Source organism: Sceloporus occidentalis, unplaced genomic scaffold (assembly GCF_023333645.1).
Source record: "Sceloporus occidentalis isolate IW3139 unplaced genomic scaffold, rSceOcc1.0.p SCAF_161, whole genome shotgun sequence".
Classification (NCBI taxonomy): Eukaryota; Metazoa; Chordata; class Lepidosauria; order Squamata; family Phrynosomatidae; genus Sceloporus; species Sceloporus occidentalis.
Window position 1 is genome coordinate 1,598,686 of NW_028317141.1, and position 70,176 is coordinate 1,668,861.

General features: G+C 47.0%; 9 protein-coding genes and 1 pseudogene across 9 annotated transcripts; 5 read left to right on the forward strand and 5 right to left on the reverse strand.

Annotated features, from left to right (window-relative positions):
• Nucleotides 1–2,695: 2,695 nt before the first annotated feature.
• Nucleotides 2,696–3,106, forward strand: LOC149279745 (histone H3). Its single transcript, XM_089500984.1, has one exon. The coding sequence runs from the start codon at nucleotides 2,696–2,698 to the stop codon at nucleotides 3,104–3,106; it is 411 nt and encodes a 136-aa protein (XP_089357110.1).
• Nucleotides 3,107–3,590: 484 nt separating this feature from the next.
• On the reverse strand, nucleotides 3,591–4,193 carry LOC149279746 (histone H1.01-like). Its single transcript, XM_089500969.1, has one exon. The coding sequence runs from the start codon at nucleotides 4,191–4,193 to the stop codon at nucleotides 3,591–3,593; it is 603 nt and encodes a 200-aa protein (XP_089357095.1).
• A 20,371-nt stretch (nucleotides 4,194–24,564) lies between these two features.
• On the forward strand, nucleotides 24,565–25,335 carry LOC149279747 (histone H1 pseudogene; annotated as a pseudogene).
• Nucleotides 25,336–25,832: 497 nt separating this feature from the next.
• Nucleotides 25,833–26,222, reverse strand: LOC149279748 (histone H3-like). Its single transcript, XM_089500971.1, has one exon. It carries the CDS (start codon nucleotides 26,220–26,222, stop codon nucleotides 25,833–25,835), a length of 390 nt encoding a protein of 129 aa, XP_089357097.1.
• Nucleotides 26,223–29,535: 3,313 nt separating this feature from the next.
• Nucleotides 29,536–29,916, reverse strand: LOC149279749 (histone H2B 1.1-like). Its single transcript, XM_089500931.1, has one exon. The coding sequence runs from the start codon at nucleotides 29,914–29,916 to the stop codon at nucleotides 29,536–29,538; it is 381 nt and encodes a 126-aa protein (XP_089357057.1).
• Nucleotides 29,917–30,267: 351 nt separating this feature from the next.
• Nucleotides 30,268–31,587, forward strand: LOC149279750 (histone H2A type 2-B-like). Its single transcript, XM_089500932.1, has 2 exons — nucleotides 30,268–30,656; nucleotides 31,452–31,587. Exons 1-2 carry the CDS (start codon nucleotides 30,268–30,270, stop codon nucleotides 31,585–31,587), a joined length of 525 nt encoding a protein of 174 aa, XP_089357058.1.
• Nucleotides 31,588–45,890: 14,303 nt separating this feature from the next.
• Nucleotides 45,891–46,547, forward strand: LOC149279751 (histone H1-like). Its single transcript, XM_089500955.1, has one exon. The coding sequence runs from the start codon at nucleotides 45,891–45,893 to the stop codon at nucleotides 46,545–46,547; it is 657 nt and encodes a 218-aa protein (XP_089357081.1).
• A 482-nt stretch (nucleotides 46,548–47,029) lies between these two features.
• LOC149279752 (histone H3-like) lies at nucleotides 47,030–47,440 on the reverse strand. The gene has a single exon (XM_089500983.1). It carries the CDS (start codon nucleotides 47,438–47,440, stop codon nucleotides 47,030–47,032), a length of 411 nt encoding a protein of 136 aa, XP_089357109.1.
• Nucleotides 47,441–49,427: 1,987 nt separating this feature from the next.
• LOC149279753 (histone H2B 1.1-like) lies at nucleotides 49,428–49,808 on the reverse strand. The gene has a single exon (XM_089500933.1). It carries the CDS (start codon nucleotides 49,806–49,808, stop codon nucleotides 49,428–49,430), a length of 381 nt encoding a protein of 126 aa, XP_089357059.1.
• Nucleotides 49,809–50,158: 350 nt separating this feature from the next.
• On the forward strand, nucleotides 50,159–50,551 carry LOC149279754 (histone H2A type 2-B). The gene has a single exon (XM_089500934.1). It carries the CDS (start codon nucleotides 50,159–50,161, stop codon nucleotides 50,549–50,551), a length of 393 nt encoding a protein of 130 aa, XP_089357060.1.
• Nucleotides 50,552–70,176: the final 19,625 nt, after the last annotated feature.

A 70,176-nucleotide genomic window follows, 5' to 3' on the forward strand; every position in this document is an offset into this window, starting at 1 on the left:
CCCCTTCTACCCACCTTCTGCTGCTACCTTCTGCCTCTCCTACATAGCAGTCTGCTGCTGCCCGCTTTTTTCCACCCAGTTCTCTTACCCATTCTACTGTCGCCTGCCTGTTTAACCCCATTACTCTGAAACAGACTGCCTGTTTACTGACTTGTGTGTTGGCAGCCTCTTCCTTTGTGCCTGGTCCACCCCTATTTTGCTGCCTGCTTATTCCTGCCTGTTCACCTTCTAGTAGTGGGCAGCCTGTCTATTTCTCTTCTTAGTGCACTGCCACCTGCTTAACCCCACTCCTTGCAGTCAGTTGCTGCCTGCCTTTCTCCGTTTGTTCCTTTGTCTGCTTATACCTGCCAGATTCTGCCTCCTAGTCTGCTGACACCTGCCTGTCCCTGCCCCTCAGTCTGCTGCCACCTGCCTTCCCCTCATTATCTCTCAGAGTTTGTAAGTATATTTAGCCTTAACATTCACATTATTACCTCCCAAAGCAACATGCGTGAGGCAGGTAGTCTTTCCTTTTGTGGAAGCACCGAACTCCAAGAAAGGGTACGGGAGTAACTGCGAAAACCTCCACCACCACCTGATGTTGACCCTGGGCCAGAGGACACCAACAGACACCACTGTCGCAACATACTTCACACCACCTGATGATGGCCCTGGGCCGGAGGGTGTCAACAGACACCACTGTCGCCTCAGGGACAACATACTCCACCCCCACATGATGTTGACCGTGGGCCGGAGGGTGTCAATAGACACCACCGTCGCCCCAGGGACAACATACTCCACCACCAAATGATGTTGGCCCTGGAATGAAGGGCGCCAAGAAACACCACCGTCCCCTCAGAGACAACATACTCCACCACCACCTGATGTTTACCCTGAGCCGGAGGGCATCAACAGACACCACCTGTGACGCCACCGACCTGTACTCTGACTGGGTATTCCAGCTAATCGCAGATTTCTCCTGCTGGGACGCCGGAGATTAACCCCTTCACCGCCAGACAACCAGCGTTGCAGAGAGAAGGGGCTGCTTTACCACTGTGGCTAGCCGAAGCTGAGCTACATCGTGGGTCTGTTGTCCTGAAAAGGACAATGCGTGATCCTGGCAGAGGACACAGCTCTTCAGGAACCTCGGTGGCGCTGTAGTATACGGGCTTTCCCCAATAATACATAACTCGGTAGTGTCGTGGGCAGGACATGTGGCACACGGACAGGATAACACATGAGGGGACGACAAAAACATAATAAAATTCACCCACATACCGGGACATACAGAATACAGATAACTACCACAGACAGCACCTATTAAACCTGGGCCGTCCCGGCCCCCATTCAAGCGAGCCCCGCGCAAGCCTTTGGTGGACACCAGCTGCCGATCCCAGCACGTGTTCTGCAAACGGGACCAACTCCCAGCACTCCGATCCTGCCAGTAGCTCAATCTATAGCCAGACCCAGCCACTGTTCAGCTGGTTATTTCAAGGTGTGCATAGAAAAGCACGGGCAGACACAGGGACAACATGATCATAGCCTAAGAGAGGGTGTGGGTGGCTCTGAAAAGAGCCGTTGGGTGTTTCAGGGTCACGAGTCAACAAGCTTAACCTCCGAAACCGTACAGAGTACGGCCTTGGCGTTTCAAGGCATACACCACGTCCATAGCGGTAACGGTTTTCCTCTTGGCATGCTCAGTATAAGTGACTGCGTCACGAATCACGTTCTCCAAAAACACTTTGAGCACACCACGAGTCTCCTCATAGATCAGCCCAGAGATACGCTTTACACCTCCTCTGCGAGCCAAACGGCGGATAGCAGGCTTGGTGATACCCTGGATGTTATCCCGAAGCACCTTCCTGTGCCTCTTTGCGCCACCTTTCCCGAGTCCCTTACCTCCTTTGCCACGGCCAGACATAATCACGCTTACTTCGCGAGTTTCACAGCACAATACTCGCTGACGGCCAGCCCGCTTTCTTTTATACGTACTTGACGGACCTGATAGGGAACCGCACCATGATGCCTCAAGGGGGCGTTGCTATGTGAATATATGCTTCACGTTGGTTGGCTGGAGAAGCTTCCAAGCGTGCCTCAGACACCGATTGGCTATTTAGGAATATCAAAGGAAACCGGATATGAACAATTCAAACCAACCTCCTTTGCGCCACTCCCTACACCAAGCCCGCATCTGCTTTCAAAGATGCCTAGCCTTTATTAATCAAACCTCTCTACTGCATCAAGTACCTTAAGCTTCTGCCTCCCTCACCTCCACGTGATCGCTTTCGACGATCCCTCATTTACCACTAGGTGGCAGCATATCGCTGTAACTAAACGCCGAACGGCGGCCAAGATAAAGGCGGGCTTTTAGCTGTCGCCGTATCGCTGTTAACGGTCAGCCAGTACACAGTTTCACTAGGTAGGAGGCTGAACAAAAGAGAGGAGAAGAAATAAATAAAAAAAGAACCGCAGCTAACGAATAAATGACCGATTCGAGCATTTAATTTAAATAAATTTAAAAAAGATAACGCTCCACACCGAAGTCTCTTGATCAAAGGCTGGCTTTTTCAAACCATCGTCCTAGCCTATGAAAAAGAGGGGCGTGATTAAGCGTATCCAATCACATTTACCGCTACTCTATAAAGGGGTTGAGTTGGCCACAGAATCGTTACAGTTAGGTTGTATCCGTCGGTGAATCGTCTCCGCACGCATTAGTATGGCTCGCACTAAGCAGACAGCCCGTAAATCCACCGGAGGAAAGGCTCCTCGGAAGCAACTGGCAACCAAAGCTGCGAGGAAAAGCGCTCCAGCTACCGGGGGCGTGAAGAAGCCACATCGCTACCGCCCGGGCACCGTAGCTCTTAGGGAAATCCGTCGTTACCAGAAGTCTACGGAGTTGCTTATCCGAAAGCTGCCTTTCCAGCGGCTGGTCCGTGAGATTGCTCAAGACTTCAAAACCGATCTACGTTTCCAGAGTTCTGCTGTCATGGCTCTCCAGGAAGCCAGCGAGGCATACCTGGTGGGGCTTTTCGAAGACACCAACTTGTGCGCTATTCACGCTAAGCGGGTTACTATCATGCCAAAAGACATTCAGCTGGCTCGCAGGATCAGAGGTGAACGTGCCTAAGTAAACGCAGTGTGGGCGAACGCGATCTCCCCACAGCCCCCACAAAGGCTCTTTTAAGAGCCACCACATTGTCACTCAAACGAGCTTATGTTTCCCTTCGCATGCACGAAATTAACCCTGTTCGCGCCCAAGCTTGAAACATCTCACACAATTATCCCACTACCGAACGAGCCGTTGAGCGGCCGAGTCCACGGCTGGGCATAACGAGTAACGGCAAAGCACAACCTTTAAGCCCGCCCCTTATCTCTATTCTGTTACGGACAGAGCTCCGAGCGAGACCGCTGGCCGAATATGTCAATCCACGCTTAACACACAAGTATGGGGCTAGACTTTCAGCGGGAGGCCCACATAGCCGCGGCCGGGTGATTAAACGCTTTTTTTTTTTTCATTTTCGGAGGATATGATGGTTCTGAAAAGAACCTTTTGTAAAGAATTAAGTGGGAAAGCACACACCAGAAGCGCTCCAAAACCCATGCCCCCCTCCTCATTTTTTCGGGGCTGCCTTTTTAGCCTTGGGCTTTGCGGGGCTTTTGACTGCCTTGGGCTTTGCGACCTTCTTAGCTGGGCTTTTGCCAGCTTTCTTCGCCTTAACAACCTTAGGCTTCTTGGGACTCTTGGCAGCGGCCGACGGTTTCTTGATCTTTTTCGGGCTTTTCTTCACTCCTGCAGGGGCTTTCTTGGGCGACTTCTTAGGGGCTACTTTTTTAGGCTTTACGGGAGTTTCCTTCTTCTTTGATGTCTTCTCTCTGCTCTCCGGCTGCTTCTTGTTCAGCTTGAAAGAGCCAGAGGCACCGCTGCCTTTCAGCTGGATCAGGGTCTCTTTAGACACCAGACCCTTGAGAGCGAGCTTCAGGCGGCTGTTATTCTTTTCTACGTCGTAGCCGCCAGCAGCGAGTGCTTTTTTAAGAGCTGCGAGAGACACTCCGCTGCGCTCCTTGGACGCAGAGACCGCTTTCACAATCAGTTCGGAGACACTGGGACCGGACTTCACAGGACGGCTTTTTGCAGCTGCCGGCTTCTTCGGCTGTTTCTTCTTGGCAGAGGTTTCTGCCGGCGGAGGCGCCGGGGAAGGAGCTGTCTCGGCCATCTGAATGCTTGGATCGCGCCACGGAAGACTTGCAATCGCACGTAAACACGGGGTTAAACCGCCAGAAGTTTGGCTTTTATAGATGAGCTGCCGCACATTCATTGGTTCATGAGCGATAGCCTGCGAGTCTATGATTGGACGCCGTTTCTGAAACCTCCCCATGCTGCAGGGGCATCGCTGGATTTGCATTCAGGGGAAGGGGGGAGGGGTTGAAAGGTAAATATACCGTTTGCGCGTAAACGTCTCATCACACTTCTAATTCAAAGCAGTTGAATTTCCTACACCAAGCAGCCCCCACCCCCCGAAAAAAATCAAAAACTGCCAGGGAACAGCACCCAAGAGGTGTGAAATAATAAATAAATAAAATAATGAATACAGATAATTAATAAAATAAATTATTTAATATCACTTATTAAAGATTAATTTACCCTTAAACTTAATCTATAAATTTATATAACCCAATCATTATTATTAATTATTATATTAAGAATAGCCTAATATTTATACATTAAAGAATAACATTAAAAATTATGAATATTTTTAAATCATAATAATCAATTAAATAATTTAAAATAAATTGTATTTCTACTGCTAGTGTCTGGCTGCCTGCCGGTCTTAGGACTCGTAGTTGACAGGAGTTTACTTAGGGGTTATTTATTATTAACGTATTATATTATTTATTTATTATTCAAAATAATAAAAGTAATTATTAAGATTAGGTTTTGTCTTATCAGGACGTTTTATGTGCGAGAGTGTGTTTGTGTGTATTAGCGCGTGAGCATACGTCAGTGAGGAAAGGGTTATGCGTGAGAATGTGTTTGTGTGCATGCACCACTGTGTATTAATGATGTATATACTATTTCTTTAATGTGAGTGCGTGTGTATAGAACTAGAAAGGGACAATAACAGGAAGATCCTTGTGAATTGTTTGTGTGTGTGTGTGTGTGTTTGTGTGGTTTTTTGGGTTGGTTGATTGAATCATAAGGGGAAAAAAGAAAGAATAGGAAAGAGCAAGGAAAAAGAATCAAAAGGAAAAAGAGAATCATAAAGAATAGATAAGAACATGCAAATCTGAAACAAAAAGAACCATAAGGCAAAAAGAAGAAAGATTAGGAAAAAGCAAGATTTGTAAAGAAGTAGGAAATGAAAAAGTAGATGCATATGTGTCACGGATCTGGCTAGTCCGATCGATTACCTCCGCTGACTTGTGCTCCCTTAGCCTGGGACAACACACTCTTTCCGTGCCGGGGACGTCACATCTCCCTCCCCAAGCATGTTAGTCCCGGTAGTGGTTGGGCTGTCTCGGTACTGAGGAAGCATCCCACTGCTACCACCAATGTGACGGGACCGACCTGTACCCAGGCTGGGTACGCCCGACGAACGTTGCTTCCTCCGCCCCACGGCCACCGGGACACCAGTGATTAACCCCTTCAGCACCAGACAGAACCAGCGTTGCAGAGAGAAGGGGCCTTACCACTGTGGCTAGCCGAAGCTAAACTACACAGTGGGGCTATTGTCCTGAAAAGCACAATACGTGATCATAGCAGAGGACACAGCTTTTCAGGAACCTCGGCGGTGCTGTAGTATACGGAAGTATAGCAATACAGCGCTCTACCGCCCTGATAAGGGCAGCGCCAAGGCTTACCTCAATAACAAGACAGGAATCGTAGTGAGGTAAAACAGGTAATCTTTATTTGGGAAACACACAGGCTTATATACAGTCCAACACAGGAAAAAGGCCATAAACCATGTCCACATAACCCCACCCTGCCCAGACAGTCCGGCGCCACACGTAGGCCACCGAGCCCCACAATGTCCATACAGCTTTCAGCCGTCATTTTTGGGGTGATCCCGAGGGAGTGGCGACGATCTCGGGGGTGCCCGGGCGGCGCTCAGGGTCCAGGAATATCCGGTCCAAAAAGCGGCATGACCGGTCACAGTGGGAGGAGGCTCACATGCCTCTACCTAGCGTATTAGGTGGGATCCTCCCCTTGGCCTAACAGACCATCGGCGTTGCCATGCGTACTCCCCTTTTTGTCCTGTATGGCAAACTCATATTGCTGGAGAACTAGGCTCCTTCGGAGAAGTTTCCTATTTGTCCCAGCCACCCTGTGTAACCAGTGTAGGGGGTTGCGATCAGTAATCACAGTAAATTGGTGCCCATGTAGGTACGGTTGTAGTTTTTGCAAGGCCCAAACGATAACAAGACACTCCTTTTCTACAGTGGCATAGGCCAGTTCCCTGAGTATTTCTAACGTGGGATCTGTCTGCTGGGTCTGCTGGAATTCGGGGCTCTGTGCCTGAGTCTCAGCATCAACAAAGTACTCTGCAATAGATTCCTGCCCCTGAGCTGCTGGAGGGGAGGGTAACATGTTGCCAGATCCCCTGGTCTCACCATCAGTGTGCTCCCCTGCGGACACATGCTCTGAGTCCACAGGCCGAGTCAGCCCTTGCCCCTTATTCTGGGAAGACTGCTGCCAGGTTACCACAGCTATGGTTGAAACCTCTGTCACTCCACCTGTTCCACTCCAAGGAGGCATACATACAGGACCCTGGGAACCGACTAATCCTGAAACAGAGGAACACTCACTCACCCTCTGCCCTTCACACAGCACCTCAAACATCCCTGGCTCTGGCACAGATTCACTCTGCCCTCCCTCCCAGTGATGCGAAACCTCCACCTTCTCGCACGGCACCTCAGACATCCTGGATTCTGGCACAGACGGACATGCACAACCTTTCTGCCCACTCTCCCCCTGAGGCTGCCTTGGTACATTGTTACACACTGCCTTTTCTATAGTAGGGCCCCTAGTAGACTTGGATAAATTACAAGTATCATCCTCAGGCATATGCTTTGATAACAGCCTACCCAAATCAGTACCCAGTAACAAATTAGTAGGAATGTTATTCGATACCCCCACATCTCTTACATCCTTCCCTGCTCCCCAATCCAAAAATACTCGTGCTATTGGCACTGCAGGACCTACTCCCCCAATTCATCTCACTGATAAGGTCTTGCCATGGATAAAGTCCTCGGAGCTCACTAGCTCTGGACGCACAAGAGTCACTTCTGCCGCCTTGTCGCTGAGCCCCACAGTTACCTTGTTTCCCACAGTGACAGGTTGCATATTCACATTGGGGGTGTTCTCAGTGCTGGAGACGAACAACACCGAAGATGGTGATTGTGACGGAAGCCTCCATCACTGGGACCACTGGAGAAGCCTGACTGCCAGCCTCCTCCCTATTGACTATGGGCCCTGGGTTTGTAAAGGCTTCTGTGGCTACCCCCAGCAGTATCATCTCATCACTGGTTGAGGGGATTATCTCCAGCAGACAGCCAGGATCTGCCACCAGGGAGTGACCACCATTCTTTCAGTTTAATGTTGTATAAATCAGTCTCCCCCCCTATTGTATTGTTAATCTCGTTACTGCCCCTGTTGTCTCTGGGAGGCAGATTAAGGGGGCGGTTTGTGTCCCAATATCTTGTTTTATGTAAATGTGTGTTTTGCTGGATATATCCAGCCCTGTGTGTCCAACATATATCAGTCTTCGTTTTTGGTTTTACCCTACACTGAGTTTCGGCTAGTGACTGGGGAACCGGGGAAAGTGTGGTGTCCCAGGCTAAGGGAGCACAAGACAGCGGAGGTAGTCGGTCGGACTAGCCAGCTCCGTGACAGTGATCCTGAGGGGTGATCCGCTCCTGTGGATGGTGTAGGCTTTCTTTTCTCCGGGCAAGTAGCACTAATGTGCCCCACTTTTTTACAAATAAACCACCTGCAACTATCCCCAATGCGTAGAAATGGCACTAGCTCCCCCTCTCCCTGAGGTAGAAGCTAACGCAGAAGATGCTACAGTAGGCTTGGTTATGGGGAGCTGTGGTGCAGTGGTCTTCCAGGTGGATGCTCCCTTAGTAATACCAACAAGTGCAGTGTAGCTCTCGGTGGAACGCTTCTGCAAAGTCCGGAATTTCTTTCGGTACACCTCAGGAGTAAGGTTGTACCGTTTCTGCAGTGCAGTCTTAATTGCCTCACAGTCCTGGTCAAATTCTGCTGGTAGCTCTGCAAATGCTTCCAGTGCAGGCCCTCTGAGACCAGGGGTGAGGTACTTTGCCCACTGGTCCTTTGGTAATGGTACTGCCTGCAAACCTTTTCAAAACTGCGCAGGAAAACATACAGATCCCCATCTTTGTCCAAAGTTGGGAAATTCTCTGCAAGTGGTTTGGGTGCAGAAAAGTCTTTCAAACCAACACTGATAGGCAAGGCACTTAACCTCTCCAACTCTGCCGGTTTTAGTTCATGCTCTCTTGCCGCCTGCGCTCTGCAGCCTCCTGATATTTAAGGATGAGATGAAGTCTTAGGTCCACGTATTTGAAAACAGTTTGTAGATAAGAGTCCAAGGGATCTCCAGATCTCGTAGCGTCACTGACATCAGCTGCAGGTATCACTTTGTGCTGCTTGTTGTATGTCATAGTCTACCAATGCTTGTACTTGCTCCTCTTTAGTTTTTCCCCAGCAGGGAATCAATCTCTCACGGCAAAGATGGTCTAGTGCTGCCTTGGACTCCGCTTGGTACTCTATTTCAAACTGGCCCAAACAAGTGATAGCAAAAAAGAAAAACAGAGAAAAGGGGGCGGGCTGTTGAGGTGTAAATATACTAAGTGTTGCACAGATTGCTGCCGACTACGCCAATTGTTGTGAATCCTGCCGACTACGCCAATTGTTGTGGATCCTGCCGACTACGCCAATTGTTGTGGATCCTGCCGACTACGCCAATTGTTGTGAATCGTGCCGACTACGCCAATTGTTGTGGTTGTGGAATGATTCTAACTTTAAATTATTTAATTAAGGTTATCAGGGAACCTTAATAACAACAATAATTTTTATTAAATCTATATACACTCTGTATCTTGATATACAAATGGTATATAATATGAGGTATTCCAGTCGATCATATGGTGAGAAATACTTAAATACTGCGGTGAATGGTAATTATACTTTAATGATCAGCAGAATTAAAATCACACACCAGTCTTAACAGATTGCAATAACATAACAATAATACTTAGCTTCGGTTGTTGGTCAGCTTATAGAGATGATGAAGAAACCCAGCAAAACAATATCAAGTGGAACGCGGTTGGTCATAACGACTACTTGATGAAACGTGGGAAGGATTCCGGTCTATAACCCAGGGCGCTGACAAACAGGTGAAGCCCTCTGGATCCAGGCACCGTCAAGCCCTGGATTGAAGTTCCTCTAGCACATGGTGTATGGTTCTTTTTAAGGTGTTTTTTACTATAGTATTGATAGGTTGCTATGTAAATAGCAACCGTATCAATTGTAAACTAGTAACAGTTTTTTCGGTTGAAAGGTGCACAGTATTTCGGTTGTAACCATGCACACCGGAATCACTAACACATCCTATACCTACACACATGTGAATAAAACAAAATGTGCCTCTGCCTAAATGTAACTAAGCAACACCAATCACACAAGAACTGGCTGTTATCGCCTCAGGCTAGGATAGCTTGTATAGCAACTTTGTTGTTGTTGTTGGTGGGATCCTAGGACAACTATTGACCAGTAGGTCAATAGTTCAGCCTTTATATTAAATTAATTCTGCTGTCATTCTGCTGTCTATGACGTAAATCACAAATTAGGAAAATCATTTTCATAACACTAAGTATGCACCGAGTTCAGCATTTGACAATTGAGAAACAATTTCTTTTTAGTGCCCGGATTAACTAGCAAATTTGGCAACACTGAAATCTGGAAAAATCTTTTAGTTATCCCACCGCTGCACCAGGGGCGTAACTAGAAGCCTCAGGGCCCCAGTGCGAGAATCTGTTAAGGGCCTCCCCCAACCCAATCTACCCCCTTCTCACACCATCAACCCCCTTCTCATGCTATCTACCCCCTCTCCCTCCCTTCTCACTATCTACCCTCTCCCTACCCCCTTCTCACTGTCTACCCTCTCCCTACCCCCTTCTCATTATCTACCCTCTTCCTACCCCCACCTTCTCATTATCTACCCTCTCCCTACCCTTCATTCGCACTATCTAGCCTCTTCCTACCCCCACCTTCTCACTATCTAACCTCTTCCTACCCCCACCTTCTCACTATCTACCCTCTTCCTACCCCCACCTTCTCACTATCTACCCTCTCCCTACCCCCCTTTGTAGGTCACTTACCGTGCAGTCCTCTGGTGGGAGCGCGAGGCCTCTGTCTCGCTGCCTTGCCGCGGTGTGCACGGCTTCACTGCTGAGCGCCGGCATATGACGTCATGGCACCGGAGACAGACGCCTCACGCTCCCACCACTGCAGTCGGGGCAGCACTGAGGCAGGCGCCTGCGGAGGCAGAGGAGACAGAAGGGCGCCGAGCGGTTGCTGAAAACGACCACTCGGCACCCCTTGGGCCCCCCTGACTGGCAGAACTCCAGGGCCTGGTCGCAGTCGTGACCCCTGCAACCCCGGTAGTTCCGCCACTGGCTGCCACCAAGTTTGTCACGGTCAGGACTACTTGCCAAGCCGTGACAATGTGGAGGGTGTGGGCATGAAGGGGTTAATAGCACCAGGCCTCTGGATTTACTATCTTCACCCCTCAAAGGCATCAGTTATACCAAATTAACTCCCAAATCCTGCCTTTATCCCCCCAGGTAGTCTGCCACCACCAGGCCCGGACTGGGACAAAAAATAGGCCCGGGCATTTAAGCCCGAGCAGCCCATATTTATTTATTTATTTATTGTTAAAGCCCACCCTTCATGTACCATCTTTGCATTTACTCATTCACACAAATCATTAACACATTCATTAATGCAGTCTCACAAATCATTCAAGCAATTCATCCACACATGAATTCATTAATTGTCATACGCATTCACACAATTCATCCACACATTTATTCATTCATTCTCATATGCATTCACACTACCCCCTCTCCCCATCTTATCTGCCCCTTCTCACTATGTTCCCCCTTTTCACCCCCTCTCACTATCTATCCCCTCTCCCCATTTCTCACTATCTAACCCCCCTCTGCCCCTTCTCACTGCACCCCCCTCCCTCACCCTACTTACCTTGTTGCCGGAGCAAGCAGCAACTGCGGCCGGGCCCGCGGCAGGACCGGACTGACTGGGCCTATGTGGCCTCTACGGCCGCATTAACGCAGGGCATAAGGGGCACCTGCCCCTTAAGCCCACCGCAACTGCAACCGGGTCCGCCACTCTAAGGGGCCGGGAAGACCCCACCAGGGCCAGCCTTAGGGTTCTGCGGCCGCACAGGGCTTACATTAAAACATCAGGGTTTTTTTTTAAACTTTATTTAACATCCTCCATGTTAAATAAAATTAACAAAAACTTTATTTAACATGGAGGATGTTAAATAAAAAAAACAAAAAACCCCCCCGATGTTTTAATTTAAACCCTGTGCGGCCGCACACTCGTAAGGCCGGCCCTGGTGGGGGCTTCCCGACCCCTTAGAGTGACGGACCCGGTCTCAGTTGCGGCGGGCTTAAGGAGCAGGTGCCCCTTATGCCCTGCGTTAATGCGGCCGTAGAGGCCGCATAGGCCCAGTCAGTTCGGTCCTGACTGGGCCTATTTTAAAGGTAGGAGCCTTGAGCTGCAGCTCCATCAGCCCCTAAGTCAATCCGGCCTGGCCACCACTCACGATTTTGATACCGGATTCGTGAGAAATCCAAATTAGAACATTTATCTCCCTGTATATATATATATCAACCCACCCCGGGCAAACAACATAGATATATATATATATACACACTCTAGAACTTAATAACAATACGGTAACTTGTTATCCTCTCTTAGGGTTTGTAGATATCTATACTAGAGCCCAAAGACAGACTTGGATTATGAATATTTTAATAACAAAAACACAAAGATTACACAGTACCACAATTACAAAAAAACAAGACATACAAAAGAAAAACAAAATGGCAAATAGTTCTTAAAACGATGGGACTTAAACACAGGACCCTCACTCACGAGTTTCTTCAATAAGCCGGCCTGTGGGTACTCGTTAAGTCCAGATGGTTTCTTATGATGTTGTTCCGATCAGAGTTTATCGTGAAGTTCTGCTTTGAGGTCGCTGCATTGCCCCTAAATCAGATTCTGTTTCAAGAAAACATCCCTCTGACCACATGGCCAATTAGATGACACCTTTTCCAAGAATTGGTTCCATTCTTTGATGTGCCAATAAGTTATGGTGGGGTAAAGGTGATAGAAAACCCCTCCACTTAAGATAGATATGGAATTCCTATAACTAAGGATCCTTATCAGTTAGGCCATGAATCACCACAGGGGTCCTGGGAAGATGACACCTCTTGCCAGAACAGATAAGGAGGGCATGTACAAAGAAACTGAGTTAGCTCATTGAATGCTAACACAAAGGAATTAACCACCTCTGCTGGATTATCTTCCATGTATCCACTACATTATATGAGTTAATCATGACAGGCTATACTTCCGTATACTACAGTGCCGCCGAGGTTCCTGAGAGGCTGTATATCCTGTTGTCTTCGACAATATTTCAACCTGTTGATCCAAGTCTTGTATGTCCGGTGACTATGGGGTGCCGATAGATAGCTAAGGGTCCGGAGGATATCCTGTCCAAAAGGTTAGGCGATCGGTCAAAGGGACCCCGAGCGGCAGCAGTTCAAAGTTTCCCCGTGACGGACCGTGAGATACCTCCTATAGATTCCCGGCTGCTGGGGCTGCCAGGAGAGCTCTCCTGGCAGCCCCAGCTGCTGGGAATCTATAGGAGGGTTCTTCCCCGAACCACCCCTGGTCCGTGCCCCCACCACCCGTTGGGTATCTCCGTGCATCCTTGCTGTGGTCGGGCCGATGATGTCCGGGCTATACGGGGTTAAAAGTCCAGGGGCAGGGATAGGGTAGGACATGAGGCAGAACAAAGTACACACAAATAAACACCACGTGTATGGGGGAAAATACATAAATCACCAATAATTAATATATCCACAAATTTTAACCCATCGGATTAAAATGTGACAGCACCGATTAACCCGGGGCCGTCACAGACCATCTTTTCCAATTCGCATACTCATTGCTCTTGGGACATTTTAACGCCGGATGGTCATGACAACTACTAGAGATGGCACCGATTAACCCAGGGCCGTCACACCCACCACCCGTGGGGTATCTCCATACGATAGTGCTGTGGTCAGGCCGACGGTGTCTGGGTTATACAGGCTTAGAAGTCCGGTGGCAGGGCATGTGGCACATGGATAGGATAGGACATGAGGGAGAACAAAGTTTACACAAATAAACCCCACATATATGGGGAAAATACATAAATCACCAATAATTAATATATCCACACATTTTAACCCATCTGATGGGCACAACAACTACTACAGACAGCACCGATTAACCTGGAGCCGTCACAGACGAGCTTGTCCAATTCGGATACCCATTGCTCTTGGGGTTGCTGTCCCAGGAATGACATCCGTAGTTCCCACTGGACTGTAATCCGTTGTTCGGAGCTTGGAAGACACTGACCCCGGGGTAAAACAGCCTCCTGGAGGGCCACTCTGATGGACTGATCAGGGACCTAAGGTTGTCCCTTTACGGCAAGAACTACTTCTCCCTTCAGGACGATAACCTACCGCAATCTGTAGGCAATATCCCCAAGCAAAGTGATATCGCTATCCAGTACCCAAATAACCAGGCGAGGCTAGTCTTTAGGTACAACAAAAGAAAAACTGTGTATTATGGGACAAGTTGCCTTTTATAAGAAGGGACACAACATCCCCCTAACCGGCCACCTATCCTCTTCTCCTGCACAGCTTAGGATATCATCTTCAATTTGTTGAAGCCATAAGCGCATAGCCCTAGCTACTGAGGCTGCTGCAATGCCTGGCTTAAAGATAGCTGCTGAGGCTTCAAAAGATCTCTTAGCTGCCCCTTCTGCCTTCCTATCCATGGGATTCGAAAAATGAGAGGAATCTTCTAAAGGTATAGCAGATCTTCCGGTGGCTCTGGCCACTGGAGCATCAACTTTGGGAGTTGAACAGAGCTCAGAGAAATCGTCTGGAAAAGGAAAGAGTCTGGACACCCTTTTAGAGGTAGTTAGCCTTCTTTCCGGAGCCTTCCACTGGTCAGTGATTATGGATTTTAAGGTTTCATGAATAGGAAAAACCTTAGGTTTCTTAAAGGAGCCCTGGTTTGTCTTTTGGCTGCTCTTCTTCCAGATCCAGAACAGCCCTTACGGCAGTAACCAGCTTGTTTACTTCTTCTGCTGGAATGAAGAAGGATTCTTCCGATAGTTCCCCATCCTCTAGGGATTTGGGATCTTACATCTGCCATTCCTTTTCAGAATCTGAAGTGTAAGGATCCTGACCAGAGGGCCGGAACCCAGGCCGAGGGTCTAGGCTGAGGTAAAGAAAACATAACAGAGGTTTTAATCTGCTGAAATGTGGACTGAAGCTCAGCCTTCATCCATTCCTTGAATTCTGAAATGGACTCCTCTCTGGCTTTAAGGCAGGATGAGCAAAATTTCCTAGAGGCGTCAGACATTGTAGTTTTTACAGGCAAAATGTTTCGTCTTGGATGCAGCCTTCCTAGGGGCTCGTGATTCTTCAGGGAGGTCTGGCTTATCAGAAAATCTCAGGAAGCCAGGAGTCTTCATCAGAAGAAAACTGCAAACTAAAAGCAGTACAAGCTAATAAAAAACACCTTACCAAACCGAGAGAAAAAGGTCCAGAAAACCGCCAAAAACCTTCTCTGACCTGAGAGCTGCTTACAGATCTGCCCCCTTCCTGACCTCAGATGCCTCATGGCAGACTGAGATGAAAACGGAAGCACGCCACCGCAAAGATCAGACGCTTCCTGGCTGAAATCGTCAGCAGACTGAAGCAGAGTCCCGGCGTTCTGCTTCCAGTTAGCCCGCCCAAGGGCTGCTAAAGGTAAGTAGGCTAGAGTCCTACCGAGGACCCTGTGTGAAGGAGCCTTTCCCTGCTCCGGTAAACAGATTCCTACCGAGGACCGGGCCGGAGAGGGCTAAAACAGCCGAGAAACCCTTGCCCGCTACCCAAAGCGGGACTGCAGCACTGGACAGGAGCGTTCTGCCACGAGCTCTGAAAACAACAAATAGGGGATGTACCTACCCGGATAGGGCAAGAAAGAACTGTGGGTAAAGGGGAGGTTCTGGGGGTTTAAATCTTCCCTGCCCTATTCGGATAGGCGGAGCTATCTCCTATGCTACCGGGAGTAACAAGGGAAATTTATCCTCACTGTCGTGGACTATGCCACCTGTTACCCCCCTAGATTTGCTTAGAGAGCACTGGCAGGGACCGAAGGGCCGACCATAGTAGAGTACGTGTTGGCCTTCTGGGATAGATTGAAGGACACACGGACATGGTCCGGGAAAACCTTCAAGTGGCGCAAGGTTGGCAGAAACGGTGGTACGACCGGACCGCCCCGGAGCCTCGCCTTTGAAGTAGGGCAGAAGGTCCTAGCGCTTAAACCATCCCGTCAGGATAAGCTGCAGGTGGTGTGGCAGGGACCGTATCGGGTGGTGAAGCAACTGTGCAACACCACCTACATGGTAGCTAAACGTGCAGACGGAAGGATCCAGCGACCCTTCCGTGTGAACATGTTGGCGCGATACAGGGGAATCCCAGAAGTCCCAAGTTCACCAGCTGTTAGACCAGAGAGGCGGCTTATTCACCACGGATGCACCACCGCGTGGAGACTCCAGGGCAGACCCCGTTACGCCAAGCGGCGTACCGAGTTCCTGAGTCTGTCCGAGAAGGGATGTTAAGGGAGATTAGGGATGTGACAGAACCCTCCATCACTAGGGCCCCTGGAGAGGCCTGAGAGCCAGCCTCCTCCCTATCGACTATGGGCCCAGGCCTTGTAGAGACTTCTGTGTGTGGATACAGGAGTTCAGTCTGCTGATGTACCCCATGTTTTAGCACTCAGAGTCTCAGAACTGTAACGTCAGCTGGACATCCTGTGGTAGGAAAAAGGCTGATTGTCTTAGCATTGTTAATTGTATAGGTGTTTCCCCTGTTAATGTGTGTTAGCCGTTGTCTTAAGACCCCCTGTAGGTATGACTAGGTGTCACTGCTGCATACCTAATTATCAATTACATAACAGGTAGCTGTTAATCCTGTGAGCTCCTGTTATCCCTGTGTCCTGGCCATTGTCTGTCTCAAGCCAATTATATGTCTATCGTCATTCCACGTCTACGTCCCCAATTAATGTAATTTTTTATGTCTCATGTCATTCTGTCCTTCCCCCGGATATTGTGTTGCAGGATTTGATCTAATTACTTCCTTCCTGCCATGGTAATTAGATCATGTGATATTTGTCTTGCCCCTTTTCTTACTTGTGTATATATAGCTCTGTCTTTGGTTTTAATAAATGAGTCCTGTTTTCACCTCAACATGAGTGTTGCCTGATGTTTGGGGTGGGCTGTAGCCTCGCTGTGTAGCTAAGCTTCTGATAGCCACAGTGCCAAAGCAGCTACAGTGCAGCGACGTCCCCCCTTCTATCTACAACGCTGGTTCTGCCCCGCGCTGAAGGGGTTACTTGTTGGTGTCCCGTCAGGAGGAAGCAACGTTTGGCGGGAGTACCCAGTCTGGGTATAGGTCGGTCCCGTCACAGTGTGAAGTATGTTGTGATGGTGGTGTCTGTTGGCGCCATCTGGCCCAAGGTCAACATCAGGTGGTGGTGGAGCATGTTGCCTCTGTGGCGACGGTGGTGTCTCTTGCCCCTGTCCGGCCCAGGTTCAACATCAGGTGGGGGTGGAGTATGTTTCCCCCTGAGGTGACGGTGGTGTCTGTTGATGCCTTCCGGCCCAGGGTCAACATCAGGTGGTGGTGGAGTATGTTTTCCCTGGGGCGACGGTGGTGTCTGCTGACACCCTCCGGCACAGGGTCAACACCCGGTGGGGGTGGAGTATTTTGCCCGTGAGGCGACGGTGGTGTCTGTTGACGCCCTCCGGCCCAGGTTCAACTTTAGGTGGTGGCCGAGTATAGTGCGCCCAAGGCGTCGGTGGTGTCTGTTGATGCCCTCCGGCCGAGGGCCAACATCAGGTGGTGTGGAGTATGTTGTGACAGTGGTAGCTGTTGGCGCCCTCTGACCCAGGGTCAGCATCAGTTGGTGGTGGAGTATGTTGCGCCCGAGGTAACGGTGGTGTCTTTTGACACCCTCCGGCCCAGGGTCAACATCAGGTGGGGGTGGAGTATGTTGCCCCTGAGGCGACGGTGGTGTATGTTGACACCCTCCAGCCCAGGGTCAACATCAGGTGGTGGAGGATGTTACAGTTAAAACAACAAAAAAAAACCCCAATGTTTTAATTTAAGTCCTGGGCAGGGGCGCCGAGCGGTCGCTCGTGAAGTTTTCAGCAACCAATCGGTGCCCCTCACTCTCCGTGACTCCGTCGCGGTGCCGGCGTTTCATGCTGAGCACCAAAATATGATGTCATATTCCAGCGATCAGCTGTGAAGCATGCACCGCGGTAGACGGACGCCTCCCACTCCCACCGCAGGACTCAACAAGGTAAGTAAGGATCAGGCCCGGACTGGGACAGAAAATAGGCCCGGGCATTTAAGCCTGAGCAGCCCATTTTTATTTATTTATTTATTTATTGTTAAAGCCCACCCTTCATGTACCATCTTTGCATTTACTCACTCATTCACACAGATCATTAACACATTCATTAATGCAGTCTCACAAATCATTCAACCAATTCATCCACACATGAATTCATTAATTGTCATACGCATTCACACAATTCATCCACACATTTATTCATTCATTCTCATACGCATTCACACTACCCCCCTCTCCCCATCTTATCTGCCCCTTCTCACTATGTTGTACCCCCTCTCACTATCTAACCCTCCTCTGCCCCTTCTCACTGCACCCCCCTCCCTCACCCTATTTACCTTGTTGCCGGAGCAAGCAGCAACTGCGACCGGGCCGGCGGCAGGACCGGATTGACTTAGGGGCTGATGAAGCTGCAGCTCCAGGACCCTACCTTAAAATCGGCCCAGTCAGGAGCGGACTGACTGGGCCTATGCGGCCTCATTAACGCAGGGCCCCTTAAGCCCGCCGCAACTGCGACCGGGTCCGCCACTCTAAGGGGCCGGGAAGCCCCCACTAGGGCCGGCTTTAGGGGTCTGCGGCCGCACAGGGCTTAAATTAAAACATCGGGGTTCTTTTTTTACTTTATTTAACATCCTCCATGTTAAATAAAGTTAACAAAAACAACAACCCCCCCCCCCCCAATGTTTTAATTTAAACCCTGTGCGGCCGCACACCCGTAAGGCCGGCCCTGGTGGGGGCTTCGCGGCCCCTTAGAGTGGCGGACCCGGTCGCAGTTGCGGCAGGCTTATGGGGCAGGTGCCCCTTATGCCCTGCGTTAATGTGGCCGTAAAGGCCGCATAGGCCCAGTCAGTCCGGTCCTGCCTGGGAATATTTTAAGGTAGGGGCCTGGAGATGCGGCTCCATCAGCCCCTAAATCAATCCGGCCCTGCCGCGGCCCAGCTCACCGTGTGTGCCCGATGGCCAGTCCGGGCCTGGTAAGGATAATGAGAAGTAGGGCGAGGGGGGAGGGGAAGGCAGTGAGATGGGGCGGGGGGGAGTTCGTGAGAAGGGGCAGAGGTGGGTGATAGTGATAAAGGGGGAGAGGGGATAGATAGTGAGAAAGGGGAGTTCCGTGACAAGATTTTTTTTCCTTTCTTTTTGGGGGATGGGGGGGCGCCAGAGAACTAGTCCGCACAGGGCGCCAGAACACCTAAGGCCGGCTCTAGCTCTAGTATAGATATCCACAAACCCTAAGAGAGGATAACACGTTACCGTATTGTTATTAAGTTCTAGAGGATATATACCGTATTGGCTCGAATATAGGCCGCACCCGAATATAGGCCGCACCCTAAAAATTTGGTGCTTTTTTAAAGAAAAAAAATTCTGCCACCCCCGAGATATGCTGCCACTCTATCCCCCCCTCCCCGAGATTTGCTGCCACTCTACCCCCTCCGCCGTGGGAAGTACCGGCAAGGAAGATTGTTAACGTACATCGCGTAGATGTTCACCGGCTGCGGCGATGCGAGCATAAACAACCTCCGGCAGGGGAGGCTGTCTGAGCGTATCAGAGAGTAGGATGCAGGCACGTAAACGTCTCATCACACTTCTAATTCAAAGCAGTTGAATTTCCTACACCGTGCAGCCCCCCCCCCCAAAAAAAAACTGCCAGGGAACAGCACCCAAGAGGTGTGACATAATAAATAAATAAAATAATGAATACAGATAATTAATAAAATAATTTCTTTAAAATCACCTATTAAAGATTAATTTACCCTTAAGCTTAATCGTAAATTTATATAACCCAATCATTAATTATTATTATATTAAGAATAGCCTAATATTTATACATTAAAGAACATTAAAAATTATGAATATTTTTAATTAATAATAATCAATTAAATAATTTCAAATAAATTGTATTTCTACTGCTAGTGCCTGGCTGCCTGCCGGTCTTAGGACTCGTAGTTGACAGGAGTTTACTTAGGGGTTATTTATTATTAACATATTATATTATTTATTTATTATTCAAAATAATAAAAGTAATTATTAAGATTAGGTTTTGTCTTATCAGGACTGCATGTCCCGGGCGTCGGGCGCTAGACCCCGAATATAGGCCGCACCCCCACTTTAAAGACTTAAAGTGGGGTGAAAAAGTGCGGCCTATATTCGGGCAAATACGTGATGGGTTGATATATATATAGAGAGATAAATGTTCTAATTCGGATTTCTCTTCGCCTGGGGCGAATTTTAAAATGCCGCCCCCCCCCCTATCTACCCTTCCTCTCCCTCCGCCCCCCCCCTTATACTTACCTTTCAGCAGTCCTGCAGCGAGTCTCTCTGTTCGGTCTCCGTGCCGGCTTGTAATGCTGAGCGCCGGAAATGAGGTAATCTTCTGAGACCGAACAGGGAGATTTGCCACAGAGGAGAGAGAGAGGGGCACCGAGCGGGTACTGACAGCTTGGTAAGCGAAAACCACTTGGCGCCCCTTTCTCTCTCTTTCGCCTTAAAAAAAAAAAAAAGGGCTTGGTGCCGCCCCTTCAAAAGTGCCGCCTGGAGCGGTTGCCCCACTCGGCTCCATTGTCGGGCCGGCCCTGGTGGTGGCAGACTACCTGAGGGGATAAAGGCAGGATTTGGGGGTTCATTTGGTATAACTGATGCCTTGTTAAGTGGGGAAGATAGTAAATACAGAGGCCTGGTGCTATTAACCACTTCATACCCACACCCTCCACACCGTCACAGCTTGGCAAGTAGTCCTGACCGTGACAGATGTGGTGGCAGCGGTGGGATAACTAAAAGATTTTCCATCTTTTTCTGTGCCAGATTTCAGTGTTGACGGATTTGCTAGTTAATCCAGGCACTAAAAAGAAATTGTTTCTCAATTTCCAAAGGCTGAACTCAGTGCATACTTAGTATATCTACACCTCAACAGTGTGATGGAGTGTGTGACAGAAGGGTCCATCACTGGGGCCCCTGGAGAGGACCGAACGCAGGCCTGCTACCCACAGATTATGGACCCTGCCTCCCTGCCCTGGCGAGTGGGACTGTTGTCCTCGTCTGGGGGGGTTAAAAGGCCACATTTGAAAAGTGTGCATTTTTCAAATTGGAAATGTGACGTGTGGTCACTGCCCCCCGTGTTATTTGGGACATTGTTGAACCCGGCCAATTCTATTTACCCATCTGTGGTGTTTAAACCAAATATAAAAATATATCTCACAAAGGTTCGTCTACATTAAAAAGGTATTTATTATAAGGTAACAACACAGCAAACACATTTATTTCATATACACACGCCTAGCCAAAACCCACAGGACAACAACCCCCTTTTATCTCTCTCTCTATACAGATAACAATTCCCTTCAACACAATTTGATCTCACCCAATGTCAAACCTCCAGATCCGATAATAGCTCACTGCTGGGAGCTGACTCTCCCCACATACACCATGGAGGAAAATCAAAAAGAACTGAAAGAGTCCATGTGTGGTATTATATTATAAACCCTTCATTTGACATCACATCCTGTTTCATCACTTCCTTTAGTGAACTGTGGGAGGGAAGGATTCTAAGAACGCCCACCTTAACCTATTCCCTTTGTTTATGGGGAGAAGACAAGTTACCACACCATCAAATCATACATTTTTAAAAAAACACTAGGCAACCCATGGACATTTAACACGCTAGCATTTTAACTCTTTCCACGCAAGAATTGTCTGACACCGGCCAAACCATTCTTTTCCCTGGAAATGTTGGCCAGTAATATATAGTGGAGGTGGGGACCCCATTGTATTGCTAATCACTTTAATGACCCTATAGCCCCTGGGAGTCCAAATTACCCAGATTAAGGGGGCGGTTCTGTAGCCGTTGTAATCCAATACCTGACTGTTTATGTTAATGTTCGCTTTGCTGGCTATATCTAGCCATGTGTGTAAAAAATAAAGTGTTCTTCATTTTTATATACTCTACACTGCTAGTGACTGGGGAATCTGGGAAGGGAGTGTTGTCCAAGGCTAAGGGAGCACAAGTCAGCGGAGGTAGTCGGTCGTACTAGCCAGCTCTGTGACATTACTGACATGGAACGACAACATATTTTCACAGGAATGCAGGGGTAACTGGGGCCTGATCACAGAATTAAAGAAGAGTCTGGGCATCTGTCTGCCTTTACTAACTATGGCATAACTTTTACAGTAAATCAAAGAAATAACATTGACATTATCAAATAGAATGCACAATGCAACAAATATGCCACAATTATATAATACTGTAACAGAATACATTAACATACTCTGCAGCACCGTATATAGTATGTCAGTGTAATTTATTATCCATTATTTAGTTGTCGAACACTACTACTACTCTGAGCCATCACATATAAATGGAACTAACTTTATTTATATATATAATACATTGCTGGTATAAATACACTTTATGAGGCCAGGAAGCGGTGGGAAGGGGAACCCTGAGTGGAAGTCCGGATGCTTTGGGAGGGGACCCCCCGAGTGGCAGTCTGGAATCCTTGGGAGGGGGGCCCCTGAGTGGCAGTCCGGAAGCTGTGGGGTGGGGTTCCCGAGTGGCTTTCTGGAGGGGGGCCCCCGAGTGGCTTTCTGGAGGGGGGGGCGAGTGGCCGTCAGGAAGCTGTGGGAGAATGGCCCCCGCGTGGCAATCAATCATCCGAGTCGCAGTCAGGGAGCTGTGTGAGCTTTCTCAATCCGCACGGAGAAGCGTCCCCTCCTGTTACGTGACAATTAAAGGAACGTTCGCAACGTATTTTGTTCGTTCTGAATGTCTTAATTATGCTTGAGAAAAAAAACAGGTTTTACAACTGCAAAAATAACGTATTTTTCTTTATATATTTAATACAAAACAAACACGTACGTATTAACCTAACATTCGGCACCCTCTCCTCGCCGGCATTCATTTATCACAACACCAAGTCAATGAATGCCTGGACAGCTGCCAAACCGCAACCAATCAATACACCGGGACTGCTGCCAAACCGCAACAAGAACACCGGGACTGCTGCCAAACCGCAACAAGAACACCGGGACTGCTGCCAAACCGCAACCAATCAATACCCCGGGACTGCTGCCAAACCGCAACAAGAACACCGGGACTGCTGCCCAACCGCAACAAGAACACCGGGACTGCTGCCAAACTGCAACAAGAACACCGGGACTGCTGCCAAACCGCAACAAGAACACCGGGACTGCTGCCAAAACCATCAAAGTACTCAACAAGAACAACAAGAAACTAAATACCTAAGGAGCGGGACTCGGCTCCCTATTCAAGGCAGGAATCCATTTAAAATGTTATTTAAAAAATATATTAAAAATGTAATTTCACGTCCATCCGCTCTCTCCCTCCTCCAACTTTTTCTTGCCTTGAGCAGATCTGGGATCTCCAGAAGACACAAGAAAGGAAGGGGTTGATCCAAACAGACACTCGGGGGAGGGGCTAGGAGAATGAGAGAGGTAGTAGACGGCTAGATAGTCGTCCCCCCCGTCTCTGTATTGGTGCCGGCTGCTGAATTTGAAGCCGCGCCCTCTTAAGTAAGTCTGGTGCCGGCTCCCCCTGTCACAAAAATACAGGCTTCGAAGGGCTGATTACAGGGCAGGGGGAGGGGGGCACGCTAGTCCTTGTCAACTCTGCTGCTCTGGGCCCCCAATATTAACGTATAGTCATAAGTCAGTCTGTGTGTTACTATACAGAGGTCAGGGGGTTTTGTATAGAAGTCAGGCTGTGTGTTATTATACAGAGGTCAGTCTATATGATCATAGATGTAAAGCTGTGTTTTACGGAGTTCACACACACACAAACACAAACAATTCACAAGGATCTTTCCTGTTATTGTCCCTTTCTAGTTCTATACACACGCACTCACGTTAAAGAAATAGTATATACATCAGTAATACGCAGTGGTGCATGCACACAAACACATTCTCACGCATAACCCTTTCCACGCGCTAATACACACAAACACACTCTCGCACATAAAACGTCCTGATAAGACAAAACCTAATCTTAATAATTGCTTTTATTATTTTGAATAATAAATAAATCCTATAAATCCTAAAACCGGCAGGCAGCCATGCACTAGCAGTAGAAATACAATTTATTTTAAATTATTTAATTGATTATTATTAGTTAAAAATATTCATAATTAATGTATAAATATTAGGCTATTCTTAATATAATAATTAATAATAATTAATGATTGGGTTATATAAATTTAAGATTAAGATTAAGGGTAAATTAATCTTTAATAGGTGAGATCAGGGCCGGCCCAAGGCAAAATGCCGCCTGGGGCGAATTTTAAAATGCCGCTCCCCCCTTTATCTACCCTTCCTCTCCCTCCGTCCCTGCTTCCCCCCCACATTATCTACCCCCCCCCCATATTATCTATCCTCCCCCCATTATCTACCCTTCCTCCCCCCCCTTGTACTTACCTTTCAGCAGTCCTGCGGTGAGTCTCCCTGTTCGGTCTCGGTGCCGGCTCGTAATGCTGAGCGCCGGAAATCTTCAGGCACTCAGCATTACAAGGCGGCACCGAGACCGAACAGGGAGACTCGCCGCAGAGGAGAGAGAGAGAGGGGCGCCGAGCGGGTACTGACAGCTTGGTAAGCGAAAACCACTCAGCGCCGCTTTCCCTCTCTCTTCGCTTTGTTTTTTTTTGGGGGGTGGGGGCTGCACGGTGTAGGAAATTTAACTGCTTTGAATTAGAAGTGTGATGAGACTTTACGCGCAAACGGTAAGTATATTTTCCTTTCAACCTCCCCCTGAATGCAAATCCAGCGATGCCCCGGCGATCGGCAGCATGGGGAGGTTTCAGAAACGGCGTCCAATCATAGACTCGCAGGCTACTGCTCATGAACCAATGAATGTGCGGCAGCTCGTCTATAAAAGCCAAACTTCTGGCGGTTTAACCCCGTGTTTACGTGCGATTGCAGCTCTTTCGTGGCGGGATCCAGGCATTGAGATGGCCGAGACAGCTCCTTCCCCGGCGCCTCCGCCGGCAGAAACCTCTGCCAAGAAGAAACAGCCGAAGAAGCCGGCAGCTGCAAAAAGCCGTCCTGTGAAGTCCGGTCCCAGTGTCTCCGAGCTTATTGTGAAAGCAGTCTCTGCGTCCAAGGAGCGCAGCGGAGTGTCTCTCGCAGCTCTTAAAAAACCACTCGTTGCTGGTGGCTACGACGTAGAAAAGAATAACAGCCGCCTGAAGCTCGCTCTCAAGGGTCTGGTGTCTAAAGAGACCCTGATCCAGCTGAAAGGCAGCGGTGCCTCTGGTTCTTTCAAGCTGAACAAGAAGCAGCTGGAGAGCAAAGAGAAGACATCAAAGAAGTAGGAAACTCCCGTAAAGCCTAAAAAAGTAGCCCCTAAGAAGGTTGTGAAGTCGCCCAAGAAAGCCCCTGCAGGAGTGAAGAAAAGCCCGAAAAAGATAAAGAAAACGTCGGCTGCTGCCAAGAGTCCCAAGAAGCCTAAGGTTAAGGCGAAGAAAGCTGGCAAAAGCCCAGCTAAGAAGGTCACAAAGCCCAAGGCAGTCAAAAGCCCCGCAAAGCCCAAGGCTAAAAAGGCAGCCCCCAAAAAGTGAGAAGGGGGGTGTGGGTTTTGGAGCGCTTCTGGTGTGTGCTTTCCCACTTAGTTCTTCACACAAAAGTTTCTTTTCAGAACCATCATATCCTCCGAAAAAGATTTTAAAAAAGCGTTTAATCGCCCGGCCGCGGCTATGTGGGCCACCCGCTGAAAGCCTAGCCCCATACTTGTGTGTTAAGCGTGGATTGACATATTCGGACAGCGGTCTCGCTCGGAGCCCTGTCCGTAACAGAATAGAGATAAGGGGCGGGCTTAAAGATTGTGCTTTGCCGTTACTCGTTATGTCCAGCCGGGGACTCGGCCGCTCAACGGCTCGCTCGGTAATGGGATAATGGTGTGAGATGTTTCAAGCTTGGCCGCGAGCAACAGGGTTCATTTCATGCATGCGAAGGGAAACACAAAACACAAGCTCGTTTGAATGACAATGTGGTGGCTCTTAAAAGAGCCTTTGTGGGAGGGTGATGGGGAAACAGCGTTCCCCCACACCGCGTTTACTTAGGCACGTTCACCTCTGATCCTGCGAGCCAGCTGAATGTCTTTTGGCATGATAGTAACCCGCTTAGCGTGAATAGCGCACAAGTTGGTGTCTTCGAAAAGCCCCAGCAGGTATGCCTCGCTGGCTTCCTGGAGGGCCATGACAGCAGAACTCTGGAAACGTAGATCGGTCTTGAAGTCTTGAGCAATTTCACGGACCAGCCGCTGGAAAGGCAGTTTTCGGATAAGCAGCTCCGTAGACTTCTGGTAACGGCGGATTTCCCTAAGAGCTACGGTGCCCGGGCGGTAGCGATGTGGCTTTTTCACGCCCCCGGTAGCTTTGGTCGCCAGCTGCTTCCGGGGAGCCTTTCCTCCGGTGGACTTACGGGCTGTCTGCTTGGTGCGAGCCATGCTACTTCTGCGTAACGATCTGATTCACCGACGGATACAACGTAACTGTAACGACTCTGTGGTAGTGATGTCCGGATCATAAACGAATCGTTCATTTGATCCGGTTCTTTTTAGGGATCCGGATGAATCAGTTCAGTAGACTGAACGATTCATTTGTAGCGGTTCAGTCTGTGAATCATGCAGCTGTAACCTGATCCTAGAGCTGTGAGTCATCTGCAGAGCACTCAGACACAGACTCTGGGGTCAGGTTACAGCTCATTAATTCACACAGGAACGATGACTCATAGAGTCAGAGAGTCGTTCAAAGAGTCGAATGATCCGAAGAGTCGAATGATCCGAAGAGTCGAATGATTCGAATCTTACAGGGATCTGGATCTTACAAGGATCCGAATCTTACAGAGATTCAAATCATTCAGAGAATATTACTGATACCATACTTTTATAAATAAATGCATTAAAAAAGTTCACACTGCCCCCAGGATTTAGATTCCCCTGACTTGGCCCCCCTTTACCTATAACTGCACCTACAGTTAACTTTATTAAATTAATTAAATTAACCCTCAGTCATCAGCATAAAATTAACCCTTATACCCCATCAACCATAACTGCCCCTGAAATTAAACGTAAAGATTCCATTAACCATAACGGCCCCTGAAATTAACCCTAAAGACCCCATTAACCATAACGGCCCCTGAAATTAACCCTAAATACTCCATTAACCATAACTGCCCCTAAATTAATTGCATGTACTCCAGATAAATTACCAAATAAATTGGTATGGTTGATGGGGTCTTTAGTGTTAATTTAGGGGCTGTTATGCTTAATGGGGTGTTTAGGGTTAATTTGGGGGCAGTCATGGTTGATGGGGTGTTAAGGGTTAATTTTAGGGGCAGTCATGGTTGATGGGGTGTTTAGGGTTAATTTAATGGTGAGGGTTAATTTAATTAATTTAATAAAGTTAGCTTAAGGTGCAGGTAAAGGGGAATGTAAATCCTGGGGGCAGTGATTATTAATGTATTATTTATAACAGTATGGTGATATTCTCTGAATGATTAGAATGCCAATGAAGGCAGAGAGTCGTTCAAAGATCCGGATCTTACAGTGATCCGGATCTTACAGTGATCCGGATCACTGTAAGATTCGAATCTTTGAACGACTCTCTGCCTTCATTGACATCACTTGAGGCAGGGGGGAGGATTCATAATGAAAGGGGCGGGGCCAATTGTTAGTGTGCCTGCACGGAGTTACTGGAAAACAGTAACTCCGTGCAGGCACACTGAGTGATCCGAAGATTCGGATCATGAATCGGATCATTTCAGTGAACGAATCGAAATTATCCGATTCACTTTAATGATCCGAACTTCCCATCACTACTCAGTGGCCAACTCAAGCCCTTTATAGAGTAGCGGTAAATGTGATTGGATACGCTTAATCACGCCCCTCTTTTTCATAGGCTAGGACGAGGGTTTGAAAAAGCCAGCCTTCGGTGTGGAGACTTCGGTGTGGAGAGTTTTTTTATTTTATTTTATTAAATGCTCGAATCGGTCATTTATTCGTTAGCTGTGGTTCTTTTTTTGTTAATTTATTTGATCTCCTTTCTTTTGGTCAGCCTCCTACCTAGTGAACCTGTGTACTGGCTGACCGTTAACAGCGATACGGCGAAAGCTAACAGCCCGCCTTTATCTTGGTCTCCGTTTGGCGTTTATTTACAGCGATATGCTGCCACCTAGTGGTAAATGAGGGATCGTCGAAAGCGATCTCCCGCGGGCGGGCTTTTAATATTCCTAAATAGCCAATCGGTGTCTGAGGCACGCTTGGAAGCTTCTCCAGCCAACCAACGAGATCCCCAGAGGGTGGCTCCTGATAGATTTCTCCTTTACGTTTGTCTGCAGTCTCGTGTTGGTCTTTAGTAGTTCTTCCCAAAAAATGTAGTATCGAAATAGGAAGCTACCATAAGTTAGTAGCCAACAAAGTAGTTAATCAAAAAAGAATTTATTTGAGGGCAAAGCCCTATACAAAAAGTACCTAATGGACTACAAGTACATGATTTTAAAATAAATAAATAAATATCGCCACAATAAATAGATAAATATTTAAAAATCAGTCCGTTATGTCCAAAGATAAAAATAAATGAATGTATTAAAAACCAGTAATCAAAAAAGATAGAAGTACTGGAATAAAAAAGTCCCCTCTGGGGATCCAACGCTGAACACTCTCTACATAAGAGTAAGTGCATCCACCACCTTATGGTACTCCCTCCCTGAAAGATATTATCCCATGTTTGTTTGGTTTTTGTGTTTCTTGTCCACATATGCAAGCAGACAGACGGGCCTATAGAGGACTTTTCTTTCACTTTGAAGCATCACGTATACTTGTGAGTGCATATAACATACTGATCCGTTTAATTGATTGACTATACGTCTACACTATTATTTTTTTTTTTACATTATTCTATTTTATCGGTTAACACGAGCGCACCTGGTTGGATTGTGTTGTGAATTTTCTGCACCTGGAGAGTGTGTTACAAGGTCGCAGCTGTGTAATCGGTCCAGAAACTAAGGGTAGTATCCCCCTCGATTTATTTATTTATTTATTTTTACACACTTAATATACGGACTGGTTTTTCATAACTTTTCACTTCTTCACACCTTGAAATAACCAGCTTAATAGTGGCTGGGTCTGGCTATAGATTGAGTTACTGGCAGGATCGGAGTGCTGGGAGTTGGGCCCGTTTGCAGAACATGTGCTGGGATCAGCAGCTGGTGTCCTCCAAAGGCTGGCTTGAATGGGGGCCGGCCCGGGATTAGTAGGTTCCGTCTGGTGTGTGGTTATCTTAATTCTGTATGTCCCAGTATGTGTGTGATTTTGATTATGCCTTTGTCCCCTCATGTCTTATCCTGTCCGTGTGCCACATGTCCTACCCACGACACTACCGAGTCATGGCTTAGTCAATAGCCCCACGATGTAGCTCAGCTTCGGCTAGCCGCAGTGGTAAAGCAGCCCCTTCTCTCTGCAACGCTGGTTCTGTCTGGCGGTGAAGGGGTTAATCTCTATAGTCCCGGCAGGAGAAAAGGTCGTTGCCATAACAGGAGCCCCTTCACCTTGGGCTTCTCTTCCCAAGCAGTCTGGTCGATGGGCACGATACCCCAGCTAACCTGGAGGAGTGAGGAGTACATTTCAATGATCACAAATGCTCTTCCCAGACCTAGCAGTCCGACAAAAGGGGCTAGATCAGTTACATAGCGCTGAGACAGACCATGTGGGTGGCTCTCAAAAGAGCCTTTGTTTAAAAAGTGAGAGAACGAGGAGAACTTTACTTGGCGCTGGTGTATTTGGTAACAGCCTTGGTGCCCTCTGACACAGCGTGCTTGGCCAGCTCTCCAGGAAGGAGGAGGCGTACAGCAGTCTGAATCTCCCGAGAAGTGATAGTGGAACGCTTGTTGTAATGGGCTAGGCGTGAAGCTTCCCCGGCAATGCGCTCAAAAATGTCATTGACAAAGGAGTTCATGATGCCCATGGCCTTGGAGGAAATGCCAGTGTCGGGATGCACCTGCTTCAGTACCTTGTAGACATAAATCGCATAACTTTCTTTTCTGCTCTTCTTGCGCTTCTTCCCATCTTTTTTCTGGGTCTTTGTAACAGCTTTCTTAGAGCCTTTCTTCGGAGCAGGCACAGCTTTCGCTGGATCAGGCATTGCGTCTACTGTCCTTTCCACACGCAACGCAAGAGAACGTGATGAACACTGAAGTGTTACTGCGCTGGGCCCTTCCCTTTATAGGCAGCGCATGCAAATAAGGCCGTTCTGCTGTCTCGCGTCCGATTCGATGAGGTTGGCACGTGAGAAGATGCGGCCGCCCATGAACCGCAGTGCCTACACCGATTGGTGTCTCAGACTATTTCCACCCGATTGGCTGCTTTGGAAATGAACCAATCAGTGACGAATAGTGTCACGGTTGGAAGCTACAAATAGCTGGGTAAGTGAGCGGCGTTTATTTGTAACATACTTCTTAATCACTTGTTCGCGTGGGCGGTTTTGAGCGAAAGCATGTCTGGCAGAGGAAAACAAGGTGGAAAGGTTCGCGCTAAGGCGAAGACACGTTCTTCCCGTGCTGGTCTGCAGTTCCCTGTCGGCCGTGTGCATAGGCTTCTTCGCAAGGGTAATTATGCCGAGAGAGTAGGCGCCGGCGCACCCGTGTATCTGGCAGCGGTGTTGGAGTATCTGACTGCTGAGATACTGGAGTTGGTTGGTAACGCTGCACGCGACAACAAAAAGACCCGTATCATTCCTCGCCACCTGCAGCTCGCCGTTCGTAACGACGAGGAGCTCAATAAGCTGCTCGGCGGGGTCACCATTGCTCAGGGAGGTGTTCTACCCAACATCCAGGTGGTGCTCTTGCCCAAGAAAACAGAGAGCCACAAACCTGCCAAGAGCAAGTAAGTGCAGTAATCGGTAACCGCAGGGCAATTAGCCAACACCACCAAAGGCTCTTTTCAGAGCCACCCATAATCTCTGGAACAAGCTATATCTTCCCTTGCTATAAACTTGCTGCAAACGTCTTTAAAGGCAACTGCTTTCCACTGCAGATGTTCAGCCCGATGTTTAGTTGCTGAGCTTAACGGTGGCTAAACACCATTCATTCAAACTACATCATACACCCTACCCCCCCGTCCGTTTCAGGGTTAAAATTCGAGGCAAAGCTGCCAGCACTTAAATGGATAAATATGGTTCTCAAGAAAGGTGGGTGGGCAAGTGCTACCACACGGTGGCAGCATTGCATAGGAAATTGTGGTTTACCGCAAATTAAAGTGGCAGAATCGGATCATTTCGAGTCGTTCATTGAAATGATCCGATTCATGATCCGAATCTTTTGCCCAGTCCCTCCCTGCAGTCAAATTAACGATTGGCCCCTCCCCTTTCATTAGGGTCAATGAACCCTCCTGCCTGCCTACTCTAGCGATGTCACTGAAGGCAGAGAATCGTTCAGAGATTCAAACCATTCAGAGAATATCACTGACACCATACTTTTATAAATAAATACATTAATAATTTTCACTGCCCCCAGGATTTAGATTCCCCTTAGATTGTCCACCTTTAGATTGCTTTACCTCTAACTGCACCTTTAGTTAACTTTATTAAATTAACCCTCAGTCCTCAGCATTAAATTAACCCTAAACATCCCATTAACCATTACTGCCCCTAAATACCCTCATTAACCATAACTGCCCCAGCGCGGCTATCGGATCCACGCCAGCTGTCCCGCGGTCCATCCCGGGGGAAGCGTCAACCTACTGCCGCTCGGCTCCCCTTCCCGTCCTACCTCATCCATGTATCACCTGCTCTACCCATGGACTTCGGCTCTCGTAGCCCAGACACCCTCGCAGAGACTGGGGATCCCTTGTCACTGTAGCCGCTAGAGAGGTGGCAATCAGGCTGTGCGGCTATCGTACAAACGCCGGCTGTCCCGGGGAAACTTCGATTTGCTGCCGCTCGGGGTCCCTACGGATATTGCGGGGCTCGGTTGCCTAAGCGTGGTGCCGGACCGTCTGGGCAGGGAGGGAAGATGTGTGTCTGATTTATGACCTTTTTATCACCTAACCTGCTCCGCTAGTGTCGGTGTGACGGACCGACCAGGGACCTCAGGTTCTCCCTCTCCACCAAGAGCGACTTCTCCCTTCAGGACAATAATTCCCCGCAATCTGTAGGCAACCGGCACCACTAAGTCTTGGAGATAAAGAGCACACATTATCTTTATTAGATTATCTCTCAGACCTTAGTGTGCCGTGTGCAAACTTTTACAAAATAAGGCAATAATATACATTTTTATTAATAACACATCAAAGAGTTTCATGTCACTGGATAACATTAACTGAGGGGTAGGGTGACTCTAGGAACCATCACATTACTCCCCCCTTTGTTTCCAGTGACAGACCCGGCTAGACCCCAACGGGTCGGCTTAGGGCTGTTTCTTTGGTTAGGTGGCTAACTCCGATTGCGACGCGCAAGCATAGTCCTGGAGGCCATCGAGGAGTCGATCTATCATCCTTTGGAACGTCGCTGGAGCGTTCTTCAACCCAAACTGCATTACCCTAAATTGGTATAGTCCCAATGGGGTGATGAAGGCCGATCTCTCTTACCATGAGAGATGCGGTGTAACAAATCATCTACTCGGGGCATGGGGTACGTGTCCGGTCCGGTCATTGAGCCTGCGGTAGTCTACACAGAACCGGGTCGTCCCATTTCTCTTAGGCACTAGGACTACCGGAAAAGCCAAGGGGCTCTCGGACGGCTCAATCACTCTGAGATCGAGCATCTCCCTAATCTCCATTAACATCCCTTCTCGGACAGACTCAGGAACTCGGTACGCCGCTTGGCGTAACGGGGTCTGCCCTGGAGTCTCCACGCGGTGGTGCATCCGGGGAGGGCAGAGAGTAAGCCGCCTCTCTGGTCTAACAGCTGGTGAACTTGGACTTCTGGAATTCCCCTAACTGCACCGCTAACTATATCGTGCCAAGTTCCCTCGTCCCCGACGTTACCTGGGGCAACGGTAATCCCTCAGGGTCATCTATCGCCGGGGTGCAAATAACTGCTACTTCCTCGGGACGCTCCTGGTAGGCTTTCAACATGTTCACACGGAAGGTTCGCTGGATCCTTCTGTCTGCACATTTAGCTACCATGTAGGTGGTGTTGCACAGTTGCTTCACCACCCGATACGATCCCTGCCACACCACCTGCAGCTTATCCTGACGGGATCGTTTAAGCGCTAGGGCCTTCTGCCCTATTTCAAAGGCGCGGCTCCGGGGCGGTTCAGTCGTACCACCGTTTCTGCCAACCTTGCGCCACTTGAAGGTTTTCCTGGACCATGTCCAACACATACTCTACTATGGTCGGCCCTTCGGTCCCTGCCAGTGCTCTCTAAGCAAATCTAGGGGGGTAACGGGTGGCATAGTCCACGAGAGTGAGGATAAATTTCCCTTGTTACTACCGGTAGCATAGGAGATAGCTCCGCCTATCCGAATAGGGCAGGGAAGATTTAAACCCCCAGAACCTCCCTTTTACCCACAGTTCTTTCCTACCCTATCCGGGTAGGTACATCCCCCATTTGTTGTTTTCAGAGCTCGTGGCAGAGCTCTCCTGTCCAGCGCTGCAGTCCCGCTTTGGGTAGCGGGCAAGCGTTTCTCGGCCATTTTAGCCCTCTCCGGTCCGGTCCTCGGTAGGAACCTGTTTACCGGAGCAGGGAAAGGCTCCTTCACTCAGGGTCCTCGGTAGGACTCTAGCCTACTTACCTTTAGCAGCCCTTGGGCGGAGTAACTGGAAGCAGAACGCCGGTACTCTGCTTCAGTCTGCCGACGATTTCAGACAGGAAGCGTCTGATCTTTGCGGTGGCGTGCTTCCGGTTTCCTCTCAGTCTGCCAGGAGGCATTTGAGGTCAGGAAGGGGGCAGATCTGTAAGCAGCTCTCAGGTCAGAGAAGGTTTTTTGGCGGTTTTCTGGACCTTTTTCCCTTGGTTTGGTAAGGTTTTTTATTATCTTGTACTGCTTTTAGTTTGTAGTTTTCTTCTGATGAAGAGTCCTGGCTTCCTGAGATTTTCTGTTCTGGTGTTTTCTGCCTCTTAACCCAAGTAGGTTATGAGTCTATGGGAATTTGTCTGCGTTTGTTTTTTCTTTTTGTTTTAACCGTCTCCTATCCTTTATTATCAGGATGTCACTAGATAAGCCAGACCTCCCTGAAGAATCACCAGCCCCTAGGAAGGCTGCATCCAAGACGAAACATTTTGCCTGTAAAAACTGCAAGGCTTCAATGTCTGACGCCTCTAGGAAATTTTGCTCATCCTGCCTCAAAGCCAGAGAGGAGTCCATTTCAGAATTCAAGGAATGGATGAAGGCTGAGCTTCAGTCCACGTTTCAGCAGATTAAAACCTTTGTTATGTTTTCTTTACCTCAGCCTAGACCCTCGGCCTGGGTTCCGGCCCTCTGGTCAGGATCCGTACACTTCAGATTCTGAAAAGGAATGGCAGATGTAAGATCCCAAATCCCTAGAGGATGGGGAACTATCGGAATAATCCTTCTTCTTTCCAGCAGAAGAAGTAAACAAGCTGGTTACTGCCGTAAGGGCTGTTCTGGATCTGGAAGAAGAGCAGCCAAAAGACAAACCAGGGCTCCTTTAAGAAACCTAAGGTTTTTCCTATTCATGAAACCTTAAAATCCATAATCACTGACAGGGCTGGCCCAAGGCAAAATGCCGCCTAGGGCGAATTTTAAAATGCGCCCCCCCCCTCCCCTTATCTACCCTTCCTCTCTCTCTCCGTCCCTGCCCCCCCCCCATTATCTACCCTTCCTCTCCCTCCCTCCTTCCCTCCCACTCGGCTCCATTGTCGGGCCGGCCCTGATCACTGACCAGTGGAAGGCCCTGGAAAGAAGGCTAACTACCTCTAAAAGGGTGTCCAGACTCTTTCCTTTTCCAGACGATTTATCTGAGCTCTGTTCATTCAACTCCCAAAGTTGATGCTCCAGTGGCCAGAGCCACCGGAAGATCTGCTATACCTTTAGAAGATTCCTCTCATTTTTCGGATCCCATGGATAGGAAGGCAGAAGGGGCAGCTAAGAGATCTTTTGAAGCCTCAGCAGCTATCTTTAAGCCAGGCATTGCAGCAGCCTCAGTAGCTAGGACTATGCGCTTATGGCTTCAACAAATTGAAGATGATATCCTAAGCGGTGCAGGAGAAGAGGATATCCTCCATGGCATCTCAGATGTGAAGAGCGCTGCTGATTTTTTTATGTGACACATGTGATTCCCTTTTCTGGCAAAGATCTGTTTGGGAAAGAGCTGGAAACTTTATTGGAAAAGGCTACTAGGGATAAGTACGTCTTGCCTAAACGTAAACCCTTACCTCGTTTTCGTCCAAATTGTTCGTTCAGGTCCTCCAGAGGTCAAGATTCCGACCCCAGGCTCGGTTTCATGGTAGGGGCAGACCCTTCCCATCTAAACATGAAGATGGAGCCGCTAAGAGACCTTGACGCCAGGAGTTGTGCGGTAGGGGGCAGGCTGAGAATTTTTTTTCCACCTTTGGGCTCTTGTTTGTCCAGACCTTTGGACCCTGGGGATCATTTCCAGAGGGTACGGTCTGGAGCTTGTCAGCACTCCCCCAGAGCGTTTTATGATGTCTACACCTCCCGCGGATCCTTCCAGGAGAAAGGCGCTTTTGGATCTGGTGCAGGATTTTGTCAAGAAACAAGTACTTATCCCAGTGCCTGCTGCCCAAAGAGGAAGAGGTGTTTACTCCCACATCTTCGTGGTTCCCAAACCATCAGGAGACTTCAGGCTTATCAAAGACCTCAAGTTTCTAAATCAATTAGTGAGTTCCAGGAAGTTCAGGATGGAATCTATCAAATCCACCGTGGAACTTCTTTCCGAAGGGGATTTCCTGGCTACTCTCGATCTTCAAGACGCCTATCTCCATGTTCCCAACAAGCAAGATTCTCAGAGGTTCCTTCGGGTGGCCATTCCGTCTACATCAGGGATTCGTCATTTCCAGTGCCAGACCCTTCCTTTCGGTCTCGCTTCAGCACCGAGAATTTTTACGAAACTACTATCAGGGGTCGTGGCTTTCCTCAGGAAATAATCAAGGTAGTCCCATACCTAGACGACTGGCTTCTATCAGCTGAGTCTCAACAGATTCACAGGACTGTTTCCATGCTTCAGGATTTGGGATGGATTGTCAATTTTCGAAAATCCCACCTGCTTTCCACCAGAATAATTCCCTTCCTGGGGTTTATCCTGGACACTACGTGTCAAAAGATTTTTCTGCCGGAGAACAAAATTCAGAACATTATCAGCCTTACCAGCTTGATTCTTTCCAGACGTCTTTCCAGTCTACGGCTTCTCATGTGACTTCTTGGACTGATGGTTTCTACAAGGCCTGCCGTGGCATGGGCGCTTCTGCATATCCGTCCTCTACAATGTCTCATCCTGAAGTCATGGAATCGATCCGTTCTGGCACTTTCAAGGAAGGTCTCTCTTCCTCCCAGCGTCCGTTCTTCCCTCAGATGGTGGCTTCAGGCGAAAAGGCTGGGTTCAGGTCTGGTCTGGACCGAGCCCTCTTGGACAGTCGTTTCCACGGACGCCAGTTTATCCGGTTGGGGAGCTACGATGGACAAAGAATTTCGTCAAGGTTTTTGGTCCAACCACGAGCGCCATCTTCAAATCAATATGCTGGAACTTCAGGTAGTTTGGAAAGCTCTCCTCTCATGGCAGTCCAGGCTACGAGGGAAAGCGGTAAGAATTCTGTCGGACAATCGCACGGTAGTGGCTTTCCTGAACAAACAAGGTGGCACGAAAAGTCTTCAGTTAGGAAGTCTTCGTCAAAAGATCGGGAAGTGGGGCAAATTTCATCTTTCTCACCTTTCGGCCGTCTTCATCCATGGAAAGGAGAACGTCACTGCAGATTTCCTAAGCAGAACTTCTGTTCTTGAAGGAGAGTGGAGCCTGAGCTATGAGACATTTCATCAGATCACGAAGATCTGGGGAGTTCCAGAGATCGACCTCATGGCTACTACAGCCAACAAGAAACTCCCTCTGTTTTATTCTCTGTCAGCAGCAGGCCACCCCTTAGCTCTGGATGCCTTTTCTCAGGTTTGGGCCTTCGATCTGGGTTATATCTTTCCCCCTCTTCCTCTCATCGCCTGGGACAGATGTCGGGTGATTCTGATAGCTCCCAACTGGCCCAAAAGGATTTGGTACCCGGAGTTGATTCGTCTGTCCATAGAGAGCCCTCTAAGGTTGGAGATCAAACCAGACCTGCTCCAGCAGCGGCCTGTCCTCCACCCAAATCCCGCCTGTTTCAGTCTTTCAGTTTGGCTCCTGAAAGGGAGACTTTAATTCAGGCAGGTCTGTGAAGAACCATGTCTCATCTTCACTGTTATTATTAGACTTGTGCATTCGTCTTCGGGCGAACATGGAAACGAACACGAAGAGTGCGTTTTCGTGTTCGTTCCGAAGACACGCCGAAGAGAATACGGCGGCGGTAAAACATAGGCGAAGACGATGACACACGCCACGAAGATCTTTGTGATTGTCTTCGTCTACCATTCGACCCCCCCTCTTCCAACTTACCTTGGCTTCGCGGCATCGCGGCAGTTCCCGGAAGTGGAAATCCGCAGGTTTGCCGTCACGGGTTACAGGGCAGTGCGAATGAGCCTATTGGTCGCCTACAGGGACCTCCTCTGGCATCAACCAATTGGTTGATGCCAGAGGAAGACCCTGCAGGTGACCAATAGGCTCACTCGCACGGTCTTTGTAACCCCTGACAGCGAACCTATGGATTTCCGCTCCCGTTAACCCCTTCGATGCTGCGTTATCTAACACAGCATCGAAGGGGTTAACGGGAGCGGAAATCCATAGGTTAAAGGGCCGTGCAAGCGACCAATAGGCTTACTTGCACGGCCCCTTAACCCTTTAAAAAACAAAGTTAACCCCTAACTAATTGAACAGGGAGGGAGACCAGTGGGATCTGCCGGGTAAGTTGCAGCATTGAGGTTTTAAAACCCCAATGCTGCAACTTACCCTGCCGATGCCACTGATCTCCCTCCCTGTTCAATTAGTTAAATGTCCGTACAAGCGACTTTATTGGTCGCTCGTACGGACATTTAATTAATTGAACAAGGAGGGAGACCAGTGGGATGTGCCGGGTAAGTTGCAGCATTGAGGTTTTAAAACCCCAATGCTGCAACTTACCCTGCCGATGCCACTGATCTCCCTCCCTGTTCAATTAGTTAAATGTCCGTACGAGCGACTTTATTGGTCACTCGTACGGACATTTAATTAATTGAACAAGGAGGGAGACCAGTGGGATGTGCCGGGTAAGTTGCAGCATTGAGGTTTTAAAACCCCAATGCTGCAACTTACCCTGCCGATGCCACTGATCTCCCTCCCTGTTCAATTAGTTAAATGTCCGTATGAGCGACTTTATTGGTCGCTCGTACGGACATTGAACCCGGCACATGCTAACTAATTGAATAGGGAGGGAGACCAGTGGCGTCGGCAGGGTAAGTTGCAGCATTGGGGTTTTAAAACCCCAATGCTGCAACTTACCCTGCCGATGCCACTGATCTCCCTCCCTGTTCAATTAGTTAAATGTCCGTACGAGCGACTTTATTGGTCGCTCGTACGGACATTGAATTAATAGAACAAGGAGGGAGACCAGTGGGATGTGCCGGGTAAGTAGCAGCATTGGGGTTTTAAAAGTCTGCACGAGCGACCAACAGAGTCGCTCGTGCAGACTTTTAAAACCCCAATGCTGCAACTTACCCCGCACATCCCGCTGGTCTCCCTGTTCTATCAGTTAAATGTCCGTACGAACGACTTTATCGGTCGCTCGTACGGACATTTAACTGATAGAACAGGGAGACCAGTGGGATGTGCCGGGTAAGTTACAGCACCAGGAGCCTAAAAGTCTGTACGAGCGACCAACAGAGTCGCTTGTACAGACTTTTAAAATCCCAATGCTGCAACTTACCCGGCACATCCCACTGGTCTCCCTGTTCTATCAGTTAATAAATGATAGAACAGGGAGACCAGCGGGATCTCCCGGACAATTACGGCACCAGGAGTTTAACAGTCTGTACGAGCGACCCTGTTGGTCGCCAGCAGCCAACCAATGGCAGATGAGCCCCCTTCTGACGACCAATAGAGTTGCTCATACGGACATTTAAACTCCTGGCGCAAGAGCGGCTTTAACCCCGTTTTAACCCCTTAACCGGGGAAAACGAAGAAAACCCGAACACGAAGAATGTCCGCGAATATTCGCCCGAAGAGAAGACAGGACCAGGCGAATACGAAGTTTTTTTTTTTGCCGAAGACGAGCACGAAGACGAACACGAAGAGCCCCCTGGTGCCCAAGTCTAGTTATTATTATTATATTTATTTGTAACCTGTTTGAATGTAGCTGCAGCTCCAACCTTCAAAGAGACGATCCTGTAATCCGTCTGGGGCTCTTAATCAGCCAGCACAGCCCTGTCTGCCCAGGCGGCACCCGCACTACAGGGGGGATAACACAGGTGGGGGAAACCCATTGTATCTCTTAATCTCCTCACCCGATAAATCCCCTGGAAACTGATGGGATTTGTGATGGTATGTGGTTGATGGGATTTGTGATGGGATATGGCTGATGGGATTGGGGGTTGGGTTCGGTGCTCATTGAATTGAGATTGTATATAAATTCTGTGTGTAATAAAAGGAGAGTTCTGTTTTAACCTCAAAGCATGAAGTCCTGTCTCATTATTGAGGGAAGTGCTGGTCTGTGACTGCTTTCTTCGGACAGCCACAGCGTGTCCGCTGACTGGGAGAGGGAAGGAGCTGGCTGGCGGATGTGTCCAGTCTGGGGCACAGGACGTTCCGTCACAAGGTCTCTCTAAAGATGTAGCTGATACCTTGATGAAGAGCCAGAAACAAGTTACCAACCTCGGTTACCACGCCGGCTGATCTCTGCTCTCCTGGCAGCCCCAGCAGCCGGTAATCTATAGGAGGCCTCTTCCCCGAACCACCCCTGGTCCGTGCCCCCACCACCCGTGGGGTATCTCACGGTCTGTCACGGAAACTTTGAACTGCTGCCGCTCGGGGTCCCTTCGACCGATCGCCTAACCTTTTGGACAGGATATACTCAAGACCCCGAGCTATCGGCACCCGGGGATCGCCGCCGCTCCTTCAGGATCACCCCCGAAAACACCGGTGATCCTGAAGGATTAACATCTTCCCAGGACCCCTGTGGTGATTCATGGCCTAACTGATAAGGATCCTTAGTCGTAGGAATTCCATTCCTATCTTAAGTGGAGGGGTTTTCCATCACCTTTACCCCACCATAACTTATTGGCACATCAAAGATGGGAACCAATTCTTGGAAAAGGTGTCATCTAATTGGCCATGTGGTCAGAGGGATGTTTTCTTGAAACAGAATCTGATTTAGGGGCAATGCAGCGACCTGAAAGCAGAACTTCACGATAAACTCTGATCGGAACAACATCGTAAGAAACCATCTGGACTTAACGAGTACCCACAGGCTGGCTTATTGAAGAAACCCGTGAGTGAGGGTCCTGTGTTTAAGTCCCATCGTTTTAAGAACTGTTTGCCATTTTGTTTTTGTTTTGTACGTCTTGTTTTTTTGTAATTGTGGCACTGTGTAATCTTTGTCTTTTTGTTATTAAAATATTCATAATCCAAGTCTGTCTTTGGGCTCTAGTCAGGGCCGGCCTTAGGGGTGTACGACCTGTGTGGCCGGGACTTAAATTAAACCATTGTTTTTTTAGTTTGTTTGTTTTTTTTTAACTTTATTTAACATCCTCCATGTTAAAAACAGTTTTTAACTTTATTTAACATATTTAACAACAAAAAACCTCCCCAATGTTTTAATTTAAGTCCTGGGCAGGGGCGCCGAGTGTCGCTCGTGAAGTTTTCAGCAACCGCTCGGTGCCCCTCATTCTCCGTGACTCCGTCCGGTGCCGGCGTTTCATGCTGCGCACCAAAATATGATGTCATATTCTAGCGCTCAGCTGTGACGCATGCACCACGGCAGATGGACGCCTCCCGCTCCCACCGCAGGACTCAACAAGGTAAGTAAGGATAATGAGAAGTAGTGAGGAGGGGAGGGGAAGGCAGTGAGATGGGTCGGGGTGGAGGCCGTGAGAAGGGGCAGAGGTGGTAGATAGTGAGAAGGGGCAGAGGTGGTTGATAGTGAGATGGGGCAGAGGTGGTAGATAGTGATAAAGGGGGAGAGGGGATAGATAGTGAGAAAGGGGAGTTTCCTTTCTTTTTTGGGGATGGGGGGCCGTCAGAGGAGTAGTCCGCACAGGGCGCCAGAACACCTAAGGCCAGCTCTGGCTCTGGCTCTAGTATAGATATCCACAAACTCTAAGAGAGGATAACACGTTACCGTATTGTTATTAAGTTCTAGAGGATATATACCGTATTGATCGCACCCTAAAAATTTGGTGCTTTTTTAAAGAAAAAAAATTCTGCCACCCCCGAGATATGCTGCCACTCTATCCCCCCCTTCCCGAGATTTGCTGCCACTCTACCCCCTCCGCCGCGGGAAGTACCGGAAAGGAAGATTGTTAACGTACATCACACAGATGTTCACCGGCTGCGGCGACGCGAGCATAAACAACCTCCGGCAGGGGAGGCTGTCTGAGCGTATCAGAGAGTAGGATGCAGGTCCCCAGCACCGCTGCGGGGGATCTGTATCATAACGGGACGCATGTCCCGGGCGTCGGGCGCTAGACCCCGAATATAGGCCGCACCCCCACTTTAAAGACTTAAAGGGGGGGGGGTGCGGCCTATATTCGGGCAAATACGTGGTGGGTTGATATATATATAGAGAGATAAATGTTCTAGTTCGGATTTCTCACAAATCCGGTATCAAAATCGTGAGTGGTGGCAGACTACCTGAGGGGATAAAGGCAGGATTTGGGGGTTCATTTGGTATAACTGATGCCAGGGGGCGCCGCGGAGTCCTCCTACGCCGCCGCGGGGTCCTCCTCCGATGCCGCCGCGGGGTCCGCTGCCCCCCCCTCTGCACCTAAATGAAAACATAGTTGTTTTTTTTTGTTGTTGTTTTTTTTAACTTTATTTAACATCCTCCATGTTAAATTAAGTTTTTTTTTACTTTATTTAACATGGAGGATGTTAAATAAAGTTAAAAAAACCAACAATGTTTTCATTTATGTCCCGGGCAGGGGCGCCGAGCGGTTGCTCGTGAGGTTCTCAGCAACCACTCGACGCCCCTTACTCTCCGTGACTCCGTTGCGGTGCCGGCATCTCATGTTGAGCGCCGGACTATTCCGGCGCTCACTATGAAATGCCGGCAGGACTCCTCAAGGTAAGTTAGGATAAGGAGAAGTAGGGAGAGCGGGGGGGATAGTTTGAAGGAAGGGGCAGGGGGGGTAGTTTGAATGGGCAGGGGGGGTAGTTTGAAGGGGTAGTTTTTGAAGGAGCAGAGGGGGGGTAGTTTGAAGGGGCAGAGGGGGGTAGTTTGAAGGCACAGGGGGGGTAGTTTGAAGGGGCAGAGTTGGGGGTAGTTTGAAGGGACAGGGGGGGGTAGTTTGAAGGGGCAGAGGGGGGTAGTTTGAAGGGGCAGAGGGGGGGGTAGTTTGAAGGGACAGAGGGGGGGCGCCAGAGGAGTAATTTGCACAGGGCGCCGGAACACCTAAGGCCGGCTCTGTTCATGCCCACACCCTCCACACCGTCACAGCTTGGCAAGTAGTCCTGACCGTGACATATGTGGTGGCAGCGGTGGGATAACTAAAATATTTACTATCTTTTTCTGTACCAGATTTCAGTGCTGCCGGATTTGCTAGTTAATCCAGGCACTAAAAAGAAATTGTTTCTCAGTTTCCAAAGTCTGAACTCAGTGCATACTTAGTATATTTACACCTCAACAGTGTGATGGAGTGTGTGACGGAAGGGTCCATCACTGGGGCCCCTGGAGAGGACCGAACGCAGGCCTGCTACCCACAGATTATGGACCCTGCCTCCCTGCCCTGGCGAGTGGGACTGTTGTCCTCGTCTGGGGGGTTAAAAGGCCACATTTGAGAGGTGTGCATTTTTCAAATTGGAAATGTGACGTGTGGTCACTGCCCCCCGTGTTATTTGGGACATTGTTGAACCCGGCCAATTCAATTTACCCATCAAATCATACATTTTAAAAAAAACACTAGAAAACCCATGGACATTTAACACGCTAGCATTTTAACTCTTTTCACGCAAGAATTGTCTGACACCGGCCAAACCATTCTTTTCCCTGGAAATGTTGGCCAGTAATATATAGTGGAGGTGGGGACCCCATTGTATTGTTAATCACTTTAATGGCCCTATTGCCCCTGGGAGTCCAAATTACCCAGATTAAGGGGGCGGTTCTGTAGCCGTTGTAATCCAATACCTGACTGTTTATGTTAATGTTCGCTTTGCTGGCTATATCTAGCCATGTGTGTAAAAAATAAAGTGTTCTTCATTTTTATATACCCTACACTGCTAGTGACTGGGGAATCTGGGAAGGGAGTGTTGTCCAAGGCTAAGGGAGCACAAGTCAGCGGAGGTAGTCGGTCGTACTAGCCAGCTCTGTGACATTACTGACATGGAACGACAACATATTTTCACAGGAATGCAGGGGTAACTGGGGCCTGATCACAGAATTAAAGAAGAGTCTGGGCATCTGTCTGCCTTTACTAACTATGGCATAACTTTTACAGTAAATCAAAGAAATAACATTGGGAAGCGACAATGAATATATATATATATGACATTATCAAATAGAATGCACAATGTAACAAATATGCCACAATTATATAATACTGTAACAGAATACATTAACATACTCTGCAGCACAGTATATAGTATGTCAGTGTAATTTATTATCCATTATTTAGTTGTCGAACACTACTACTACTCTGAGCCATCACATATAAATGGAACTAACTTTATTTATATATATAATACATTGCTGGTATAAATACACATTATGAGGCCAGGAAGCGGTGGGAAGGGGCCCCCAAGTGGCAGTCCGGAAGCTGTGGGAGGGGGGGCCCCAAGTGGCAGTCTGGAATCCTTAGGAGGGGGGCCCCGAGTGGCAGTCCGGAAGCAGTTTGAGGGGGTCGCCCCATTGGCCGTTTGGAGGGGGCCCCCGGGTGGCCCCCTGGAATAATTGGGATGTGGGCCCCCAAATGGCAGTCTGGAAGCTGTGGGTGGGGGCTCCCGAGAGGCCTTCTGGAGGGGGGCCCCCGAGTGGCCTTCTGGAGGGGGGGGCCGAGTGGCCGTCAGGAAGCTGTGGGAGAGTGGCCCCCGCGTGGCAGTCAATCATCCGAGTCGCAGTCAGGGAGCTGTGTGAGCTTTCTCAATCCGCACGGAGAAGCGTCCCCTCCTGTTACGTGACAATTAAAGGAACGTTCGGCTCCCTCTCCTCGCCGGCATTCATTTATCACAACACCAAGTCAATGAACGCCTGGACAGCTGCCAAACCGCAACCAATCAATACCCCGGGACTGCTGCCAAACCGCAACAAGAACACCGGGACTGCTGCCCAACCGCAACAAGAACACCGGGACTGCTGCCAAACCGCAACAAGAACACCGGGACTGCTGCCCAAACCATCAAAGTACTCAACAAGAACAACAAGAAACTAAATACCTAAGGAGCGGGACTCGGCTCCCTATTCAAGGCAGGAATCCATTTAAAATGTTATTTAAAAAATATATTAAAAATGTAATTTCACGTCCATCCGCTCTCTCCCTCCTCCAACTTTTTCTTGCCTTGAGCAGATCTGGAATCTCCAGAAGACACAAGAAAGGAAGGGGTTAATCCAAACAGACACTCGGGGGAGGGGCTAGGAGAATGAGAGAGGTAGTAGAAGGCTAGATAGTCCCTCCCCTGTCTCCGTATTGGTGCCGGCTGCTGAATTTGAAGCCGCGCCCTCTTAAGTAAGTCTGGTGCCGGCTCCCCCTGTCACAAAAATACAGGCTTCGAAGGGCTGATTACAGGGCAGGGGGAGGGGGGCACGCTAGTCTGCTGCTCTGGGCCCCCAATATTAACGTATAGTCATGTCAGTCTGTTTGTTACTATACAGAGGTCATGGTGTGTGGTTTTATACAGAGGTCAGGGGGTTTTGTATAGAAGTCAGGCTGTGTGTTATTATACAGAGGTCAGTCTATATGATCATAGATGTAAAGCTGTGTTTTACGGAGGTCACACACACACACACACACACACACAGTTCACAAGGATCTTTCCTGTTATTGTCCCTTTCTAGTTCTATACACACGCACTCACGTTAAAGAAATAGTATATACATAATTAATACACAGTGGTGCATGCACACAAACACATTCTCACGCATAACCCTTTCCTCACTGACGTATGCTCACGCGCTAATACACACAAACACACTCTCGCACATAAAACGTCCTGATAAGACAAAACCTAATCTTAATAATTACTTTATTATTTTGAATAATAAATAAATAATATAATACGTTAATAATAAATAACCCCTAAGTAAACTCCTGTCAACTACAAGTCCTAAGACCGGCAGGCAGCCAGGCACTAGCAGTAGAAATGCAATTTATTTTAAATTATTTGATTATTATTAGTTAAAAATATTCATAATTTTTTATGTTATTCTTTAATGTATAAATATTAGGCTATTCTTAATATAATAATAATTGGGTTATATAAATTTATAGATTAAGTTTAAGGGTAAATTAATATTTAATAGGTGAAATTAAATAATTTATTTTATTAATTATCTGTATTCATTATTTTATTTATTTATTATTTCACACCTTGGGTGCTGTTCCCTGGCAGTTTTTGATTTTTTTCGGGGGGGGGGGGTGGGGGCTGCTTGGTGTAGGAAATTCAACTGCTTTGAATTAGAAGTGTGATGAGACGTTTACGCGCAAACGGTAAGTATATTTTCCTTTCCAACCCCCCTCTTCCCCTGAATGCAAATCCAGCGATGCCCCTGCAGCATGGGGAGGTTTCAGAAACGGCGTCCAATCATAGACTCGCAGGCTACCGCTCATGAACCAATGAATGTGCGGCAGCTCGTCTATAAAAGCCAAACTTCTGGCGGTTTAACCCCGTGTTTACGTGCGATTGCAAGTCTTCCGTGGCGCGATCCAAGCATTCAGATGGCCGAGACAGCTCCTTCCCCGGCGCCTCCGCCGGCAGAAACCTCTGCCAAGAAGAAACAGCCGAAGAAGCCGGCAGCTGCAAAAAGCCGTCCTGTGAAGTCCGGTCCCAGTGTCTCCGAACTGATTGTGAAAGCAGTCTCTGCGTCCAAGGAGCGCAGCGGAGTGTCTCTCGCAGCTCTTAAAAAAGCACTCGCTGCTGGCGGCTACGACGTAGAAAAGAATAACAGCCGCCTGAAGCTCGCTCTCAAGGGTCTGGTGTCTAAAGAGACCCTGATCCAGCTGAAAGGAAGCGGTGCCTCTGGCTCTTTCAAGCTGAACAAGAAGCAGCTGGAGAGCAAAGAGAAGACATCAAAGAAGAAGGAAACTCCCGTAAAGCCTAAAAAAGTAGCCTCTAAGAAGTCGCCCAAGAAAGCCCCTGCAGGAGTGAAGAAAAGCCCGAAAAAGATCAAGAAACCGTCGGCCGCTGCCAAGAGTCCCAAGAAGCCTAAGGTTGTTAAGGCGAAGAAAGCTGGCAAAAGCCCAGCTAAGAAGGTCACAAAGCCCAAGGCAGTCAAACGCCCCGCAAAGCCCAAGGCTGCCAAAAGCCCCGCAAAGCCCAAGGCAGTCAAAAGCCCCGCAAAGCCCAAGGCTAAAAAGGCAGCCCCGAAAAAATGAGGAGGGGGGCATGGGTTTTGGAGCGCCTCTGGTGTGTGCTTTCCCACTTAGTTCTTCACAAAAGGTTCTTTTCAGAACCATCATATCCTCCGAAAAAGGAAAAAAGCGTTTAATCACCCGGCCGCGGCTATGTGGGCCTCCCGCTGAAAGCCTAGCCCCGTACTTGTGCGTAGAATGACATATTCGGCCAGCGCTCTCGCTCGGAGCTCTGTCCGTAACAGAATAGAGATAAGGGGCGGGCTTAAAGATTGTGCTTTGCTGTTACTCGTTATGCCCAGCCGGGGACTCGGCCGCTCAACGGCTCGTTCGGTAGTGGGATAATTGTGTGAGACGTTTCAAGCTTGGGCGCGAACAACAGGGTTAATTTCGTGCATGCGAAGGGAAACACAAACCACAAGCTCGTTTGAGTGACAATGTGGTGGCTCTTAAAAGAGCCTTTGTGGGGGCTGTGGGGAGATCGCGTTCGCCCACACCGCGTTTACTTAGGCACGTTCACCTCTGATCCTGCGAGCCAGCTGAATGTCTTTTGGCATGATAGTAACCCGCTTAGCGTGAATAGCGCACAAGTTGGTGTCTTTGAAAAGCCCCACCAGGTAAGCCTCGCTGGCTTCCTGGAGAGCCATGACAGCAGAACTCTGGAAACGTAGATCAGTTTTGAAGTCTTGAGCAATCTCACGGACCAGCCGCTGGAAAGGCAGCTTTCGAATAAGCAACTCCGTAGACTTCTGGTAACGGCGGATTTCCCTAAGAGCTACGGTGCCTGGGCGGTAGCGATGTGGTTTCTTCACGCCCCCGGTAGCTGGAGCGCTTTTCCTCGCAGCTTTGGTCGCCAGCTGCTTCCGGGGAGCCTTTCCTCCGGTGGACTTACGGGCTGTCTGCTTGGTGCGAGCCATACTGCTGCGTGCGGATACGATTCACCGACGGATACAACGTAACTGTAACGATTCTGTGGCCAACTCAACCCCTTTATAGAGTAGCGGTAAATGTGATTGGATACGCTTAATCACGCCCCGCTTTTTCATAGGCTAGGACGATGGTTTGAAAAAGCCAGCTTTTGATCAAGAGACTTCGGTGTGGAGCGTTATCTTTTTTTAATTTATTTAAATTAAATGCTCGAATCGGTCATTTATTCGTTAGCTGCGGTTCTTTTTTTATTTATTTCTTCTCCTCTCTTTTGGTCAGCCTCCTACCTAGTAAACCTGTGTACTGGCTGACCGTTAACAGCGATACGGCGACAGCTAAAAGCCCGCCTTTATCTTGGCCGCCGTTTGGCGTTTATTTACAGCGATATGCTGCCACCTAGTGGTAAATGAGGGATTGTCGAAAGCGATCACGTGGAGGTGAGGGAGGCAGAAGCTTAAGGTACTTGATGCAGTAGAAAGGTTTGATTAATAAAGGCTAGGCATCTTTGAAAGCAGATGCGGGCTTGGTGTAGAGAGTGGCGCAAAGGAGGTTGGTTTGAATTCTTCATATCCGGTTTCCTTTGATATTCCTAAATAGCCAATCGGTGTCTGAGGCACGCTTGGAAGCTTCTCCAGCCAACCAACGTGAAGCATATATTCAAATAGCAACGCCCCCTTGAGGCATCATGGTGCGGTTCCCTATCAGGTCCGTCAAGTACGTATAAAAGAAAGCGGGCTGGCCGTCAGCGAGTATTGTGCTGTGAAACTCGTGAAGTAAGCGATAGCATGTCTGGCCGTGGCAAAGGAGGTAAGGGACTCGGGAAAGGTGGCGCAAAGAGGCACAGGAAGGTGCTTCGGGATAACATCCAGGGTATCACCAAGCCTGCTATCCGCCGTTTGGCTCGCAGAGGAGGCGTAAAGCGTATCTCTGGGCTGATCTATGAGGAGACTCGCGGTGTGCTCAAAGTGTTTTTGGAGAACGTGATTCGTGACGCAGTCACTTATACTGAGCATGCCAAGAGGAAAACCGTTACCGCTATGGACGTGGTGTATGCCTTGAAACGCCAAGGCCGTACTCTGTACGGTTTCGGAGGTTAAGCTTGTTGACTCGTGACCCAGAAACACCCAACGGCTCTTTTCAGAGCCACCCACACCCTCTCTTAGGCTATGATCATGTTGTTCCCTTGTCTGCCCGTGCTTTTCTATGCACACCTTGAAATAACCAGCTGCACAGTGGCTGGGTCTGGCTATAGATTGAGCTACTGGCAGGATCGGAGTGCTGGGAGTTGGGCCCGTTTGCAGAACATGTGCTGGGATTGGCAGCTGGTGTCCACCAAAGGCTTGCGCGGGGCTCGCTTGAATGGGGGCCGGGACGGCTCAGGTTTAATAGGTGCCGTCTGTGGTAGTTATCTGTATTCTGTATGTCCCGGTATGTGGGTGAATTTTATTATGCCTTTGTAGTCCGCTCATGTGTTATCCTGTCCGTGTGCTAAATGTCCTGCCCACGACACTACCGAGTTATGTATTATTTGGGAAAGCCCGTATACTACAGCGCCACCGAGGTTCCTGAAGAGCTGTGTCCTCACGCATTGTCCTTTTCAGGACAACAGACCCACGATGTAGCTCAGCTTCGGTTAGCCACAGTGGTAAAGAAGCCCCTTCTCTCTGCAACGCTGGTTCTGTCTGGCGGTGTAGGGGTTAATCTCCGGCATCCCAGCAGGAGAAATCAGCGATTAGCTGGAATACCCAGTCAGAGTACAGGTCGGTGCCGTCACAGGAGCCCCTTCACCTTGGGCTTCTCTTCCCAAGCAGTCTGGATACCCCAGCTAACCTGGAGGAGTGAGAAGCACATTTCAATGCTCTACCAAGAGCTAGCATGTCCCTGACAAAAGCGCTAGATCAGTTACATAGCTCTGAGATGGACGATGTGGGTGGCTCTCAAAAGAGCCTTTGTTTAAAAAGTGAGAGAACGAGAACTTTACTTGGCGCTGGTGTACTTGGTAACAGCCTTGGTGCCCTCTGACACAGCGTGCTTGGCCAGCTCTCCAGGAAGGAGGAGGCGTACAGCAGTCTGAATCTCCCGAGAAGTGATAGTGGAACGCTTGTTGTAATGGGCTAGGCGTGAAGCTTCCCCGGCAATGCGCTCAAAGATGTCATTGACAAACGAGTTCATGATGCCCATGGCCTTGGAGGAAATGCCAGTGTCGGGATGCACCTGCTTCAGTACCTTGTAGACATAAATCGCATAACTTTCCTTTCTGCTCTTCTTGCGCTTCTTCCCATCTTTTTTCTGGGTCTTCGTAACAGCTTTCTTAGAGCCTTTTTTCGGCGCAGGCGCAGATTTCGCTGGATCAGGCATCGCGTCTGCTTTCCTTTCAGCACGCAATTCAAGAGAACGTGATTAACACTGAAATTACTGCGCCGGGCCCTTCCCTTTATAGGCACCGCATGCAAATAAGGCCGTTCTGCTGTCTCGCGTCCGATTCGATGAGGTTGTCACGTGAGAAGATGCGGCCGCCCATGAACCGCAGTGCCTACACCGATTGGTGTCTCAGACTATTTCCACCCGATTGGCTGTTTTGAAAAGGAACCAATCAGCGACGATGAGCGTCACGGGGGGAAGCTACAAATAGCAGGGTAAGTGAGCGGCCTCTTTTCGTTAGGAACTTCACAGTTAACTGATTGATTAGCCGGTTGTTGAGCGAAAGCATGTCTGGCAGAGGAAAACAAGGTGGAAAGGTTCGCGCTAAGGCGAAGACACGTTCTTCCCGTGCTGGTCTGCAGTTCCCTGTCGGCCGTGTGCATAGGCTTCTTCGCAAGGGTAATTATGCCGAGAGAGTAGGCGCCGGCGCACCCGTGTATCTGGCAGCGGTGTTGGAGTATCTGACTGCTGAGATACTGGAGTTGGCTGGTAACGCTGCACGCGACAACAAAAAGACCCGTATCATTCCTCGCCACCTGCAACTCGCTGTTCGTAACGACGAGGAGCTCAATAAGCTGCTCGGCGGGGTCACCATTGCTCAGGGAGGTGTTCTACCCAACATCCAGGCGGTCCTCTTGCCCAAGAAGACAGAGAGCCACAAACCTGCCAAGAGCAAGTGAGTGCAGCAATCGGTAACTGCAGGGCAATTAGCCAGCACCACCAAAGGCTCTTTTCAGAGCCACCCATAATCTCTGGAACAAGCTATATCTTCCCTTGCTATAAACTTGCTGCAAACTTCTTTAAAGGCAACTGCTTTCCACTGCAGTTTTTCAGCCCGATGTTTAGTTGTTGAGATTCACGTGGGCTAAACACCATTCATACAGGCTACATCATGCACCCTACCCCCCCCTTTGCATAAGGCGTTTCTGTAGGCAGAGTGCTCTATGAAATCGCTTTTAACCCCCTTAATGCCATTCTGCCTCCAGAAATGCTTTTTAACCCTCTATGCCAATCTGCCTCCTGAAATTCCTTATACCTCCCTACATGCCACTCTGCCCCATAATATGCCCTTTAACCCCCTAAATGCCAGAGTGGCATATAGGGGTATAAGGCATTTCTGGAGGCAGAGTGGCACATGGGGGGGGGGTCAAAAGGCATATGATGGGGCACAGTGGCATATAGGGGGTATAAGGCATTTCTGGGGCAGATGTGCATAACTGGCGGGGGGGCAGGTTGGAAAATACAAGGCAATAAAAACAAAATATTTTTCTCAATCATAGCTTTTGTTTAAAAATAAATAAATAGTTTACATGAATTAACTTTCACTGGTAAAACTTTTTTTCTTTAGGGTCGTCTTATATTCAGGTTCCCCCCCCCCCCCCTAAATTAATATTCATCTTTTGGGGGGTCGTCTTATAATCGAGCAAATACGGCATTAACACTTCTCAAGTAATTGTGCCGTTATGATGTTCCCAATATTATGTTCTCACCTGTTACACGTCATCTGATATTTCCTTTAGCGGAGCTCAGCTGACAACATACATGATACGTTCAAAGAATGTTCGGCTCCCTATCGATTTAAAGACCGACACCTCAGAAGGAAAAAGGTAAATCGTCTTAAAGTGGATCTTGTGACGGCCCCGGGTTAATCGGTACCGTCTGTAATAGTTATTGTTTGTGATACCTGCATTTCCCAGTATATGTAATTATGGTGTGTGATTTTGTTCCCCTTGCTTGCTACCCTGTCCAGGTGCCACATGTCCTGCCCCCTCCCCCCTTACACAGACTACAGTAGAGACCCCCCACTGGGCTGAGTGGTAATACTCAGTCATATGCAAAGGAGGGCAGGATGTAATTCCCTTGTGTGTCTATTGGATGTAATGCCCTTGTGTGTCTATTGGATGTAATTCAATCCCTTGTACTGCTTAAATACCCCTGTGTTCCCAAATAAAGAGAGTTCCTGTTTTACCTCACTACGAGTTCTGTCTTGTTATTGAGGTAAGCCTTGGTGCTGCCCTTATCAGGGCGGTAGAGCGCTGTATTGCTATACTTCAGTATACTACAGTGCGGCCGAGGTTCCTGAAGAGCTGTGTTCTCGGCTATGATCGCGTATTGTCCTTTTCAGGACGATAGCCCCACTGTGTAGCTCAGTTTTGGCTAGCCACAGACAGTGAATCTCTGGTGCCCCGGTGGCCATGGGGCAAAGGAAGCAACGTTTGGCTGGAGTACCCAGTCGGGGTACAGGTCGGTCCCGTCACAGATCTGTTAAGTATTCCAAACAAATACCTATTGTGAGAAGTGATGTAATCATTCTCTCCTATTTAGTTAACTCCTTAAGGAGCAGGCTGTTTATTTTTGTACCCTTTGTGACCCAGGCTGTTAACACTTTTTTGGTGCTCGTGTTTAGCTGTAAATTTCTTCTGTCTTGTTTAGTGAACCCACACAAGTTATATGTTGGGTTTTTTTTCTTTCAGAACAAGAAGGGCTTTAATTATTCTAAAAAAATATGCTGAAAATGTGAAAAGAAAAAAATCTCTTACTCATCTACAAAAGCTAATGGGGAAAAACAAAACTGCTACCAAGTGGTTTTTTGCAAGTTATTGGGCAATAAGTACAAGTAGTGTTTTGGGTCTCAAATGCCACATTTGGGAGGTTTGCATTCTTCAAGTTAGAACTTTACCATCTGGTTATCCTGCCCCCATGTCTTATTTGGGATATCCTTGAACTCGGCCAATTCAATTTATCTCATCAAACCAGTTTTAAAAACTAGACACTACAGGGTATTTAAAGTGTGGTAAATAGTAAGTGCTAGCTCCATTTTTTTTTTTTTAGGTAGTTGGAGCCAACGGAGATAGTCGGCGCTTAGTACCATTGACTAGAAGATTGCTCTCCTTTTGCAGTAGCTCAGAGCTGTAAATGCATTTAGAGTGTAGGAGCCAGGAAGCGATATATGCAGTTAGATGATTGGTGTCATCGGATTGTAGCATTTTAGAAGTCTGGGTTTTTTCAGCCCCCATTTAAATTGTTACATTCACCCTGTTTTGTCAATTAAATGTATCTGCTGACACCGAGTGTAATGCGCCCATTAGTCATATTGTTATTTTAGTACTTTTTGCTAAGTTAAATGACTTTTCAATAGATTCAACAAATCAAGCTGTATTGTTTATGATGTTTAACCCAGGATATTTCATCAGCTAAATGTCGTTTTCTTATTATGCTTTTTCTTTTCCTCACCGAGTGCAGATAGAATTACGTATTCCAGAGATCTTCTGGTCAACCTCTCTAGCCTGTCGGTATCCAGACAGAAACCAAAACACTTACCGGATCACCCAGTTGTTTTGGGAAACCCAGTAAGTTTACTTACAAAAACCCTGTATATTAATGCAGCCTGAAGTGCCCACTTGGTTTATACATAAATAGTAGTAATACTCACGCAGAGATTAAAAAAAAAAAAATGTCCATAGCAACTAATGGAGTGGTTCAGTGAATGTCGTCATAGCAAAGGACAAGGGGGCAACGGGACAGGAAGCAGGATGTCGTTTTTGGAATGAAGACGTACGTCCTGAGTCCTGGACTTACCTCTGTCCCTGCTTTCCCGATGTGGCTGGGGGTACTTCGAGCTCATAGAACGTTCTGTGACCGCGCAGCAGAAGTGTGGCAACTGCACCATGCATTATTCTCATTGTATTTACTGCCTTTTAGGCTTTGTTTAGCAGGATACTTCAGCTAAAATCATTGTAATGCATATGATAACTACATGGCACTTTTAGTTTTTTTTGTGATATCCTTCTTGCAAATTAATTGCGAGATCCTAGAGATTCCCTCCCCCGGCTATTTTGTGTGCATGCGTCATTCAGCCGGACAAACAGGGCCGGCCGAAGACTTAACGCCGCCTGGGGCGAAGTTTAAAATGCCGCCCCCCGCCGACGCCGGGGGGGCGGCATTATCTACCCCCCCACCGGTACTTACCCTTAAACAGTCCTGCGGCGAGTCTCCCTGTGCTGCCACGGTGCCGGCTTGTAATGCGGAGCGCCGGAAATTCACGTCACTTCCGGCGCTCTGCATTACAAGCCGGCACCGAGACCGAACAGGGAAACTCGCCGCAGAGGAGAGAGAGAGGGGCGCCGAGCGGGTAAGCGAAAACCACTCGGTGCCCCTCTCTCTCTCCTCCGCTTCAAAAAAAACAAAAAAAAATGCTTGGGGCGGCAAAGTGCCGCCCCTTCTGAAGTGCCGCCTGGGGCAATTGCCTCAGTCGGCTCCATTGTAGGGCCGGCCCTGCGGACAAATATTCCTTCACAGGATATGCTGAGTTCAAGGCCAGTGCTGGCTTGGCCAGTGCTATGGATGGGGGTGTATCTGTTCAGAAATTGCAGGTTTCAGTGGGAATTAGGGCTGCACTAACGATTATTTTCATAATCAATTAGTTGGCCGATTTATTTTTTTGTTGGATTAAAAAAAATAAATGTAAATTTTCCATTTATTTAAAATAACAGGATGTTAAACACAAACTGCAGAATAAAAAAACTATGATAAAAATGCATTTCTTGTTTTTATTTCCCAACCAGCCCCCCGAGTTATGCACATTTGAGCCCAGGCTTGCCACACTGTCTCCTAGATATGCCACTCCTCCCTCCCAACATATGCCACACTGCCCTCCCCACATATGCCTTATACCCCCCAGATATGCCATAATGCCCTTATAGATTCATAGACTCGTTCACAGCACAGACTCAATTAATCCTTAACACCATATTAACCGTAACTGCCCCTAAATTAACCCTAAACAATCCATTAACCTTCACCGCCCCTAATATTATTTTTATACTCGGTTAGATGTCTGAGCCATGTGACAGGGAGGGCCTGGGAGAAAAGGGGGCGGGGCCAACCATCAGAGTGACTTCAGGGAGGGCCTGGGAGAAAAGGGGGCGGGGCCAACCATCAGCGTGACTTCAGGGAGGGCCTGGGCGAAAAGGGGGCGGGACCAACCATCAGAGTTACTTCAGGGAGGGCCTGGGAAGTAGTAACTGCTGTAAATTACATTGAATGATGATTATTGGTTTATAAAACGAGGGGTATTTTAGGGAGCATTTGCTCTGAAAAAAACCCTCATTTTATAATCGATAAAAATAGATTCAACTAATCGATAATGAAATTCATTGGCAATGATTTTTATTAGCGATTATTAGCGATTAGTTGTTGCAGCCCTAGTGGGAATGCTTTACTGCCAATGATTGGCTGTAGCAAGAATAGCCAGACCACCGGAAACTGCAAGAAATCCTAACAATAACTTTACTGTAAATCAAAAATGATCAGTTTCTGCTTATGCTTTTAAATAACATTTTTTATAATTTCTTTACTATTTTATTAAAATAGCATTTGCAGAGCGTATTTACATCTCTTGCAAGTATTAAAGCTGGCCAGGAAATGTAGTCTTGGACAAACTGAAACTCTTAAAACTTCTTCTTTCAGCTATCCAGGCTTCCCAGTGAAAACGAATACCGGTACTTCCCATCAAGCCTAACTACAGCGTACACTTTCCATGGATGCCTGGAAATATCGGGATTTATTCTCAAAACCGAGAATATGTCATGCCAAATGCTTTTGTCAACTTTCCTCGTACCCATTCATACTACTTTTTTTGAAAGGGGAAACTGTCTTTGTGAGAAAAGAGGTTTGCCAATATTTGCCAAATTAATTAAAAATGTTTGTTTTTTGTATATTTTTAGAGTTTTATCATTGTAGCGTTACATTGAGTTTCTGACATGTAGCAGAATTTTCGCAGACTAAGTTTTACTGGGATTTTACCCATTTAGTAGTATACCGAATATAAAAATGTGTAAAAATAAGCAAGGTGGTGAGTATTTAGTCACTTGTATTGTGCGGTGTATAAAAAAAAAAAAAAAAAGTTTTATTTTTCCAAGCCTATTGGATATATTTTATCATGGAATGCAACCAAACAGTACTTAGGGTATATTCAGAAAGGAGTCATAAGATTTAATATGGCTTATATATATATATATATATATATATATATATATATATATATATATATATATATATATATATATATATATATATAATATAAAGAAAATTTTAATTTTTTTGGTGCAAAAACAAAATGTTCTTTTGTACATCCCCGGTTTGGCTTGACTTATTTTATACCGGAAACATTGGTGTAATTAAGTTTTTTTTTTTTCTTTTCTACATTTTCATGCCTTTTGTGTTTCTTACAAATAATAGCATGTAAAATTTTTTACATGATATATGTATCGGTTCTCATGCAAGCATTTAAAGATGTTGGACCTTCACAGAATGCTTCAGCAGATGATGAATATACAATTGATATGTGTTCTGTTATGTGTGACATGTTAATGTATGTCTAACATATGTTAGGCTTTATCCATGTAAATCCGTTATTCGTTATTGCAGAAAATTAATAAAAAAAATTTGAAATTGGAATGGTGTGTCAACATATAAAAGTGTGATGGTTTTACAGCTGCGTGTGTGTGTATGTATATGTGTATATATATATATATATATATATATATATATATATATATATATATATATATATATATTTACATACCCTGGCAGAAGTTATGAAATGTTGGCATTGACTTTAAAAACATGACCACGCACAAAAAATGCATTTTATTTAAGGCTAGCGATCATATGAAGGTGTGCGTGTGTGTGTATATTTTTTAGGTACACCTGTTCAATTGCTTGTTAACACAAATGGCTCATCAGCCAATCACATGACAGCAAGTCACATGATTTACCATTATGCCCATATTCTCCCAATCCATCTGAACACTGACCTTGCTAACCTTAGATGGGGTTAAGGGCCTTCCTAAATCATTACGTGGTCTCCAGATGCATTTTGCTGCTCATACATCACATTAAAATCGTTCTTGCCGCTTCCCACAACTTTCCCCTTCTTGATCCGTTACAGCACCCTAAACCTCATTTACATTGTCCCACCAATAATTACTGATGAGGAAGTTGAAATAAAAACAGTTTTCGGTTTTAGGGTCTCCTTCCTTTATCCGAAACAGTATACGATACGCTGAAGGTAATCTGGGTATTCCAAAACAAGACGTGTGCTTTGGTGTAATTTCTTTTCACATCATGGTTACCAATCGGCCATAACATTATGACCACCTGCCTTATATTGTGTGGGTCTGCCTTTTGCCGCCAGAACAGCCCTGACCCGTCGATGCATGGACGCCACTAGACCTCTAAAGGAGTCCTGTGGTGTCAGAACCAGTATTAGCTTTTTCAGGAACTTGAGCTACAATAGCTCGTCCGTTAGGTTTAATCACATGGGCCAGCCTTGGCCCTCCACGTTCATTGAGCCTTGGCTGCCCATCACTGTCGCCGGTTCACCGCTCTTCTTTCCTTGGACCTCTTTTGGTACTGACCACTGCAGACTGGGCTTACCCCACAAGAGCTGCCGTTTTGGAGATGCGCTGACCCAGTCGTCTCGCCATCACAAACTGGGCTTTGTCAAAGTCGCTGAGATCCTTACACTTCCTGCTTCTAACGCATCAACTTCGAGGATGAGATGGTCACTTGGTGCCTAACTTATCCCCCAACAGGTGCCGCAATAACAAGATTATCAGTGCCATTCCCTTCACGCGACCGTCGTCCGTGGCCATAATGTTACGGCTCATCAGTGTATAGTGTTTCTGTGTGTAGTGACATTTTTAGTTATTTGTCCTTGTTCCATGTAAACCCCTTTGTGACAATGGCGTTTTTAACATTTCTCCAGTTTTGGTTTAGCTGTAATTTTCTTCTCATTCACTGAATCCACACAAGTGATATTTTGTTTCAGGATTTTTTTTTTCCTAAATGGCAATTATGTACAAGTGATTAAAATTGTACACATTTTTTTACTTTGGGGAGAATAAAGTTTTTTGGGTTTTTTTTTTAAAGTATACCTCTAGCAGGAGGGGTACAAGGTGTTTTACATTGTTTGTTTTTTTTTAAATTATATGTACAGGGCTCCATTGCTGACCGCAGTACCTGTGATCCGTCTGCAGGAGCGCAGAGGCCCTGGGAGAAGCTCACGATCGCTTCCCGCAGCTCAAGACGCACTGAAGGAAAGCACAGCTTCAATATTTAGTGTGGTGGCCACGTGAAAGCTGGGACCTCAATTGATTTCCCAGTTTCATGATACCCACGATATAACATTTGGGAATTGTTCATGTCATGGTAAAGCGGAGCCGACACTCCTCTTCTTTCTATTAGTCTCATTCAACATAAAACCTGACTTCATTATAGACCTCTTAGATCCTTAGCCCAAGGACTGATTTAAGGTTTTAAGTATCCTTCCATTTATCCAGTGGTACCATTTTTTTTTTATCGGCTGCCAACTGCTATGGTTATGAATACACCTTGTTTTATACGTACCGTATTTGCTTGATTATAAGACGAGGTTTTTTTCAGAGCAAATGCTCTGAAAAATACCCCTCGTCTTATAAACGAGGTCGTCTTCTAATCAGACCTCGATTAGGTTGCCAGGCTGCTTACCGGGGCTTTGGTCGCGAGCAGCGTCTCTCCTTCTAGCAGCAGGAGAACAGGAAGCTAGCAGAGTGTTGCATAACTCTGCCTCCCCCTCCTTCCTCTGGGGGCGGGGCCAGAGAAGTTGCTCGCACAGCCGGGCCCCTGCAGAAGTCTTCGAGTGAGAGATCTGCAGTTCAGGTAAGGGGATGGGGGAGGGTTTTTGAGCAAGTATGTGTGATTAATGGAATGAATGAGTATTTAAATGTTTGTGAATGAGTGTGTGTGATAGCATGGCATTGGGAGGCTGTACTCACACTCCTATCATCCCCAGGTTCCAGCATGTACTGGCTGCCTTGGCTTGATAGGAGAGTGATTGCTGTTAGCAGATATATATACATATACCTCCAGAAATGCCTTTTAACCCCCTATATGCCATTCTGCCCCATGATATACCTTTCAACCCCCTATATGCCACTCTGGCATACAGAGGGTTAAAAGGCACATCATGGGGCAGAGTGGCGAATAGGGGGTATAAGGCATTTCTGGGGGCAGAGTGGCAACCCTGGGGGCAGATATGCATAACTGGGGGGGCAGGTTCACAAATAAAAGGAAATTATAAGACGACACCGATTATAAGACGACCCCCCAAATCTGAATATTAATTTAGGGAAAAAAAAGAAAAAGCCTGAATATAAGACGACCCTATAGGAAAAAAGTTTTACCAGTAAATGTTAATTCATCTAAACTATTTTTTTTTAATAAAAGCTATGATTGAGAAAAATATTTTGGTTTTATTTCCTTCTATTTTCCAACCTGCCCCCCAGTTATGCACATCTGCCCCAGAAATGCCTTATACCCCCTATATGCCACTGTGCCCCATGATATGCCTTTTAACCCTCTAAATGCCACTGTGCCCCATGATATGCCTTTTGACCCCCTATGTGCCACTCTGCCTCCAGAAATGGGTTAAAAGGCATATTATGGGGAAGAGTGGCATATAGGGAGGTTCCGGTGCGGGGAACTCTGATCTCTGACAGCCGGGGAAGGTCTGCGCGATGGACGCAGACAACCCCCGCTGCTAGCCACACCTCCTTCCTGATGCAGCGTTAGTTGTCTACACAAATCGCGTAGACATCTACACGCTGCCCCAGCTACACACCGGGGACTCAGAAGTACCGGTAAGTGGGGCGGGCGGGCGGGCGGGGGAGACAGGAGGATCCAGGTCCCCTGCAGCTGCGGGGGATCTGGATCTTAGTCGTCTCATAGTCAGACCTATTTGAGGTCTGATTATAAGACGAGGGGTATTTTTCAGAGCGTTTGCTCTGAAAAAAAACTCGTCTTATAATCGAGCAAATACTCTATATTTTTCTCAATCATAGCTTTTATTAGATATGAAAAATTGTTTACATGCATGAATATTTACTATTTTTTTTCTATAGGATAGTCTTATATTCAGGCTTTTTGTTTTTTTCCTAAATTAATATTTAGATTTTGGGGGGTCGTCTTATAATCGAGCAAATACGGTATATCTAGTGGACGTCCATCACCACACCTAACCAATCTGTTCACCAAGATCTTCTCTGCTGTTTGCAAGCCTGGAGCAAAGAGTCGATATCGATCTAGCAGCAATGAATGAATTTCAGAGGGCAAGCGTTGGCTCAAGAAAAGCAAAACGGAACCTAAAAGCTTGAAGCTGCTCCTTCAAGAGAAGCCAAAGCTATTTCTGAAACAATACAGACAGCGTCTTCATCGAAATCCAGCCAGGGTTCACATACTTCTTTTTCTCCAATTAGCGGAAACAAAGTTTCTTACAAGTACAGCAGCGGAGAGAAAACCTCCCTACTGTGCTTTAAAGGTACCCTTGCTTAGACCCTAGCACTAACCTCCTGCGCATTTGACAATACAAGGTGGCCAACGGGGCCAAAGCCACAACTCTACTGTGGATTACCCAGGGCAAAGGACTATAGGGGAGCAATGCCTGCAATGCATGTTTTTTTTGTAATAGACGGTGAAATTTTTTTTTTAAGGGTACATTTACACGAAGTTCAGTTTCATTTTCTGCATGTAGTTCTGAGCATGCCCATTTCAAGCTTATAGGGCAGGGGTGTCCAACCTGCGGCCCTCCTGCTTCTGCAGGACTACATCTCCCATACTCCTCAGCCAGCCTGTTAGCTGAAAGAGCATTATGGGAGATGTAGTCCTGCAGCAGGAGGGCCGCAGGTTGGACACCCCTGCTATAGGGGAAACAAATAAAGCAAACAATTTGTGTGTGTGAGTGTGTAGCGTCAATTTACATACAAGTGATTCAACAGCCTACATCTTTAGGTGTTGCTCATAATTCACACAAAGCCAATCAAGGAAACAAAAAGAAATCTTACACAAAGGTCGCTGCGTTGACTCAACGTTTTTTTTTTTTTTTAAACAGAAAGTCCTCAGATTGGTTAATTAAAACACTAAACATTCCTAAACTCGCTGCAAATAAACATGAGGATTTACACACCACCTCGGAGTATTTTACTCCTATCCTGACATTAGTGAACTGTGAATACAATCATAACATTCTGCTCAGAGATTTCTTTTCATCTCCCCCGCTCCTCGCTTGACATCACTAGAACTCGGATTTCGGATGCAGTCCGCTGCAGTCTAGAACTACTACATGGACACCGGCAACTCGCTCCTGGTGAACTGGTGGTCTCTGGAGCTTTAGGAAACAGATCGTCACCCTGTGATCGTTAAACGTGTTCCACATTAAGTAAAAGGCGAAGTTTTTCCTCCAACTTTTCTACCTGTAAAGAAGAGGAAGACAGAAGGACGCAGCTAACAATTAGTTCCGTGATAATGCCCCCCAAAAAGCAGCATATACCTATGATTGTCTGTGAAAGGGGGCTTTCTTTTTTTCTTCAAAGCATTCGGGGAAACAAACATTCAGTTTCCAGGCACGGTATAGACGTCTCTGGGCACCAAACGTTTTGGTTTTGAGGTTTTTATCACCATCTGAGTGACGGGCCAGGCACACTGAGATTAGAAAGCTGGGCTCCATTGACTTGCATGGGTGAACGAAGTACCTGTTGTCAACCTGCAAGGGGAGCCAGAGTTCCCAGGAGGGTCTGGACAGACCCTCTTGGAAACTTGTTTTGTTTTTTGCGTCGTTGGTCCTTAACTGACCGTATGTGCATGACATGCCTGGCCCGTCAGTGGTTGTTAAGGGGTTTTTGTTTGTTCAAGTCAATAGATATATTTTAGTTTCCCTATAGTTTCCAAATTCCCAAAACCTTTTTGTTCTCAACCATAATCCTCTTAGCACAGAATGACCAGATGTCGAAATACAAAAACAAAAAATGCATTTGCTATCTTAAAGCACCTTAAGTATTATGTGTCAAAACAGGCACTATTTAATGATTTACACGGCTTAAGTATCTGGGGACAGTAAGGGCCGCATAAAATACACTCGGCGCACACTCACCCTCTTGAGCAGGTCTCGTGAACAACAGCATCCATCTTTACCTTGAATTAAACACGGAAAAAGACACGAAATATGAAAACCCTACACAAGATTACCCGACAATTACCCCCATCTCTATACTTTGCAAAAGGAAATGTTTTCAGTTGCAGCACAAATTACACCTTGATTGTAAATATTGTTTGTTTGGCCTCCAGCTCCTCTTAAATACAAACCTAGATTTTTAATGTTTTTTTTCCGTTTTAAATATAACTTCATGAACGCTTTGAGCGAATACTTGACTTTAATGCACTTGTTCTCTTAAACTCCATCACGTCAAAGGCATTTTTACAGTTGCGGAGCACAGAATTTCTACTCACACAAATAAAAAAAAAAAAAAAGCACATTTAATTATTTTTAATGTAAACAATCTTAATCTTTTGTTGCCCAAGATATACAAACACCAATTTGTCTACAACAATGACCCACATGCATAGGTCAGGAATGTGTTGCCGAACCTTTTGGGCCATTTTTTTTTGTAATAAGGAAAAGTGTTTTTTTCTGGATTTATATATATATATATATATATATATATTTTTTTTTTTAGGGACATAGGGTGGTACATGTGTGAATTTTGTACATTATTTGCACTGCTCTTTGGAATAGCAGAGTACAGCACAACTAAAGATCCCATTACGTCACATTCAATGGCTCAGCTTAAGGCTATAGACCTTGGCACCAGTTAGTGAAAGGACACCAAGCTGGTCTCCCAAGGACAGGCAGGATTTTGGGTCTAGTGCCAGAATGTGTATGGAGAACTACATCAACCGCCAGAATTTTGTGACGTTGCACTCCGTCCATCATCGGAAAGGCGTTAAAGGCCGCGTCTCGCACAGCTGCAACCGGTACCAGCACGAAGTACGTACCTTTACAGTGACCTCCTGTAGAGAGCGAGTCGCGGGCCAAGCCTTCACCGACAAGCTTTTCAGCCACATTTACCACGCCGGTGTCCTGACGCTTTTCCACAGACACAGAATAGATTCCCGCATTCACGGACAGTGCAGTGAAGATGATGTTCTGCTCCTGAACTAGCACTCTTAGCAGTTTGGTAGCTGCCGGTGACCACTCCTCTGAGAGCGGTGTTAACCCTGCAAACAAAGTCATATGTTAAGCAGGCCCCTTGCATCTGCTACAAAACCGGTTTTAGACCGTAACTCCTTCCGTCTCCTTAGCATGTATCTGTAAGGCCTTAAAACTTGTGGCAAGAAGCACATTAGGAAGTACAGGTACAGCCTGATCAGAGATCGGACAGGACAGCGATCAGCCCGTGTGTCACAGCGCTCCGTTAAGCGCCAGTACACCGTTACACGCCAGTACACCGTTACACAAGGAATGCCCGATCGCACTGGAAGTTCGCTTGAAGACAGGAGAACCTCAGCGGGATCTTTCTCGATCCTGCTCACATTGTGATCAGCACAAACACATCTGGAGGAGGAGACGATCCCCCAAAAGGGATCTCAAGAAAATTTAAGCAAAATTGTTAAAATTTGATTCTTTTTCTATTTTGGTTTTTATCTATCGCTAATAAATATGTTTTATGTACTCCTGTAAGAAAGAAGGCCCTACTTCTCCTGAACAAAATGATGTTTAATCTATGTGGGTTCGTCACATACAGAAAAGGGGAATTGTGGTTTAACAAACTTATGGTAAAAATGACAACAAAATATATTTTGGTCCCATGGTTATGAAAACCAATGGCACCTCAAGAGATTAAAAGGTTGTTAATATGGGGTTAATCTCACAGGAGGTGACCTGAACAAACATGTAGATATTCAACAGTGGATAAAAAGGTGTTCGTATTTATTATATCATAGACAGATACGTCATCACTAAAATAAATGATCCAACCAGCAGAGAAGAGGTCGCAGCGTTTCCCCTGCCGAAAAACTTCACTGGATTGGGGGGGGGGGGGGTATAAATCACATATGTGAAAAGGAATTCTAGGTTAAGTCGGCTACCAAGTTATTAAAGAAATACAAAATGATAGCGTAATAAAATCACTTACCTGCCAGAGCACATTTTACAATCGGTACAGGGAGGTCCAGGAAATTCTCGGTAATGGGGAGAAAGGACGAGAAGGGCAGATCCTCGGTGTTCCTGTTAAAGAAATTAAATAATTCCAGCATTTCGCTTACACACTATAAAACTTTTTGCTGAACAACAAGATGATTTTTGAAAGTACAGAGAGAACTGCACCCAAGCCACTAGAACACAAGATAAGAAGACTTGCTACACCCAAGCTGCTGCTGGTCCATGAGATAAAGAAGACTTGCAAAACTTCTCCTTACTGTGTGTGATGGGTGTTGACATCATTAAGACTATAAAAAGTCCCTGTTTATCTTGATGAACAGAGCGCTCTCTCGGGTTACACTAAGTGCATGTCTATTTGTATATCACTCCGTTGTAAGCCCTTTTAATAAACAAATTCTCACTCAATTTGGACCAACTGTTTCACGTTGATTTTTCCACAACAAATTTGGTGCCGAAACCCGGGAACTGAAAACGGCTGGAACGGAATCAGGACAGGAGCAGAGGACTGGAGACCGAACTGGCGCCATAAATAGGTGAGAACACTTTCTTCTCATTTTCGCTCTCACTCCTCTGATCCTAATCCCTCTGTTCTATTGTCGTGAGTACAGTTCCCAAGAACCTGAAACAGTTGTGAATTGTTTACTAACACTTTTGGATATGCTTGTGTGAGTGAATGGGAATACCGGTGTCCAGATACACTTGGGTGAAAGAGGTCCTTTACGGCTGAGTGATTGTGCTGCCTCAAGACGCCCCTCCACCCAGTGGAGAACGCAAGTGGGGGTAGTTGGTGTGCTAAGTAAGAGGGCCCTACCGCCCTCAGACACGGATGTTTTCTATCTTCTGAAATTGATAAAGCTGTCACTAACTACTGCCTGGGCAGCTGAGGGACAAAGATTGAAGGTTAACGGTGATTTGGTGTGGTGACTTTACTAGCCTGTTGGTTGACTGGTCTGTGCAACGCTGGTTTAGAATCCACATCTTATCTTAAGGGCGTGTTCCAAAGCTGCAGCTGGTTTATTTCTCTATGACAAATACTACTAGCCTAGAGGACACTGTACTTTTGTGGTTTTGCCTAGATGATATTCGAGGACAAGTGCTTTTAGGAGTTCTTAGTTTGTTAGTTGTGGCTTGGCTTTGTTGGAAGATTTGGAGAGATCAGAAGAGGGGATACGTGGTGTGGGAATTTCCCTGACAGCCACAGCCATAAGGTATAGCCGCTGGTATACTGAGAGAAGTGGGTAAGAGTCCCGTCCATCATAGCCGGGCTATGGGAAACAGTTGCGGCATACGTGTGTCTGGCCGATCACCAGATAAAAGGAATGGACGTCCTATCTCTCCTTCTACCCCACAAGAGGAGATGAAGTTAAAGTATGGCAAGTGGGTCAGCAAGCAGTTACCTAAATGGTACAAGCTGACTAGGGGCATGGATTTGTGTATCCCTAAAGAGGGAACCTTTGATGTAAGTTGTTGGGTTCACCTTTATAAAAATTACAAATCTAAACTTACAGAGCCAAGTGAGAAGGCCGCCTGGTCAAGGTGGATAGTAGAGGCCCATAAGAGACAGCAAAAGGCCCTAGGCATTTTTACAGTGGGCACTAAGGCCCAGAGTATAAACCAGTCAGGAGATAGTGGGCAGCTTGAGGAGGAGGAGGAAGAGATGGTTAACATAGAACAGCTTGGAATTTCCCTTTTGGAGCCCGCTACGGTGAATCCAGAAGTCCCTGATTCAAGTACCCAGAGCATTCCATCAGACCCTGGGGCAGGACTTAATGTGCCTACTGGCTCATCAGACCCTGGGGCAAGACCCAAAGTGCGTCCTGGTCCATCAGACTCTGGGGCAAGATCTAAAGTGTCTTCTAGTTCAGCTGGGATATATCCCACTGGAGATCTGGCACTCTTAAATAACCCTCCACCTCCAACATATGTTGAATCCAGTCTTAATGCAGCTATACCTGAATTTATACCTCCCTGAGGGTCTTCTGTGGTGTAGAAGGTGAGCTTTTGATTACTCCCAAGATAAACCAGGATGAGGTCCGTAAGATGACTAAGCAGCAAACGCTGCCCCAGGCCTCATTCTACCCTGTCAGAGAACAACTAATACCTGCTGCAAATGGTTGATTAAAGCCTGTGAGCTGGCAGAGGGTAAAATTGTGAACATCTACACAGACTCCCGTTATGCCTACGGAGTCCTGCATGACTTTGGCTTTTTGTGGGAACACAGGGGGTTTCTAACCTCCAGTGGAAAGGTGGTAAAACACGCAGACCTCATACATGACCTACTAGACAAGGTGAAACTACCTAAATCTATAGCTGTTATTAAATGTCAGGCGCATCAGCGAGCAACAGATCCTATCACTATGGGTAATAACAGGGCTGACGAAGCAGCCAAAAAGGCAGCCCTTATGCTTCTCCGAGAGTCACTTAACAATGATGAGCAGTTGACAATGGATACTCTCGTGAATTTACAGCAACAGGCAAGCACCCAGACTCACAGGAAATGGGGAAACCTAGGCTGTAAGCAAGAGAATGATGTTTGGAAACATGAGGATGGTAGATTGTGTGCACCTCCAGCTTTGTACCCTGTTTTGGCGAATATATCTCATCTCCCCTCTCATATTTCCAAAGGGGGAATGATAACCACTGTCAATAAGTTCTGGGTTGCACCAGGTTTTCCACAATTCGCAACAGATTGGTGTGCAAAATGTATGATTTGTGCAAAGCACAATCCGGGTAAACTGACTAAGGTACAGATGAAACACCTTGTAAGACCTGATTACCCTTTTCAGAGACTGCAGATAGACTACATTCAGTTACCTAAGTGTGGTGTCTATGAATATGTCCTGGTATGTGTGGATATGTTTTCCTCTTGGGTAGAAGCTTGGCCTGTTGCCAAGGCAACAGCGGCAGTGACAGCTAAGAAACTAATAGCTGAAATTGTGTGTAGATACGGCCTACCTGAGACTGTGGAATCAGATAGAGGGACACACTTTACTGGGCAGGTCTTTGCAGAGATGCTGAAAGGGTTACAGATTAACCAACACCTACATACTCCATACCACCCACAAGCATCAGGGAAGGTTGAAAGAGCAAATGGTGTCTTGAAAAATAAAATAGCTAAGATCTGTGAGCAAACAAAACTTACTTGGGTACAAGCCTTACCTTTAGCCCTTTTTGCAATAAGGCACACTCCAAAGGGAACACATAAACTTTCACCGTTTGAAATTCTGTTTGGCAGGCCACCTCTAACAGGCCTTTTCTTTCCACAAGAGCTACATGGACAGTACGCTTCTTTAACAGATTATGTTATACATCTGCATAAACAACTGACTAATTTGCATGGCAAAGTCTTCTCCTCTTTACCAGATCCACAAGAAACAACCGGAACTCACACCCTACAACCTGGAGACTGGGTAGTGATACGGAGATACGTGAGAAAACATCTGGAACCCCGTTTTGATGGCCCACACCAGGTGATACTGACCACACCCACCTCAGTCAAGGTGGAAGGGAGGCTTAATTGGATCCACGCCTCCCACTGTAAGAAAGTTCAGGTCGGTGATACAAGCCTGTACCAAAAGGGTGAGGCCACTCGGGACGAGGAGGATGGAAGGATTTTCAAAATGCATGTGCTGTCTTGCTTGCTCTTTTCTATACTATGTCATCTACAGGTACAAGGAGTACGGCAGAAAAACTCCATCTGGCTTCTGCACGAACAAACAGCCAAACAGCTGAATACTACTAACTGCTAGATCTGTTCACTGTTCAGCAAATCACAAAGGAATCCCTTTGATTGGTATCCCAATATCAATGAATGATCTTAACCTCACAGATTATAGTTATGAGGCCAAAATAGACACAAAACACACTAATCACAATGCCATCTCAGACTCAGGAACATTCTTAGAAATTGTTGGTATACTCACACCACCCACCATATGTGTAGGACCCATGTATGTTAATCACACAGACGTATTGCAAGATCACATAATCAGCCTACCTAAAGTACATGTCGGAGAGACAGATTGTAGGAACGCTACACTGATATTCAATATGGAATATGATGAGGGGTCTTGTGCTAAAAGTGAAAATTGTAATAACCTGTGTTATTGTGCAGCCATGGAAGCACGCTGTGCCCCGAAGTGTGCCTGTCCCGACAAAGGAGAACATGACACGTGGAATTTAAAGACGCTTCATCCACCCTTTAAGAAAGACGACATAACAGCTACAAAATATCAGCTCAGCTCGACCGCCTGATCTTCCTGAACATTCCCCAGTTCCCTGGATGATTGGGTGGTGGACAACCCCTTTTTCTAAAAGGACCCCACAGGTGTACTACAGCAATTTGAGCACCGCTCTAGGAGGAAGATAATGTCCTGAGAGTGATTTCACAATAGGACCCAGAGCGATCCTTGAGCCGTGGTGCATCTTTGGCGAGCTGTTGCTATCATATTAGATAGATAAGAGTGTGTGCAGTGTGTGAATTTAATAAACCTGTGTGAACACTTAGATGAAGTGACAACTATAAGGCAGTCAGGAATGGATGCTTGCATCCCATAACTTATGCAGCTTAACTGTGTACTTTATGAAGTATGGGCTGTCCAAGGAGTCACTTCAAATAGGAAGGCTAGTCAGGAACATATATGTGTGATAATAAAATTATCAAAAGGGTGAGAAATGTTAAAGAAATTAAATAATTCCAGCATTTCGCTTACACACTATAAAACTTTTTGCTGAACAACAAGATGATTTTTGAAAGTACAGAGAGAACTGCACCCAAGCCACTAGAACACAAGATAAGAAGACTTGCTACACCCAAGCTGCTGCTGGTCCATGAGATAAAGAAGACTTGCAAAACTTGTCCTTACTGTGTGTGATGGGTGTTGACATCATTAAGACTATAAAAAGTCCCTGTTTATCTTGATGAACAGAGCGCTCTCTCGGGTTACACTAAGTGCATGTCTATTTGTATATCACTCCGTTGTAAGCCCTTTTAATAAACAAATTCTCACTCAATTTGGACCAACTGTTTCACGTTGATTTTTCCACAACATTCCCATAGTCCGCATAAGCAACTTTAGCAGTAGACAAAGAGGTGTCCAACACGATCACTCGGTACCAGCAGCCATCATCTGGTGAAACAGTACAGAGAACATTTGGGGAACCTCAAACATTCTGGGGATCAAACGTTTTTCCTCAACTAGTTCTCTTTAACCCCATCAGGACTAAGGCAGCAACAACCAATTTTGATTAGTTGAATCAATTTCATAAAATATAAGATGAGGGTTTTTTCAGAGGAAATGCTCTCAAAAATATCCCTTGTGTTATAATCTGACCTCAGAGGTCGGACTGTAACACCAAGATCCCCCTCAGCGCTGCAGGGACCCGGATCCTCCTCTATGGCAGCTCAAAGAAGCTCCAGCGAAAGTGTCAGCCAGCAGCAGAGGTTGTCTACGTGCATCGCGCAGACATTCACCGACTGCCCCCACTACACACTAGGGAGTCTGGAGCACGGGGAGCAAGTGTGCGTGTGTGTGGGGGGGCACAATAGCGTATCGGGAAGTATAAGGCATATCAGGGGGGCAGAGTGACATACCAGGGGGGCACAGTGGCATATCTGTGGGACAGGTTTTTCTCAATCAAAGTTTTTATTAAATATGAAAAAATTGTTTAGATGTGAATTAATATTTACTAATAAAAATTGTGTTAGTTATAAAAAACCTAGTTTGAGAAATATTGTGTTTGGGTTCTTGTTCCTTTAACCCCTTCAGGACAGGGTTTTTCTTTTTTACCATGTTTGCGTTAAACTGTAATTTCTCTCATTTTGTGCGCCCACACAAGTCATATATATGAAAGTAGAGCTTTCATTTGAATAATTATATATATATAAACCATCATTTAGTATGAAAAATATCTAAAAATGTGGGGAAAATTAGGAAAAAAAAGGAAATATTTTCAGTTTCACCTATAATAACCAGTCCAATTGGAAAAAAAAACCTCCAAAGGTGTATTTAGGTATTTGTCCGGTTTTCAGAAACACCTCAAATACTTGGTATTTTCATTTATTTTGGCACTTACAGGGTTAAATATGAATGACGCGCATCACTGTTTCTAAACAAAATGTTTTAAAAAATGCTATATGTTGGGAGTTGCGCCCCAACAGCCGCCAGAAAAAGAAAAACTGCCCAACAAAAATACATTTTTTGAAAGATGACATCCCAAAGTATTTTACTTGGGGCATTTTAACACTTTGGATTTAACCATTTTAATGCC

What these genes read in the sequence shown, in the direction of transcription:
- LOC149279745 (XM_089500984.1), top strand. Translation starts at nt 2,696, where the DNA reads ATGGCTCGCACTAAGCAGACAGCCCGTAAATCCACCGGAGGAAAGGCT.
- LOC149279746 (XM_089500969.1), bottom strand. Translation starts at nt 4,193, where the DNA reads ATGGCCGAGACAGCTCCTTCCCCGGCGCCTCCGCCGGCAGAAACCTCT.
- LOC149279748 (XM_089500971.1), bottom strand. Translation starts at nt 26,222, where the DNA reads ATGGCTCGCACCAAGCAGACAGCCCGTAAGTCCACCGGAGGAAAGGCT.
- LOC149279749 (XM_089500931.1), bottom strand. Translation starts at nt 29,916, where the DNA reads ATGCCTGATCCAGCGAAAGCTGTGCCTGCTCCGAAGAAAGGCTCTAAG.
- LOC149279750 (XM_089500932.1), top strand. Translation starts at nt 30,268, where the DNA reads ATGTCTGGCAGAGGAAAACAAGGTGGAAAGGTTCGCGCTAAGGCGAAG. An exon ending in CACAAACCTGCCAAGAGCAA is followed by an intron (nt 30,657 to 31,451) that starts GTAAGTGCAGTA and finishes TAACTGCCCCAG; the next exon opens with CGCGGCTATCGGATCCACGC.
- LOC149279751 (XM_089500955.1), top strand. Translation starts at nt 45,891, where the DNA reads ATGGCCGAGACAGCTCCTTCCCCGGCGCCTCCGCCGGCAGAAACCTCT.
- LOC149279752 (XM_089500983.1), bottom strand. Translation starts at nt 47,440, where the DNA reads ATGGCTCGCACCAAGCAGACAGCCCGTAAGTCCACCGGAGGAAAGGCT.
- LOC149279753 (XM_089500933.1), bottom strand. Translation starts at nt 49,808, where the DNA reads ATGCCTGATCCAGCGAAATCTGCGCCTGCGCCGAAAAAAGGCTCTAAG.
- LOC149279754 (XM_089500934.1), top strand. Translation starts at nt 50,159, where the DNA reads ATGTCTGGCAGAGGAAAACAAGGTGGAAAGGTTCGCGCTAAGGCGAAG.